The following is a 72,089-nucleotide window of genomic DNA, read 5'->3' on the forward strand; positions in this document are numbered from 1 at the left end:
GCAAACACACTCCACAAACTCATCAATAATAAATGCCCTATTCCTAAAATTAGAAGTCTAGGCAGCCCTGATCTAAGTCCAACCCCCACTGGGATAAAAATATTGGAAAGAGGGGTAGATGGGTGAGGTAAGGGTACTCAGACTTCAATGATGTATGGTGAGTTACAGCAGAGCCATCAAAAGGCAAAGCAAGAAAAAGAGAACAAATGTTGTTAAGGATGTGCCGAAACAGAGTTTCAAGCAATAAATAAGATTCGCTGGATGCTCAGACGGATCAGCAGTTGAGCGTGCCAGATGTGTAGCAATCAGAGACCAACTGGTTCTTTTTGTATCTACGAATCGATTTGAAAGGAAGACAGACTCTGTAATAGTGACTGAAATAACGAGGAAAATGATTGCCATTTGTGTCTGCAATGTGCTCAGGAGGGATGACTATTGAGAACCTGCTATTTCACTTTTTTTTTCAGTCCAATGTACAACTAGCCGTTGCTGAATATTAACACCTTTGTGCTTTATGCTCAGGAAAGAAAAATAATGATAAAAGCTTTATGACTTTTCAGAAATATTTCACTTCATATAAAAAGAATTCACTCAGTCATGTCCAACTCTTTGTGACCCCATGGACTGTAGCTGACCAGGCTCCTCCAACCATGGGATTTTCCAGACAAGAATACTTGAGTGGGTTGACATTCCCTTTTCCATGGAATCCTCTTGATCCAGGGATCAAACCTGGGTCTCCTGCATTGCAGGCAGACTCTTTACCATCTGAGCCATCAGGGAAGCCCTCACTTCATATATGATCTCACTTAATCCCTAAATAGTCTAATCTCTTATTAACATATCAAGCTTTTGCCACCAAAAAAAAAAAAAAAAGGGTGGATGTCTTGATTGACAGGGCTCATGACATGTCTTAGGGAAAATGCTTCTCTGCCATCTGTTTGGAGATGGATACTTAACTGAAGTCTCAGCAAATGCTATTTTTTAGTCACCCAATCATTCCATCTCACTTAAGATATCATCTATTAACCATTTCAGCTGCCCTTTGAGGTGGGTCGTGGTCCTCTGATGAATACACAAAAATTTTTTCAAATAATCATTGCCCTTTTGGGTCACTTTTTTAAACGATTTTTCTGCCTCACTGCAGATGACTGGCAAGTACAGAGAACAAAATGTGGGAGGAGTTTCCGGTTCTGCATCATCAATGAAAATTTTCAACCATATGTTACTATTTCAGGTTACACTCAAAATGAACCACTCAACATGGTTATTTGCATCTTTGAACCACAAAATGCACTTCTACCCAGATTCTCCTAAATTAGTACTAAGGTGAAAGCAGTAGTCACCAAAATTGTAAATAGTGAAAATTTTAAACATGTATATTGTCAACTCAAAACAAATGCTTTTAGAAGCACCAAAACATAAGTCAAGCTCTAGAAAAGGTTGTTTATATTTCCAATTTGCTATTTTACAGAAGAACTAGATAGAAGTGATCAATCAAATATAAAAATTCTAAAAGGTAACATGGGTTTCTGTCATGATATTGGTGTCAATAAAACAGCTAATTCTATGAAGCAGAAGACATATCTAGCTTATACAGAGGGTACTGGATGTTGTTATGGATTTGTAATTTGTGTGCTAACTCACACATCATTGTCACCTTTTTTAGTTAAAACATCTCAAAAACTTACACTGGTTCTGAATCACTCCAAATTAATTCACAACTCAAGAAATATCCATCATGCAAATTCTTTAGTGTTCTCTACCGATAAAAATCAATTCAAATGTGTTATTCTCACCAGGCATGATATAGGCCTACTAATGAATGTATTTGGAGAAAAAAAATATGGCAAAATTAAATAAACTGAAACTGTAAGATAGTCATACAGAATGCCTAGCTTTGCAAATATATTATATTCCAATGAATAATATTCAATTTGAATTATTTTAATTTTGTACATTGACTTAAAAAATTAAAATCATATGAATAAGTTGTAGAGAATTCTGATTTCAAAATTTAACATTTACTAAGAGTTCTAGGAATTTTGTATGGTTGTGTGAAAGTCACTCAGTTGTGTCTGACTCTTTGCTACCCCATGGACTATACAGTCCCTGGAATTCTCCAGGCCACAATACTGAAGTGGGTAGCCTTTCCCTTCTCCAGGGAATCTTCCCAACCCAGGGATCGAACCCAAGTCCCCTGCTTTGCAGGTGGATTCTTTACCAGCTGAGCCACACAAAGGAAGCCCAAGAATACTGGCGCAGGTAACCTATCCCTTCTCCAGGGGATATTCCTGACCTAGGAATCAAACCGGGGTCTCCTGCATTGCAGGCAGATTCTTTACCAACTGAGCTATCAGGGAAGCTCTTTGTATTGTTACCATGCTTATAAAATACATATTTGGAATATTTTGAGTAAACAGTATCAAAAACATCTAAGGGACAACTAGCTAATTATTTGTACTCTAGTTTTTTTTTTTTTTTTTCCCTACATTCAAACTGCTTTTTTCACATATGAGAGTGTCAGTTGATAAAGTGAGTTAAGTAAAGAAAAGCCATATTGATGAAGTATAAAGAGGTAACTAGAAAAACACTGCAAAGACATTTTGGAAACATCTATTCTTGTTTGCCATTTTGGAAGTAAAATCACTAGCTGGAAGCTAGCAAGGAGATCATTTAGAGTACTCTGTCATTAAGAAAGCTGCCCAAAATTATCAAAGAAAATAATTTCAGCTTATTATGGATTCTTCTGGAAACCTTGCAATGTTGCTGTGGAGCAAAAACCACAGGCTGTTTCTATAATGCATGCCAATGTCCATCTATAACAATCTGCAGCATCTCAACAGTTACCATGAGAAAGCAATGTAATTCTACAGTATATTTAAAATATATGCATAGGTACTGATATATTTAGTTTTTCTGTTTAATGTTTCATCCCTATGCGGTGGTAATATTCAATATAAAACATGACTGCAAATTCAAATGTCTAATGTATGTACATATTTCATATACTGATAGTAGCTTTTTTTTTAAATTTCTGGTCCATGACATTTTTTGCAGTCAGCCCAAGGCATCCACCTGGAGAGTTACAGGAAGACAGGTAATTAGTGTTGCCTGAGCACCAGACACTTGATGCTTTCAAACTGTGGTGCTGGAGAAGACACTTGAGAGTTCCAGCAGAGATCAAATCAGTCAATCCTAAAGGAAATCAGCCCTGAATATTCATTAGGACTGATGCTGAAGCTGAAGCTCCAAAACTTTTGCCACCTGATTCGAAATGCCGACTCATTCGAAAAGACCCGGATTCTGGGAAAGACTGAGGGCAAGAGAAGAAGAGGGCAGCGGAGGATGAAATGGACAGATAGCATCACTGACACGATGAACATGAATCTGAGTAAACTCCAGGAGATAGTGGAGGACAAAGGAGTCTGGCGTGCTGCAGTCCATGGGGTCACAAAGAGTTGGAGATGACTTAGTAACTGAACAACAACTGCTACAGAGAACATGGTTAAGTTGTAAAGCTTTCTTCACTAGGACCTAAGGAATTTGTATCTAGAGCAGCATTTCTCCTAAGAGTGCTACTAGCATTTTTGGAATGGCAATTCTTTATTGCTTATGGTTAAAAAATATTTAGTGTGTCTGGTTCAACTTAGGTGGTAATTGTCAACAACATTCTCCAATCACTGTGACAGACAAGAACAGCCCCTATGCCCCCATGACCACATTTCCAAATGTCTCTTTACGGAAGAAGTACTAACTCTAATGGAGATCCAATGACTTAGAAGTGGGCGGGGGGCGGGGCGGGGGGGGGGGGGGAGACACAAATAATTATAAAGAAAAAAAATGAAGGAGGAGAGAAATGGAAACATCACTGGATCAGGGTTCTTGTACCTCCAAAAACACATTGATGAAAAATATCAGCAGGTCCTAGAAGCGCACTTAGAAACTTACAGGAGGTATAGGAAAGTCACAGAATGTGTGTTAACACCTCACCATTCCTTTTCATGAAAAGCTGCAAGCTTTAGAAGTTGCCCCAGTCACTTTCAACTGGGGCAGGTGTGGTTACATGGAAGTAATAGTAGAAGATGAGAGAGAGAGAAATGTCAGGTTATTGATAGGTAAAATGTAAACCAACAGTGGCTCCATGCACTACTGAGGAGAGACAGAGATGAGAGGCTTGAGAGGGCTGATTGCTTATAAACTGAGGGCAAAGAGAAAGATAAAAAGAGGAGGAACTTAAGACTAGAAGTGAAGAGCCCAACAATGGCCTCTAGGCATACACATCCATATATACCCCAGAAGTCTTTAGTCCAGGTACCCCAGTATTTGCGCTACATTTGCACTAATGGTGTAAAAGCAACAGATGTGCTTATGTTTTTAGCAAACATCAAAGTGGTGACACCAAACTAGTTGTCATATTCTTCACAAACTTGCAGGAGACAGGTGGAAAACCAGTTTTACTTAACAATATCCTGGATGAGCAATAATAAAAGTTATAAATTTTATTAAAATATCAATTGTATTCAATCTCATCACTTCAGTACATGTCTTTTTCATGTTTTGTTTGACTGAATGGGAAGTGAACTGAAGCTTTCTGCAGCCTACTTCAGTACCATGCTATCTTGAGCACATGCACTTAGGTAATTTGAGTTACAAGCTGAACTAAACCTTTTTTTCTCATGAATCCCCATGTTTACTTGAAAACCTGACTGATAGACAAACTGGATATTCAGATGTCTACGAATAATTTCCTAAGAATAAATGAATGGATCCTGCTACTGTCAAGGAAAGCTGACAGTATTTGTTTCAAATGATAAAATATGAGCTTCCAAGTGAAAATTAGACTTTCAGAAAGCTTATTTCTATGACCATAACTTTCATAACTTCTCAATACTTAAAAAAATTTCTGATGAAATTAGTAATGATTTTAACAAAGGATTTTTAATGTTGTTTATCTAGATGTTTTATTTGGGAAGATATACAAAACTAAGAAATCAGAGGGTTTCTCTGGTGGCTCAGATGATAAAGAAATTGTCTGCAATGCAGGAGATTGAGTACTATCCCTGGGTCAGGAAGATCCCCTGGAGAAGGAAATGGCAACCCATTCCAGTACCCTTGTCTGGAAAACCCCATGGACAGAGGAGCCTGGTGGGCCACAGTCCATGGGTGGTAAACAGTCAGACGTGGCTGAGCGACTAACACACACACACACAAGAAGCCATCATTTTTCCACATGAACAATGCCTGACATAACAGAGTCATGAACGGATTAAAAAATCCATTCCAAGGGCAAGTTACCCCAGTGGATTGTACCAAACTGAATGTGAAAAGTTCCTGGATACAGTTTCAGATTCTACTTTGGAACTCACCTGTCACATTTTAGTGTTGTACAGAAGAATATACAAAATTATATGCAAAAGCTATTAAGTGCCCCAGTTTTTCCCAGCTACCTGTCTGACACTGGATTTTCTTCATTAGCTTCAACACAAATATCAAATTTCAACAGTTTGAATCCAGATGCATATATGAAACACTGTCTTACTCAGCTAGATATGAAAAATTATAAAACAATGTCATTATTCTCACTAATTATGGGTTTGTTTTTTTTTTAAAAATCCCTATTAAAGAATGTGTTTTTGTTGACACCTATTGGGCTTGAGACTTATTCTTAAGTGATTAAGTAAATATTTAAAATGTTTTCTGCTTTAATTTTAATGTGATAAATGTCAATAGATATATAAGCCATATCAACAAGAGATAGTTCGGGTTCTCAAGAATTTTTAAGAGTATAAAGAGGTCCCAAAACTGCTGCCCTGAAGCATGGATCAATCACCTTCCATGATAGCTATATTTGAAAACCTGGAACTTTTAAAATAAATATTTTAATAGTGTTCCTTCTCCAGTAATTATGTTAGTGATCTCTACCAATTCACTGGAGAGAGGCCCACTCACTTTGTGACTCTTAATGCCCCAGGGACAGATTCTCATTCAAATCATCGATGAAAGAAGATCATCATTTCTCCAGCTTGGTTCCAACTGCAGATGATGTTTGTGTGCCCATATTCACAATATTGAAAGAAGCCACATGGTCTTCTATCAGGGTCTTATTCAAGCACCTATCTGTTCAAGTGTATAAAAACTTGCCTTTTATTTTACATTTTGTCATTCAACGAATATTTTTCAAAGAACTTTGTTGCCAATTGTTGATGCCATTAACACAACAAAATGAAACAAACCAAAAATTAACTTCATATAGAGTCTTTTTTAAAACTTATGCTAAAAATATTTGATATTTTCCTATTTATTGAGCATTATCAAATAATGAAATAATTTGAGTACATGTTATATTAATTTTTTAAAATCAGACTTAAATAGTTCTTTTGTAGATACATGTAAACACATATTCATCTATAAAACTACTTAGTATTCACCAAGCTTCCATATAAACAGCAATTATCTATTCTTGATTTTTTGATGAGCTTCTGCTATCAAAAGTAAAACATGTACGGCTTAGCATCATTGTAAATATTAAATCTATTACTAGCTTAGTGTTTTCCTAAATTAATTTTAAAATTCCTATTTGTTTTATGTTTCTTCTTTCACAGATTCTTTAACTGAAATTTATTTTCTTTTTTTAATAAGGTATTTTATTTTGTTTTATTTATTTATGTATTTTTGGCTGCACTGGTTCTTCATTGCTGCATGAGAGCATTCTCTAGTTGTGGCAAGTGGGGGCTACTCTTCATCATAGTTTGTGGGCTCTTCACTGCAGTGGTCTCTCTCTTGCTGTGGAACACAGGTTCTAGGCCCACAGACTTCAGTAACTGCAGTACTCAGGCTCAGCAGTTGTGGCCCATGAGCTTAATTGCTCATTGGCTTGTGGAATCTTTCTGGAGCAGCATCAAACCCATGTCCCCTGCACTGACAGGCGGATTCTTAACCACTGGACCTCAAGGGAAGTCCAAGGCTTATTTTCATTTAAAATATCCTAAGTAATACTGAACTGGATATTTCTCATTGCTGCCATGAAAATAAAATAGTCCCAGTTACTAAAATGGATAGATTGGACTTCACACAATTTTTTCAAAAAGCAGGCCCGGGACAGGTTTGCTGTTGCTCCTACTTCCTATTTCATTTAGATTTCCCGGAAAGCTGTTTGTGGGAGAACTAGGAAGCCGGGTCTGTAACTGAGCCGTCAATCAGAAGCAATGGTGTAAGGAGAAGCCATATGGCTCACTGCTATTTCTCATGTTGAGAAAAATAACAAATTTTTATATTCAGGTCCCACCAATATAATTACACTGTGTAGAGAAAATATGCTCTGGAATATATACAGTGATGCAGGGCTCTTTTTTCAAATCAACCAAATTAATGTGTACTGACTAAAAATCCATTTTTCTATTCTTTGAACCAGTGAGAAAAGTATAAGCAGATCATATAATTAAAAGTAGAATGCAGTGATTTTTTAACTCAAACAGTCTGGGGTTTATTCCATTTGTGTGCAGTGGATTTCATATATAAAATATTTGCTGAATGTTCTTCTGTGTGTTTAAATTGAGATCAAAATCATAGGCATTCTACACAGCATTGCAAACTAGTTAACAAAACTACTTTGGCACAGATTTCAGCATATGTATCCTAAAAAATTACTTCATGTTTTCTTTAATTAGATCATGTTTAAAATGCCAGGAGGATGCCATTTAAAAGAACTACACTACATAACTAAGAACCATTTCTAAAGAAAAATTGCTTTTCCCCTTACTTATCTTTACTATTTTCCTTATTTTGCTTCTGATTGTTCACTACTTTTCTTGACAAGAGTAATAATATTGTGATCCATCCACCCACATAGAAATCACTGTAAACTTTCCTTACTCTGAGTTTTTCCTGTGTGTGTGTTGTGTGCATACTCACGTGTATATGATAAACAATGTATATATATATAATTACCTGTATATACATATAAGCATCTCCCCTGAAGCTTAGAAAATTCAGTCAGTTCAGTTCAGTTTAGTCACTCGGTCATGTTCGACTCTTTGAGATCCCATGAATTGCAGAACTCCAGGTCTCCCTGTCCATCATATTTCTACAAATAGTTACTGAGTGAAAAACTCTTCGATTTTTTTAGTTGATTCCGGGAAAATCAAGAAAATACAAGATAAAAGAAACTTTATAACATGTATGGATTGCAAAGATTAGCTGTCTTACTGCTAAAGGATGGAATTCAGGTTTCCTGAGTTCCTTGGTAATGAAAGAAAGCACTAAATAAAAGAAGGATAAACCCAAATGCAATTTTACTTCTAATATTAATAAATTGCATATACTCAATGAGAAATGGCTTTTAATGGTTCTGTATGACTCAACCTCTCTATCATCATAAAGTAATTCAATACAGCTCAGTAAACAGGAATTAACTGGAATTTTCAAGTTCAATATTAGGTTCACTTAACAGCTTAAAGGACCTGATGAGTAGAGCCCTTGACTTGCTTTTGCTCCTCTGCTCTTAAATCTTGTTTATAAGAGTTTAATTTCAGTATAATTATAGGAGTTAATCCAGTGAACAATAAGTACCTGATTCTATATTTTCTTGGTAAACCAGGAAAAATTTAACTATATCTTTTGCGTATCATAAGGGCGTAGTGACAATCATTGAATGACCAATCCAACTGTCTCCTTTATGATGGTTACAAGAAAGATCCAATGTATTAAAATGTGAAATCACAGGCAATGTGTTTGTTGGTCATGGTATATAAAGTATGGTCATCTCTCAATTATTTGAAGCATAGAATAAAAATTTTCTCTTTATAAAAACTATTTTGAAAGAGGAGAAGAACATTTCTCATAGTGATTTCCCATCACACATTATTTTCATATTAATGCCCTCCAAAGGCTTTGAATTAAACAAATGTGTTCAAGTCTATATTGACTATCAGTATGACACTTTTGGAGAAGGCAATGGCAACCCACTCCAGTACTCTTGCCTGGAAAATCCCATGGACGGAGGAGCCTGGTAGGCTGCAGTCCATGGGGTCGCTAAGAGTCAGACATGACTGAGCGACTTCACTTTCACGTTTCACTTTCATGCATTAGAGAAGGAAATGGCAACCCACTCCAGAGTTCTTGCCTGGAGAATCCCAGGGACGGGGGAGCCTGGTGGGCTGCCGTCTATGCAGTCGCACAGAGTCGGACATGACTGAAGCAACTTAGCAGCAGCAGATTGACACTTTAGAAGTTATTAAAATGCCATGATCTTGGTTTCTCATCTGTAAATTAAGGATTATAATAATACCCTCCTTGGAAGGTTCTAGGAATTATATTAATAAATGAAATGAGATGAACACTTACCACCATATCTATCCCATAGTAAGTGCTCAGTAAGCAGCGGGGCGGGGTGGGTCAGAAAAACATTCCTGCAACATTGTGATAATAATAAAAGTGACAACAAGAATAGTGACACTGCACTAAATATTTACATGGATTATCTCATTTAATTTTAAAACAACAACATAAGGTGAACAGTGTTGTCACTCTTATTTGTAAAATAAGGAAAGATGTAAGATAAGGAAAATGAGACAAAAGATTCAAGAAACATGCTAATGCCACACAGCTAAGAAAAGATAGGGCAAAAGTTGAATAAGTAAAGGTAGCAGCTATTATTATCATATTACTATCCTCGTCATCACCATGAACAACCCATCCTGTGATCTTTGTAGCAGACTAGGCTATAAAAATGAGTTCTTGGGTATTTCCAAAGATAATTGCCTCCCCTTGGAAAGAATCCAGAATGAGCCCACATTAAGCTAAATTCTGCATTAGAGTGGGCTGTTATACAGTTGGGAGGATTTATTCCAAGGACCCACAAGGCACATGAAAGATGAATAGATAGAATTTGTCAGATAGTCCTTTACCTTTAAACATATTCCAATGCAGTGAAAGGAAAGAAGATAAAATAATTTTTTCCTTACACAAAGGCATTTTAAACATCACTAACACAATTAATTCATCTCGTTGTCAGTCCCTAGGGAATGAAACAAAGTCAAACCTAGGCATGCACACCTCAATGAAATATGGTCTGTGTTACCAGCGAATGATAAAGGGATTTTCATGTGACTATATAAGTGCAGTGACGTGGTTGAAAATTAAAAATGCAGCATTTACTTAAGTGGAATTCAATGAAGCACTTTTATTCAAAAGTATTTCAGTCATTACATGTCCTTTATCTATTTAATTAAGATATTTATATATATAAAGTTGCAGTATTTTTACTATAAACTAATAAGAAGTGTACACTTTCCTTAAAAAATATTTCAATCACTTATGATCATGTATGTATAATCTTTTTCAAACATTCATAGAAAATATAATTATTTCACAGAAACTTATATTATTTAAGTAAATCACAGAATAGCTGAATATAACATTAATATATATACATTCTCATTACTTTTTCAGAAAACTAGATAAAATGTTCTAGATTTGTAATCATAGACATTTTGAATGTGGCTTCAAATGACTTTTTCACTTTTATAATTGTCAGCTTAAGATATCTTGTGATTTTTCTTTTATCCAATTTAAAAACATGACTATTAAGAATGTTGTTCATTAAGAAACTTGGAAATATTCATAAAAATTGGGAGAATTAAAAATACAAGCTGTACCTGGAGATTCAATATTCATATTGATATTTCAAAGACTTGATAAAGTGAAATACCAGTAGAGCACTTCATCACACAAGACTGTTAATGGAGAATCACCTGAATATGACATCTGATGACTCGGGAAATATACCCAAAGTCATTAGATTGTCGAGTTTTCATGTCTCAGTTCTGTGCTGCCTCCTACATGACAATCATGTTCCTCCCATGCTAAGTAGGAATGAAATTGAAAGCAAGACCTCACCACCCACAACTACTTAGCAGCAATTCTCCTTTCACTTCTTCACATACTTCAAGATATATGTCAAGTCAAGATCAGAGACCAGAAGGGATATCCTTTGAATGGATTCATTTGCACCCTTGCCACCCCCCCACCCCCATTGTATGTTTTTCATTGAACTCTCTGACTCAAACCTGGACAATCAATGAGAGGGCAGAGATAACAGATTAAAGGGGTCAGTCCATGGAGGAAGGCAGGGATTTTTACTATCCAAGAGACTCTATATTTTAAGATGGGTCATTTGTATACTCCCAGTTAACTAGTAATCATCTTCCTAGATATAATTAGGACTAACTATTGATTAGTTGAAATCATTTTAGTCATATTGAAGGTCAATTGAAAATGTTGGTTCTTAGCAGTTGAAATGAAATCTGGAGTCAGAAAGACCCCTTCACGTACTCCTTTACACACTCACTGTACAACTGGAAGAGCTTCTGAGTTGAGATTTGTGACTAAGGATAACAGGACGTGGGCTTCCCAGACGGCTCAGTGGTGAAGAATCGGACTGAAATGCAAGAGACACAGGTTAGATCCCTGGGTCCAGAAGATCCTCTGGAGGAGGAAATGTCAACCTGCTCCAGTATTCTTTTTGGGAAAATCCCATACAGTCCATAGAGTAGGAAAGAGTCAGACACGACTGAGAATGCATGCAGCAGGGAAGGAGAATAGAACTTACTTAATGGAATCATTGTGAGAATTCAGATGCTTAGCTTGAGGCTTACACTTTAAGGATGGTTACTGTTACAATTCTATAGGACACCACTAATTACAACTGAAGTCCAAGGTCTGGTGGCAGTGCAAGAAACCCATGAGCCTCAGGTACCATTTGCTAACCTCTGGTCACCTGTCCAAGATCTCCCTTCTCACCCAAAGCTGTCATTTTCCTCAGCCAGTTCTCCCTCTTCCTCACAATAATCTGTAAAGTTATGGGAGACTACTCCTGCTAATCATTTGATTCAAGTTATTCACACTAAGGGATGAATAACCTACTGCTAATCATTTGATTCAAGTTATTCACACTAAGGGATAAATAAGGCAGAACTTTTGGCTTTTTTCAATGCCCAAACAATCAATAATTGAAATACTGGAGAAGTTTTTCTCTCTATGCAAGGGAAAAGCTTCACTACCTTAAAAAAAAACAACAACAAAAAAAAACTTCACAGTACCTATATACTAAGTCAAGTCCCTAAGTCGTGTCTGACTGTTTGCAATTCCATGGATTATAACCCACGAGGCTTCCCTGTCCATCTGTCTCTATCTCCCCCAGTTTGCTCAAATTCATGTCCACAGAGTCAGTGACGCTGTACAACCATCTCATCCTCTGCTACCCTCTTCTCTTTTACCCTCAATCCTTCAGAGCATCAGAGTCTTTTCCAATGAGTGGGCTCTTTGCATCAGGTGGCCAATGTATTGGAGCTTCAGTATCAGTCCTTTCAATGAATATTCTACTTCACAGTATTGTTATGATGATTATATAAGGTACTTGATGAGTAAGGGGCTTACAAAAATTTCCTGGCCTAAAGTAAGCACCCAGTAAACACTGAGTGTTTTTTAATTAAAACTTGAACTTTTACTAAGGAAGGTGTTGAGGCCTTTGCTGGCTAGAGGTCCCACTGCCAGCTAACAAAGCCATAACTAAACAGCTATGTTTCAGATCAGTCTCTGAAAAAGCCCTTTGTACTGCATCAAACTGCCTGCTTGTCTCCTTATATATACTTTGAAAACTACTTACAAGGGGGGAAAAAAGGAGATAAGTATGGTTCACTCATTTTTGCAAAGACTTTTGAAAAAAAAAAAAAAATGCAAGGTTCCCAGAAGCTTGCTGAAAATAATGAGGAAAACCTTGAACCGTGCCACTCAAAGCAGTTAACATAATTGCCCTAACCCTGAGTTTAGCAGGATTAGGGAAGTTACACAGCTGAAAATTTTGTTCTTTAGCATTCCTGAGCGCACAGATACAGGGAACCGGGAATCTAATATAGGAATCCTTGAAGTGCCTTCAGGATGAATGTAATATTCAGAGTCACCGAGCGCCTCACTTCCTCCTCCGGTCTCAGCTCCCTCCGCTCCCCGCACTCCCCACAGCTGGCGCCGGGAACCGCCGGGGGCTGGGAGGGAACGCGGGCGGGGGCGGCCACCCTCCGCCGCAGCCGCGGGGCCGGAGCCGCGAGGCGCTTGGCGACGAACGGAGACCAGAGGAACTCGGTGGCTAGCACAGCTCTGCTCCCGGACCTGTCAAGTCAGACTCGTGTAGATCCAGAGGATCAAACCCAGGCTCCGTAACCAGCAGCGAGCTCTGAGCGCAACCCAGATGTGCCCGGAGCAGCAGGTGAGTCACCCTGCCCGCCTCCCCACTCCAGCCCCGTGTCCAACAGGTTGGCCAAGGCGCGACTCCCGGGGGCCCCCGAGGATGCACTCCTAGCCTCACCTGGGCGCGGCGCTCGGCTTCTCCCTTTGCGGAGTCGTCGTTCCTATTTAAACTCCTGCCCCAGCCCACGCCTGTTCTAGTCCTTGTCTTTTTGCCTTCCCTTCTCCTAAAATGACAGCTCCTCTGTGTGCCGAGAAACGCGCCCAGAACACCTCCTCTCCAGGAAACTTGTAGGGACAGACTCGGCTGAACCGAAGGGCGCAAAGTGTCTCAACACGTGATGGGAGCTGGCCACGGCGACCCCTGGTTCGCCGTGACTCGCTGAGACTTAATCAAAAGTCAGCGTTAACTGCCCTCATTTCCCTACCAGGAGGTCAAAAATTAGGAGAGGAGGGTGCCAGATTGGAATGAGAGTGAATGCCAGCAAATGATGCGCCTCGCGCGCCCAGGTCACCCTCCCCCACGTGCGCACATCTCCAGCGACCCCTCCCCGGGAAGCCTATGAGGCCGCGCCGCAAAAGAAGAGGGAGGAATATACATCTTGAAGTTGGAAAAGACTCAGACCCGGTTACCCCTTCCTTTGCTGCTGAACTTTTCGTTTTGGTCCCCTGCAGGCGGGCGTGAGTTTCGCCCACCCCCTTGCTTACATTCCTTCAAGATTCGACAAGCCCTCCTCCACGGTAGACCTCTCTCCCCTTTCCCTTTCCCGCTCGCTCCAGCGGCAGCGAGGCCTTCCACCCAAACACCTCCGGGCTGGAGATCTCAGTTACAAAGTTGGCGAGCGGGTAGTGAGTCCGAGAAGGACCACGGCGACCAACTGTGTGCCCGGCGGCTGTCCTCTGCTTGGTCCGCACGTGAGCGATTCCCTAGGGCGCCACCCCTCGTCTCCATCCCAGGCACGGATGCGCGGCTCCCGCGCACTCGCGGCTCCCTAGCGGCGAAAGGGAGAATCAGCACAGCGGGTGGAGAGAGGAAGGGTTCGCGGGTGGGAGGAACCCCCCTCGGGAGCCCGGGAAATCCCGGCTTGCCAACCCCCTCCCCCCCAACTTCGAGGCGCTCTCCGGCAGCGGCGGCGAGGATGGAGCTGCCTCCCCGGGGCCGGGCGCCGCTGGACTCCTCGCTGGACAGCGCCTCCCTGACCTCGCTGGACTCCAGCGTCTTCTGCAGCGAGGGTGAAGGGGAGCCCCTGGCGCTCGGGGACAGCTTCACCGTCAACGTGGGCGGCAGCCGCTTTGTGCTCTCGCAGCAGGCGCTGTCCTGCTTCCCGCACACGCGCCTGGGCAAGCTGGCCGTGGTGGTGGCCTCGTGCCGGCGCCGCGGGGCCCTGGCCGCCGTGCCCAGCCCCCTGGAGCTCTGTGACGACGCCAATCCCGTGGACAACGAGTACTTCTTCGACCGGAGCTCGCAAGCCTTCCGCTACGTCCTGCACTACTATCGCACCGGCCGCCTGCACGTCATGGAGCAGCTGTGCGCGCTCTCCTTCCTCCAGGAGATCCAGTACTGGGGCATCGACGAGCTCAGCATTGACTCCTGCTGCCGGGACAGGTACCCGCGAGGCGCCGGGGGCGGGGGCGCGGGGAGGTGGGTGCCGGGGCGGGGCAGCGGGCGCCGTGGGGATGGGGCGGCCGGGGACAAAATTTGAGACTTCACCCAAGCCTCGCTCGAGCCAGGCCTAAGAATACTACCTGTGGGTCGTTTAGGAGCCAGAAGAAGGCAGGGTGGCAGTGGGGGCCGGAAAGCATCAAAGCCAAGTTTTGATGGAACTTTTTGAACCTTCTGCTTTTTCTGGTGAAGGTATGCTAATTCACTTGTAATCAAGAGCGGTCAGGCCTGCAATAAATATCTGGTGATTGAAAAGATGAGTCAAAAATTATGCTCCCAGAAATGCACCTAAAGGGATGAAGGTTACAATATAGACAGTGGTACTTTATCACACTTAGGACCCTTCAGTTTTAAGACTTGGATAAAGAACTGCTTTAAATCCAGAAGACAGAAAGTTGGTTCCATGTGAATAAGTGTGGGACTTTGGTGATCTATTATTTTGCAATTACTTTGCTATTATTACCATTTCATCATGAATATCTTTCCATTACCCACATTAAAAAAAAAAAAAATCCCTATTGCAAACTTCTGTTCTTGTTACAATAAAAAAGTAGGTCGTAAAATGCATTAATCTAAAGTAGCTTTGCTACGTATAATTTATTCTGTATAAACTTCTACCACAAAAGCGCCGTTTTAAAAGCAATAATCTTTCACATTTGAGTCCTGTGAAAAGACGGCCTGGGTGAAATATGGCATGAACTTGATCTGCATGTTACTGAATTAAGAAGCATGATTTCACTGCCGAGTTCAAGTCTCATTTCACTTCAGTATTTTTTAAAAGTTAGACTAATCACCAGGTTGTCTTCCCTAAAAGATACTTCAGAAGAAAGGAGCTGAGTGAAACATTAGACTTTAAGAAGGACACAGAAGACCAGGAGAGTCAGCATGAGAGTGAACAGGACTTTTCCCAGGGCCGTTGCCCCACCATCCGCCAGAAGCTCTGGAACATCCTGGAGAAGCCTGGGTCATGCACAGCGGCCCGAATCTTTGGGGTCATCTCCATCATCTTTGTGGCGGTGTCCATCGTCAACATGGCCCTGATGTCAGCCGAGTTAAGCTGGCTGGACCCGCAGCTGCTGGAAATCCTGGAGTATGTGTGCATCAGTTGGTTCACGGGGGAGTTTGTCCTGCGCTTCCTGTGCGTGAGGGACAGGTGCCGCTTCTTGAGGAAGGTGCCGAACATCATAGACCTCCTTGCCATCTTGCCCTTCTACATCACTCTCCTGGTAGAGAGCCTGAGTGGCAGCCAGACTACGCAGGAGCTGGAAAACGTGGGGCGCATCGTCCAGGTTTTGAGGCTGCTCAGGGCTCTGCGCATGCTCAAACTGGGCAGGCATTCCACAGGTACTCAGGTTTCGTGATGCCTTTTCATTCGCTGTTGTTCTTAAGTATTAGGCTTTGACCAGGGTCCGAGGGAAGCGACTCTTGACCCTCAACTGACACTCAGAATATCATCTATATTTCACCCAATTATGATCTCCAGAAAGGTACTGAAATGCAAAACCTTGAGGTTGTTATCACAGGTAGAGAGGACAACTTGCCTCTCATACACTTTCTCTGCTTAAGACATGTGAGAAACTATTTAACCATGTGTTCATTTTAATTTATTTTAACCCAGGTGCCCAGAAGATGTACAAAAATTAAAGACACTCTGCTTCTGGAAGGTGCTACATAAAATATGCATAAACAGCACATAAAAAGATATGCACAAATTATATATGATATATAGGAACATAAGCCAGTTTCTTTTCTGTGTCGAAGGAAATGTTTTTCACACAAGTTTGTTGGCAGAAGAGAAAGTCAATCCTCCAGGACCTTCTCTGGCTATGCAAAAAGAGATGACTGGGCACTGGGGGCCTTCTCATACTTTGGGGGGAAACAATGGAAATGTTTGCTTCAGAAGTAAAAGGGTCTTTGCGACCCTTTGGACTGTAACCCACAAAGCTCCTCTGTCAATGGGATTTCCAGTGCAAGAATGCTGGAGTGGGTTGCCATTTCCTCCTCCAGCAGATCTTCCCATCCAAGGGATGAAACCCACATCTACATCTCAGGCAGAGTCTTCACTGTGAGCCATCCGGGAAGCACTTACAAGAAATCAAAAGACACTAATTAAATGCTCTGTCTAGTATCTGAGAATTTTTTTGTCCTGAATTGGGGAGGCATAAGAGAGACAGTAACAAGAATGCCTTAGCTTTTGTATGTATCCAAAAAGCCTTGAAAATCTTAAGAACACTCTCTCTAGAAAAATCTCTACACAACACAAACACACACAATTGTACATGAAAAATTATAGGCAAATCAGAGGAAATCATACAAATCCATTAAAGATGATGCTTCCATTCCCAAGGGCAAGGATTCTCAGTGGCTGGCCCTGCCGTCTGTTAGATGTTCTGGAGCACATATGTGTTCCCTTATGTTAGACTTTAATAAAAACAAGAATCCCTTGAAAAGCTTGTTAAAATGCAAATTCTGAGCCCCAACTCCAGAGACTCAGATTTTAGTTTTGGGGGTTGGATCCAGAAGCATACATTTTAACAAGCTAACTTTGATGTAGGTGGTCTTGAGAAACACTGGAGTAGGATGCAATATTAATACAGTACATATAAATACAAATAACTGACTAGAGACTCCTATTCCTACTTATTTGCCTAGATGTATGCTTGACTGATCACCTAAAAGGAGTTGATGGTAGAGGTCTTTCCCTATATATCTAGGATAAAATGAACCTCAGATATGTTTTCCCCCCACATCTCTGAGGAAACTAGGACTTCTAATATAATTTTGGTAGTGTATTTTCCTAGCTAGTCTCACATACCAGGGCTTTGATAATGGGGTTTCCAACAACTTTTAGAAGTACCACTCTTTGTTTTCTGACACCCGTAATAGGATGCTTTCTTCTAGTATTTATAAACTCTTCACAGGATTCAATTTAAAAACACCCAGTAAAGACTACATTTTTCCCCAAAAGAAAGGAAAAAGAAAATAATAGTAATTTCCACAATGTCACCTCTTCAAAGGTTTTCTCAGTTCTAAGGCAAGTAGAAGTATTAATAATATATTAATTTATTGAAAAGATATGAACAGTTGCAATGAATATTTGACAGTTTTATCCTGAGCATTACATTTAGCAAAATATAAACATAGAGCACGTATTTCTCTAGGTATTAACTATAAATAAAATTGAGAAGTATTATAGGCCTAGTATAAACTAGGCTATGGACCAGACAGCCTAGTTTTAAGTCTTTGGCATGTTAGTCTTTGTACTAGTCTTTGTACTAGTATGTACTAGATATGCTACATTTCTGTGCCTTGGTCTGCTCACCCGTAAAACAGCATAATAAATATAACATCTATCTCATGTTATTTTTTAGGATTATCTGAGTTAATTGATATAACCTGCAGAAATTCAGGCCACTTTGTTTCTTTTCAAAATGAACTGTTTAGAACATTGGAATGAAAACAATCTTTCCAAACACTATGCATTTCTTCATATGTTCTCAATTTCAGAAATCCAATTCAGTACAGACACATCAAGGCCAGTTTTCTAAAAGGTATTCTAAAGATATTGTTTAAAATGCCTTTTAAAGTTAAATCTCAAAATTATATTCATTGGTCTTTTAAAATAGCTGGCTAATAACTCAAAAACATCTCAAAATTCTAAGAACAAAATTCAGAATAATCAGAGCAGAAATAGTATTTTAATGTATTTAAAATAGTCTCTAGTGAATAAAAATTTAAACTTAATTCCAAGAGGTATACTTTGGACTTTTAAGACAATATCATTGTGACATCATGTTAATATGACTTCAAAATGTGGATTAACTTTAATTAGTATCTCTAGTGTTAGGGAAGATGCCTTATTCAAATAGCGATCCTGTAATGGGCTCCTCTTGCTATAGCTTTGGTATTAAGGACAAAAATTTCAATGGGTGCCATTGAAATGGAGTACTAGAACCCCTCCTGCTACCCCTTTAAGAATGTCCTCACATGTAGATTTGATGTTCTTATGTGAATCTTGTTCCTGAATCCTAACTTGTTTTTACTGCTTCACTTCATTCTCATCTTTTGCTTCTTCTGGCTCTTTCAGATTATGATGCCCCTAATTGTGTTAAGCTTTATCAGGAAAGTGAGAAAAACAGACACATAAAATATAAGGAGACAACATGAAACTGCCTTAGAATAGTGTGCAAGGTTGCATAGAAATGCAGACCTGACCAAAATAGCCTTCCTTGTAGAGGCTCTCATTGTATAAAGGACAAAGTGCTATCAAATGTCCCCTGCCTACCCTTCACCTCATCTCTCATCTTTTTTGTATAAATAGTAGGTGTCTAATAGCTAGGGGCTTCCCAGGTGGTACTAGTCATAAAGAACCCGCCTGCCACTGCAGGAGACCTAAGAGACGCAGGTTCGATCCCTGGGTTGGGAAGATCCCCTGGAGGAGGGCATGGCAAGAATACCTCCTCCAGTATTCTTGGCTAGAGAATCCCATGGACAGAGGAGCCTGGCGGGCTATAGTCCACAGGGTTGCACAGAGTCGGACGTGACTGAAGCAACTTAGCACGCACACACGCACGTGTAATAGATAAGTGAGTGAATGAATCTAACTATATTTATTTCTAGCCTTCTCAGTCAGTCCCCATCAACTAGACTAAGAACTTGCTGAAGATTGTAACTTATCACCTCTGTACCCCCAGAACTTTGCCCAATGCTGGAGCCATAGGAAATGTCAAATGATGCATGTTTTGGGATGGATAGCAGGGAAGGAGAGGGAGAGGAAACGGGCAGAGGAAAGGAGAAGGGATGCCCGTGACTGACACCAACTGTTCTGTTACAGGTTTACGCTCCCTTGGAATGACAATCACCCAGTGTTACGAAGAAGTTGGCCTGCTGCTCCTGTTTCTATCTGTGGGAATCTCTATATTTTCAACTGTGGAATATTTTGCTGAGCAGAGCATCCCCGACACAACCTTCACAAGTGTCCCTTGTGCCTGGTGGTGGGCCACAACGTCCATGACCACCGTGGGATATGGAGACATCAGACCAGACACCACCACGGGCAAGATTGTGGCCTTCATGTGTATCTTATCGGGAATCCTTGTCTTGGCCTTGCCCATTGCTATTATTAACGACCGCTTCTCCGCTTGCTACTTCACCCTGAAGCTCAAGGAAGCAGCTGTTAGACAGCGTGAGGCTCTGAAGAAACTTACCAAGAACATAGCCACTGACTCATATATCAGCGTGAACTTGAGAGATGTCTATGCCCGGAGTATCATGGAGATGCTTCGACTGAAAGGCAGAGAAAGAGCAAGTACTAGGAGTAGTGGAGGAGATGATTTCTGGTTTTGAATTCACTTTCAGTTTACTTACAAAACTTGTGTAAAACTAACTTGATTGATAAAGCCTTGATATGGATGTCTGTACACTGCCGCTGAGTCTATTTTGAGTCCTGCCTGTGTTCATTTTAGTTGACTCATTGCTTGGTCCTCTAGAATAGTCCACATCCCCCCAAAACAACAGCACATTGTTCTGACACACTTGAGTCTCAAAAATAGCCATTTAACACAACCCAAGGCAACGAGGCCAATCGACACATGTTGGAATTGTCAAATATAAAATAATAGTGCAATGCATACAAGAACATTAAACGTTTTCCTATCACTAATTTTTAGAGTCTTTTGCACCTCTAATTTTAAAGGATGGACATTAAACGGCATAGCCCAGAGCAAAGATAAGTGAACATTGAAGATCATGGTGGACAATTTTGCTATAAAAAGATACTCTCCAAGTAAGTAAATCACTCCTTTATTGAACAGTTAAAGCTGCTGAATATAACAATTAGCTTTTCGAGAGAAAATCCTGATTTGATGATCATAGACTGAGTGCCCGTCTTTCCTCTGGTGCAGACATTGGTCCCAAATGGACTGAGTTCTGTGTTCCATCATTAGTTTTGAAGGTAGAACCCAAACACTACCTAGGCTGTGGTAGAAGAGTGCTAACTAAAGGCTTCGAGAATTGCACTTCCTCATCATTCCCATGGAGTGCATGTGTGGAGCATAAAGGCGATATCTCTTTATACTCCATGGAAACTAGATGGTCTTTAAATATCTCATTATTGACTCAGTGTTCAAGTTATGTCTTTAAAATGGTGACTTTGTAAGTAAAGATGAAGTGGTGAGGATCTTAAATGTATATACATTGAAATTATTAAATCATCTTATTTCATAATATGAGAATGTTATGTTGAATGATACCATTGGATGAATCTGACAAGCTTTTAATTGTTAACAAAAAGTATTGTGCATAGCTTTCTGATCGTTGGGGTAAATATCAAATGTTCCAACTTTACATGCATTTTGACAGTATTTCAGGAAAAAATAAAATTCCTAGTCAGTTTGTTATATAATTAAAGCCAACAGTTCTAAACCTGGGAATTAGTTTATGATTTCCAATGTTCTTGTAAATGAGATTTCAAAAACTAAGAATAATATAGAGTATTATTTTCATACCTGCAATCTCAATGAATATAATAGTGTCCCCAAGGGGACAAAAATTGTTTTTTGGAGGGGGACAAAAAAAATCCTACTGTTTTTATTCATACAACACGTATATCCATGCAATACACAAAAAGATTATAGCTTATATCTTTGGTATTAGTATTCCATGGGCTGGGAAATTTAACAAAATGCCTAACAGGTCCTTTCTAGGATTCAGTTATGGTAAGAAATAAACACTGAGAAAGACAAATTTAATATATCTCTGTATAATATGTCATTAAATCTATTTAAGGATACCTTATTATATTATTAACTACAGAGAGAGAGAAAGAGAGAAAAGACAGGAAAAAGAACAAAAGAAAGTCCAATCAATTGTAAGATACCACTAATTGCAAAATATATCCAGATTTTGGATATGTAAAAATTTTAAAATACGTGTCTTAAAATCAATGAAATATCTTATACACTACCTCTAGTTTCTGATATGCATGCTTAAGCTCTAAAAACCTTTTCATTGATGGCATGAATTTTAAATTGTATGCTAAAATACTTTAATCCATTTGGCTTTTTTCCACTTCTCCCAAATATTATGAAATATTTAAGAGATATATGAGTAGTAATAAAATAAATATTTTCCCTCTTACACAATTCCCAGGTGCTAGAGCATACCACAGGGCCACTTGTCCTAATATAAATGCCATCCATAATCTGAAGGGGAAATAGACACAGAAGCAAGCTCATCCTGGCTTATCTAGAACTCTCCCCAAGAAGAGATCCAGGCTGTGCTCTGTACTTATCATGTATTCTGTCACTGTATTTTCAAGGTATTCCTATTATATAATTACTATTGCTAAACTCTTCTAATTATATAAGTTATATATTTATCCATCCAACAAATATTGATTCACGATCCATTTATGTGCTGGGACTGGAGATTCTTTGTTAAACCAGATCAAGTCCTATTCTCTTGCATTTAATATTCTATTCAAGACTGTGAGGGGAACACAGATGAAGCGCAAAGCCGAAGCACAAAAAGATGAAGGGACCTACCCAAATTCACACAGCCCATGGAGAGTGCCAGAACCAGGAATGAGCTCCAACCTGCTGGTCCCTGAAAATGATACTCCTTGAAGGTATATGACAGATTTCATTATTCCCATATACACTGTGCCCAGGGATACCCTTCAGGGGCAAGTAAGCCAATTTCTTATGGCTAGAGAGAGTCAATATGCCTTAAGAAAAATATCAGCTTATTCTCAAAGGTGGAATGGTGCACCTAAGGAACAGTTGTCACACCCTGTAGCCACAATTAGACAAGAAAAACATTATCTTTAGAATAATTAATAACTAGAAAATGAAAAAGTATATTACATGTCTACTTTTCCTACTGCAGAAAATTCTAATATGTTCTCCAGAAATATGGTATGTGAGCTGTAAAAATTTTGTTGAGATGTGGACATTTCAAAAGAAATTTTAAAATATTACTGCTTAGTCAGTTTTGCTGCTATATAAAATATTGGTGTATCTATTCAATAAATTGTACATATAAGCAAACCAAATTGAAGTAACAAATCAAGGCAAGAACTGTAATTTTATATTCTAATATTTTTAAAATTTGATATTTGTCAAAAGTCTAAGAATAATTGCTATAGAACAATATTTAATTTGTTTGGACATATAAATCATTTGGCTATAGGCTATTTAAAGAACACTAGTTAAAAACAGGAGAAGGAAATGGCAACCCACTCCAGTATTCTTGCCTGGAGAATCCCATGGATGGAGGAGCCTGGTAGGCTGCAGTCCATGGGGTCGCTACGAGTCGGACACGACTGAAGTGACTTTGCAGCAGCAGCAGCAGTTAAAAACATTTGAGTGCATAGAAGTGATGTTTGAGTACCTAAAGGAGCAATTTTAAGAAATTACTGAGGTATGTATGGTAGAAGTGGCCTCAAGTTCATGTTTTACTGGGATTTTTTCTATATATATTAATACAAGGAATAGTTGCATTTATCATTTTAATGCAAATTAGTATAAAGCATAATGTATTAAATGCACAAAGAATTTACCTGAGGTAGAAATCTCAGTGCTGTGTTTCAATGTGCAATTTTTGCTCTCATTAAAATCTTCTGACTAGTTCTTGCAGAAAATATACATGTTGGCCCAAGTTATCTGAGTAAAACATTATCACTGAGTAAGCTTACTGCTTTGACAAATATTTCCACTGATACATTCTGTTAACATGAAAAGCCTGCTCTTTTGAAATATGAGCCATTAATATCTCTGCCTTATCGGTCCTTCGGTTCTGTCCAGGATGCTATCCGTTGGCAAATGATGTGTTCTAGTGCTTCCTTTGGTGATTTTCCTTTGCAAAAGCACCCCCACTCCCAAACCTGTCTCTGAGCCATGCTGATATATTAATAAAAATGTCACTTAAGGAGAATTTTACTCACAAACTCCAATGGCATTTGCTTATGTCTTTAGGGATGCTGGGGTAACCTGGATGCTCACCATCTTCATCCCCTCTCTTGCCTTGTATTAAAATCACTCCATTGCTGACCACCTCAACTCCATTGCCCCTGTCTTCCCTCAGTATTCAACTGGTAAAATCCAAACCCTAATTAATTCCAACCCGTTGCCTATTTCTGCTGTCCCTGCAGAGTTGATCATGAAGACAGAAAAAAACCAACGTGTGCTGACTGCTCTCATTTTACATTCATGCCTAAACCCCAAATGGGTTCTTAACGCCGCAAGGCAATCATACTGCAATTCCTGAAGCTATTCACTCTCTCTAGATAAATATAAACCTCTCACACCTCCCTTTGATTCCACTTTCACTCAGAAAATAGAATCAGTTAGAAGAGATTTTTCCACAAGGGCCAGCACCCACATTTATCCACCTACCTCCATCTGTGCCTATTCAATCTGCCTTTCCTTCTATTATAAGAGTTGAACTGTCCACTCTTCTCTGAAACTCAGGGACATGGCTTCAGAATGCCTTTCCCCTCTTCCTGCTATACCATCTCTTTTCCCCCTCCTTACTGGATCATTCCTATCAAGATAGAAAACATAGTTTCATTTTTTTCAATCTTAGAAACAAAACAAAAGCAAACAAATGAACAAAACACCCAACACCCTGCTCTCCTTTATGGCAAAACTTCTTGAGAGCTTTCTCTATACAATTTTCTTCATTTCTATACAATATCACTCTCCCCTCCAATTCTTTATTGATAATCCACTGAAATCCATCTCCCACCATACATCTCCGCTATAGCTTTGTTCTTAAGGTCAGCAATTACCTCCGTAATTGCTAAATCCAGTTGTCGATACTCAGACTTCATATTGCTTGGTCCATCAACAACATTTACAAGGTTAATTAAAGACTTCACCATAATTGAAAAACTTTCTGCTCTTGACTGCCAGCCTATCACACTCCTGATTTCCCTCCTACCTCATTGCTCGTTCACCTTTTCTGGTTGAGAGGGTCAGCCTGGGCTTAATCCTCAGGCCTGTCCTTCTCTCTATTTCCATCGTTATCTTGGTCAACTCATCCTGTTTTATTGCTTATGTACCATTGATACTTGGTCAACTCCCAAATTCCTGCCTCCAGAATAGACCTCTCATCTTACTTCTTGCATCTTCAGATTTATGTGCTTAACTGCCTATTCAATGGCTACACCTGAGCATCCAATAATACTTCATGATGAGCACATCTGATAGCAAATTATTGACATTTCCCCCCCAAATCTATGTCAGATGAAACGCTCTGAGAAGCAGATGCCACAGCAGCTGATTGCTTGTAATTATGTGCAAGACATTTATTGTAGAAGAAAATAGCTTGTGAAAGATGAAGAGGAGGAATCCGAAGAAAATGCGAAGAACCTTCAGACCATGATACAGGTCTGACACCTGAGGAGAAGATGGAGAGATGAGGATTAGGTCAAAAGAGTCTCTGACTACAGTCGAATTCTAAGAAAATTTCCACAGAGTTGATGGAGAGTTCTGAGCAAAAGTAGCCCATTAAGGAGCCCCACTTCTTTTTATAAAGGGACTCAATGGGCAACAGCTCAAGCCATCAGTAAACCATGCTGCCCTCAGGAGGAGACGAGAGTGGTGCATTTTCACAGCCACCACAGTAAAACCCTGGAACTGTACAAGTGTGCTTCCTCATACACACCCAGAAGGAGCCCCTCCAGGGATCCTATGGGCCTCTCTTTGTGAATTTAAAAAAAAAAAAAAAAAGGAGTTAATGGAGGAAGTAGAGCATTCGTTGCTGTCGTTGGTCTCAGAAGAGCAGCTGGTAGTCATCCCCTCCCTCCTCCACTATCCGCGGGAGCACCCCACCACAGCACACGCTTTCCCCCACGAAACCCTTGCAGCCTAAAAAAGTTATAAAGAGAACTTTAATCTGCTTATGCTTTTCTCTACCTCAAAGAAAACTTGTACAACCTGAGAAACACTTTATTATTGTGTCCTGAGTGCATAACCATAGTTAATTATGTGGCACAAAATTGTCATTGCCATGTTTTTTACTTTTATTCTTGAACAAAGAAATGGCATTAATAAAGTGATATTGCAGGGGAAAATTTCAAAACAATTTAAATCTCATTCTGAACTGGTAGCATCACATTCAGTATGGTACTATTTAAATGGGCACTCAATAATCCAATGACTGAAAAATACTTTCCTGTTTATATTTTAATTTATATGGAGCCACTGAAGTAGATAAATTCATTTAGTCTTCAACAACATGATGCAACTAAATTTGAAGTTATACGGGAAATATGTTAACTTTTGGATTTCCTCTTCGTGTTCTAAGTCAAGGGACATTTCTTCCAAGTATATAAAATCTTACTTTGATTTCTTTAGAAGGCCTATAGTCTGAGATTTTATAGGTAAAAGAGGATAAGGGTAAGTGTGTATTTTCTACATTGTTCTGTTGTTCAATACTCAAAATATTTCCAAAGAAATAAGATTAATAGTTGAACTGGAGAAGTTTTGATAAGTTTGATCCATACACACACGCAGACTGAGAGGCATAGAGAGAGAGAGAAAGAGATTGAGGAGTAAAATTTTAGAATAACAAATGTAATTTTGAAATATGAGAGGGAAAATGTTCTTTGCAAGTATCAATAACACTTCAATACTTCACATTGGATATGTAGATTAGAATTTCAATCATTTACTTAAGCTAAAAAATTGAATTTTCCTTAAAAATTATTTTCAGTGTCTCTAAACTAGGACAATTTTCCAAAACCATGTCTTTACACATGTCTTTGCTGTATAGCAAATGTTTTATCTTAGACTATAATTATTATTGTCAACTAATTCTAAATGGTACATGTGAAAATAAAAGACAGTTACAGTTGCTATGGAAACTATACTTTGCAGGAAATTCATTCAACAGGACTTGCTCCTCAAATTAAAAAAAATAATAATAACCTTCACATACAATTGTACCACCTTGACCACAAGCCTCAGGAAAAGAAAAATAAAGGAATAAAATGTGAATAAAAGCCATTCTTCTACCTTTAGCTGTACTTATATCTTATTTCCTCACATGAGCTAATTATTATTTTAAGATTTTAAACAAAGGGAAATAGCTGCTTCTTACAAAAGTCTCTATGGATAACAGTGGAATTTCTTTTTTTAAGCTAAAATAGAATATTTAACTTTATAATAATTTTAGGAAATCTATTATCAATGGCCATTTGAATAACTTTAACTTAATATTTGTCTACTCTCAATTTTAATTAAATATTCTATATAATTGTTCACACATACTAATAAAATATGCCAAAGAAATAACTCAAAGAAACAAATTTGTTTGATTCCAAACTCCTAAGTAGACAGGCAAATAGGTCCTATATCTTCACTTGGCGCTTATCATATTGTCTTCTAAATAAATCTTCAGGGACATTTTAGCAGACATATTTGAAGACTCGGTTAGCAAAATCATCTTTCTCACCCATTGCTAACATGTATTTTCTAGAGCCCTTTTTCAGAGCACAGAGCAAAAGTTTTACATTTAATTTCACATGATAGCCTTTAAAGAATATTGTACACAGAGAGAGGGGCTAGGAAACTGATATTTACATAAACAGGATAATTTATGATCTAGAAACAAAAAAGAATTGGAGCACAATTTGTCCAATCCATATCAGAATTGGCCAGGACAGTATAACAGCAGCTTTTTGCTATCTTCTTCCAAATTTCAAAGGTTGAAAGACCTTGTGGATCAAAGAATGTGTTTTAAAACAAAACACCCATCTTGGAGTCAAAATAAAAGTAATTTTTATTTTAAAAAAAATGCTAGAGCTGTTTTCCATACCTGTGTGGTATTCCTCTGTTATCATTTTAATATGAAAATAAGATCTCTTTTTAAAGTAATTAAGAGCTCTTACTCCCAAATTTAGAGACAACTTGAATTATTTTAACAAACAGAGTGTGTGTGTGTGTGTTTTTTTTAACTGCAGATCAAAAACCATTAAAGGATGATGAAATAAACTTTCAGTTGTGACCACTATTAATGGAGTGGATGGAACAGAATGGAATGGAGGCAGAATAAAATGGAATGGAATGGATGGGATAGGATATAAGATAGCATAGCATACAATAGACTAGAATATATTAGAGTAAAATTCACAAGTCTGAAGCAAGAACTACCCACATTGCAAAAAGGCACTATAGCTGATTCTAAGAACTGTGGAAAGGTACATGGAGGGGATGAGTCAGAAGCACTCATTGGCTAGAAAAGAATTACTTGACCTTATTTCTTCATTTCTAAAAAACTTTTGAAACTTCAAAATCAAAACATAATTGAAAATTTAGCAAACTGACTTGATGTTGCCTAAAGTATTTTCAAGGAAAAAATTAATTTGTCAATATAATTCCATAATTTTCTATAACTGCTAATAAAAAAGTATTTTGCCTTATTTAATTCATAATTTGAGACAAAAGAGAAAATAAAATGGCTCACACAACTTTCCAAAGAATTATTCTTACAGTAAGTATGGAAATGGATTATCAGTTCAGTCCAGTCGTGTCCAACTCTTTGTGATCCCATGGACTGCAGAACACCAGGCTTCCCTGTCCATCACCAGCTCCTGGACCTTGCTCAAACTCATGTCCATCGAATCAGTGATGCTATCCAACCATCTCATCCTCTGTCGTTCCCTTCTCCTCCTGCTTTCACTCTTTCCCAGCATCAGGATCTTTTCCAAAGAGTCAGTTCTTTACATCAGGTGGCCAGAGTATTGGAGTTTCAGCTTCAGCATCAGTCCTTCCAATGAATATTCAGGATTGATTTCCTTTAGGATGGACTGGTTGAGAGTCCAAGGGACTCTCAAGAGTCTTCTCTAGCACCACAGTTCAAAAGCATCAATTCTTTGGTGCTCAGCTTTCTTAATAGTCTAACTCTCACATAATACATGACTACTAGAGAAACAGTAGCTTTGACTAGATGGACCTTTGATGGAAATGGAATATATGATTTTTAAATGAAATATTAGCTGACATTCAAAACTATACTTCTTAGTAATAACACAATATCTAGTATTTTTGTATAAAATTATTAATCTTTCTATACAATAATGAAATTTATTGCTTGTCTCAGGAAGACAGAGAAATTATGTTGGGAGACAAACTTCCATGCTTCGTTTGCACTTATGAATATTTTGAAAACAGAAGCACTGATAGCTTTGTTCTAGAATATCTTTTTAAGGATGTCTAAACAGCATGAAAGGTTGGAAAATAGAGCTATTATCTCCCCTGAGACAGAAGTGTGTTTAGGTGATGCCCAGGATAATAAAGATAATGTCTATCTTTGAGTCAAAGGTTGGACAGGTTTACTTGAAGGCTTTTAAAAGATTAGGGTTTTCTAGACTCGAGTTTCTCCACTATGACACACATCCATTGCATTGACCAAGCCCACCTCCATGTCACCCCCATGGGACGTGGGAAGCAAGAGAAAAGTGAAACTTGTGCTGCCTCATTTGCCATGAGTAACAAAATCCTTTAACTCTGTCCCAGGAGTCCCACTTTTGCCAGGATCTTTGAATCTATGGCAGACAGACTGTTAGCTTACTAGAAGGGCAAAATCTCAGACACCTTACCACTCTTGACAGATTGTGGACTCAAAAGTGAACTTCATGCTTCTCTAAATGTAGAGTAACCACAGTTGGCTGGTATTTTCTATGTGGTATTTTGATAATAAAAATCATGTATTTAACTGGCATTTAAAGCATTCTTTATAGGATAAACTTTGGGTGGAGGGGAATTAGCAATACTGTCGACATGCCAAACATATATGGAGGCTTCCAAAAGTATTACTGTTGTGGCAAACAAGACCCAAAGTTATCACCCTATCTCCCGTGTGTTCCCCAAATATGTTGCATTCCACTGAGAAGGGCATTAATAACTAAAGGGGTTTGAATAAAATAAAATTAGAAACATATTTATATCTTATTTCTCTGTTCCAAACTTTTAATCATTGCTTTATTGAAGAAAATAGAAAAAACATTTAGAAGATCTGTTTGCTATTCAAAACCCTGCATCAATAATTGAATTAAATTTCACACCTAAAGGGAATAAACACTACAGTCCATTCATTATTATGGTCCATTACAATGACTGTAATTGGGTTCTTCACTTACACTGAAAGGTAATTGTCAGATATTAACATTTATTGTGATTTTTAATTAAAGTCAACATTTCTAAACAGAGGAGATTGTTATTATTCAGAGCTCATTTAATTGAACCAGAATTTTTGTCCTTGACCAAAATGGAGACATGGAAAGGAAAAAACTCAAACTAGGGATCCTAGTCAGAAGGGGAGGATAAACATGTACAGCACACAGGATTTTTACATAGTGAAATTATTCTGTGTGGTATTCTAACTACAGACACATGATGTGATGCATTTGTCGAAACTCACAAGATTTTTTAGCACAAAAAAATGAATCTAATATGTGCGAAATTTTAAAAATAATAATCTGGAGATCACAAGATTCCAGGAAGGAATGCAGACTGTGAGAAGAGAATGTAACTATATCATAAATATATGAAACAATCTCACTGAAGGAGATGAGAGAAAAGTACTGACCTCAGTGGTTTTGAAAATCAGTGGATCTTTGGACTCTGTGGGAGAAGGTAAGGGTGGGATGATCTGAGAGAACAGCATCGAAACATGTATATTATCAAATGTGAAACAGATCGCCAGTCCAGGTTGGATGCATGAGACAAGTGCTCGGGGCTGGTGCACTGGGATGACCCAGAGGGATGGGATGGGGAGGGAGGTGGGAGGGGGGTTCAGGAAGGGGAACACATGTAAATCCATGGCTGATTCATGTCAATGTATAGCAAAAACCACTACAATATTGTAAAGTAATTAGCCTCCAACTAATAAAAATAAATGGAAAAAAGAAAAGAAAATCAATGGATCTGTAAGACCAAAGGGAAAAGGAACTGCATATAAGGGCTGTATTCCAAGGCATAAAGCTTTTCCTCCTGGGGGAAGGCATTCACAACTTTAACACTGCTATAACCTATAATGGAATAGAAAAAAATAGGTAAATAGATACCAGATGCATGTTCAGTCACTCAGTCATGTCTAATTCTTTTGCGATCCAATGGAGCCTGCTAGGCTTCTCTGTTCATGGAATTTCCCAGGCAAAAGTACTGGAGTGGGTTGCGATTTCCTCCTGAACGGGATCTTCCTGACCCGGGGATTGAACCCAGATCCCCTGTGTCTCCTGCACTGACAGGCAGATTCTTCACCACTGAGCCACCTGGGAAGCCGAGATGGCCACACAGTGGATGGTGCGAGCCAATTTTTTCATTTTTGGAGTGGAAACTTAAAGAGAAGTAAGGGGAAGAGGATGGAATGATCCTTGTGGCTAATTGATTAAAGTTGGACAGATCAGTATGAACTCATGTCTATCTGAATATAGTTAGCACACACACATATACTTCTTTGCTCTGTCAGCTGACACTGGACTAAAACAACACCCCAGGAGCAATAGCCCCACCTAATGCTCAGATCCTGGTTTTCAATACCATTCTCCAAAAAGAAGAACCAGAGATCCTTAGAGAAATAGCTTACTCTAAGTCTGAGACAAGAAACATATAAGATGAGCTTGGAGCATTTTATACTGTCAAAATCCTGAAACTGAAAAATAGACCAATCACATGCTGTGAGTCTAAGTTAAAAAAGTAAGGAGCCAACAGTAAGAGCTCTCAGTAGCCAGAGCTAGAATAATCTGAGCTACAGAATAAATCAAGTAGTATTTATTGTATTATAACCCACAGTATAAAATAAATATCCATGGGTCCATGCTGATATAAACAAATAATTGAATAAATTAATAAACAAAGGAGAAGATACAAATCTTTCATGAAGAGAAATTCTAAATAATTTATGTAGCTACCCACCTTAAAGGTCAGGGTGTATAACTCCATACCCATACTTTGTGCACAGAGACTTTCTTTGAAAAATTACAGAATAAACATGGGGGAAAAGATTTGAGATTGAGAAAAGTGAAAAACAGCTCCATGTAATCACCAACATTAACAATCATAAGTCATGTACTCGGATATGATAGGATGAAAATGAAACTACCTGTGTGATCTTCCTCCCCCAAACACATAACCCTGGTCTAATTATGAGAAAAAGATCAAGCTAACTCCAAGAGGGGGACATCCTGTAATATGCCTGACCAATCCTCAGAATTTTCAAGAACATCAAATACAAGGAAAAGTGTGAGAAAATCTCACAGCCAAACAGAGCCTAAAGAGACATAATGACTGAATATAACGTGGTTTCCTGGGTTGGGAAGTTCCCCTGGAGAAGGAAATGGCAACCCACTCCAGTATTCTTGCCAGGAAAATTCATGCACAGAGGAGTCTGGTGGGCTACATTCCATGAGGTCGCAAAAGAGTCAGACATGTCTTAGCAACTAAACAAACAAACCAAAAAATTCCTGGAACAGAAAAGGATAGTAGGTAAAAGCTAAGAACACGTGATTAAGTTATGAACTCTCATTAACATAGTGCATCAATTATGCAAGATGTTAATAATAAGGGAAAAAATAAGTAAAACTTGTGGGGCTGTATATGGGAACACTGTGTACTGTATTCTCAATTTTTCTGTAAATCTCTAAAATATGAGATCTGGTTTTAAAATGAAGTTATTTGAAATATATGTTGTTTCCATCTTTAATAATAATTCTTATATCAAGATAAGTTATTTCTATTCCATGGAAAAAAGAAATTAAGTCCCATAAAGGAGACCTACACGATTTACTGAAAGTCTCAGATTACTTCTCTAAGTAATTTACTTGATACTTAAGGTGACCAAGATACAGATATAATGTTTAATAATACAGCCTTTTAAAATGCTCAGGTGAGAAAGTTAAAATATCATTGAAATATGAAGGTTATTTAAAATTTCCTTCTAAATTACATTTTAATTATTAAAAATAAAATGCTCATTTAAACTTATAATCAAATTCTACATCTATACTGGATGTAATCATTTGATTCTAGATGGATTGCTTTCTCTCAGGCTTACTTGGTCTGTCTTTATATCGGCAAACTATAATGCGTACTTAGGTATCTTTTGCTTGTATTAAAAGAAATATGTCACCTCTAAAGGAGCTCACAAAATAGTTACATGGATAAATACAGATCAGTTTAGTTGAACCTTTACATCTATGGGGCTTTCCTGGTGGCTTAGATGGTAAAGAATATGCCTGCAACACAGGAGACCTGGGTTCAATCCCTGGGTCGGGAAGATCCCCTGGAGAAGGGAATGGCTACCCACTCCAGCATTCTTGCCTGCAGAATCCCATGGACAGAGGAGCCTGGCAGACTATAGTCCATGGGGTCACAAAGAGGAGTCTTGTCATCCTACTGACTGTGCAAAACTGATTAACACACAGTTGCTATAAGCACTTTCTTTTCTTATAACAATTCTCTTTCAGAACCTATCACTGTAAGTTGTTTCTTTCCACGCCTTTCTATCAAAGGTTAGGTCTCATTGTTTCAGGCACAATGGAAACTCTAAAACTCCTACAAATCTAATGCATTATCATTATGTCATTACTATTCAATTGTTCATTCTTTATTTAGATAAATATTTCTACCTGGATAAGCTACTAGATCGAGGCTACCAGAAGAGGCATTTGGGAAGAAAACAAGAAGAAACAAACATCTGTGCTAGATTTTTACTCATTTCCTCTTCTGTATTTTTAAAAATTATTTTCCTTTTCCACTGGTTCTTCCTAATTTTAGCTTTTTCAAAGACCAGGGTCATCATCCTTCTTGGGAACCCTAAAAGTATAAGCAGTAACAAATTCTGAAGAGACCCTACTACCCAGGACACTGCTCAGTTAGAGTATTCTTTCTTACCCTGCTTAACCAGAAGTTAATACTTTCTAAAAAAAAAAAAAAAAAAAGACTAGTTGAAAGTAACAAGATCATCCAACCAATGAAATGAATAATATGCAATTTACTAAGTGATTAATATAACAAGTTTAAATATGTAAGTAGTAAATCATAACATGAGTATAGCTGATGTTTAATCCTATAATTACCTAGAACTAGAAGACTTAGCATTTGCAACTGCCTCATTCTCACATCCTTTGGATTCCATAAGCACCTTAAATATGATAGAGGCTGGCAGGGTAACAATACAGAAGGAATCTGAGCCCTTTATTGATTTTATGATACAGAGCTATCTCTGCATGCTGCTGGGCCCCCCTCCACAATGTGACAAGAGAGAAATAAATTTTCCTGTCATTTGAGCTTCTGTACCTACTAAATATATCTTAGTCAATAAAGAAATTAGTACATAGAAGTGGAATACAGCAATAACAAAACCTATCCCTGGGTCAGGAAGATCCCCTGGAGAAGGAAATGACAACCCACTCCAGTATTCTTGCCTAGGAATCCCATGGACAGAAGAGCTTGGCAGACTACAGTCCACGGGGTCACAAAGAGTCAGACAAGACTGAGCATACACACACACACACACAATATGTAGCACATATACAGACACTGGACAACACCCAGTGAGGAAACAGCTACAGTAGGCTGGAGAGCTATTGAACTGACTTTGACATGGCAAACTATTTGATAAAACGGTCCTCCACAGATACCTGGAAAGCCAGTAATGTATTTCCTGAGTCTCAAGATGTAGGAAACAGCGTTGGAATATTTCAGGAGATTGGTTTATGTTACTTGCTGTTGCTTTTCACAATGTACTGAAGGGATGAGATGAAACTAAGCAAGAATTAGCCAGTTTGCAAGCAGAAAGGGAGTTCTGCTAAAAGCAGTTTTCTAAGTGTTACTACTAAGTGCGATAGATATAAAGGGTTCAGTAACAAAGGGCTTTGGAAGACTGGAAAAGTCAACTGCTTCTATAGCTTAAATAGAAGATAAGGCTTGAGGGTGACCTTTCTTAATCATCTTAACATTAGGATGTCTCTGTCAGACTGTGAAAACTAGGCTCCTAATTAACTAATACTAAATTATTTCAGGTTAACTGCTGAAAGAGTGACAGGCCAAGCATCAAGACAAGGAAATAAATAAGAGATTTTCTAGTCTAACTATCACCAGATAAGATCTTTGGTTATTGTGGTTACTTTTTCACATAATTGACAAGAACCAAATAGACCGAATGTTCTGTGTTTTTCAGGAAATGGTATTATAAAGGAACACACAAGCCTAGCTTGCAAAAGCAAGTAATTACTAAACTTTAAAGCAACCTCATATTCTAAACCAGTCTAACAGAAAGGGATTTCTAATACTTATCCAGATTCTCTATAGCAAGCGTGTCATGATTTTATTTTCAAAGAATAAGTGAAAAGAATTTGCTTGTGTTTACTTAAATAAAGGGCTTTTCTGGTGGCTCAGTGGTAAAGAAATCACCTGCCAATGCAGGAGACATGGATTCAATCCCTGGATCAGGAAGATCCCCTGGAGAAGGAAATGGCAACTCACTTCAGTATTCTTGCCTGGGAAATCCCATGGACAGAGGAGCCTGGTGAGCTACAGTCCATGAGGTCACAAAAAAGTCAGACATGACTTAACTACTAAACAACAACAGGAACTTAAGTAAATATAAAAACTCAAAAATCATTGATGTCTGAAAGTATTACTAATAATAAACAGTAATTCCTTAACGCTTGCTTCAATAAAGCCAGAGGACAATTATTCTTCAAGAAGCACAGTCTATGACAAGTAATGCATATTAACAACTGAGCAAATAAGCTGTAATAATTGCTCCAAGAGAAGTATGTAGGAAATGGTATGAGATCTTTCTAAGTGAAAAAGCTGAAGGGAAGAGTTTCTTTTCAGAAGAAACAACATGAAGAAAATCAGAAGAAATGCATATATATTAGGGGAAAACTAAAGATAGGCACTAGCCAGGATGAGATTATAACGAATCCAGCAGGTCTTGAAATAGGAGTCTGGGCTTTATCTTTTAAGCCAGTGTGTCCCAACATGCAATCAACATCCTGAGGATGGTACACAGAAATCTTTATGTGTGATATAACAATTTTAATGATGATTTATTTTAAAAAATATTGTAAAAACATAATCATAGCTTATAATGCTGTAATTTCATACATATTGGTACTTAGCATAGCATTAAACTGGCTACTGCTATTGTAATCCATTGTATGCAGAAATAAAGGCCGTGTTCACATACACTTAGAAATACTTCACATTTTCAGTAATTATAACATCCACCACAATTACATGGAAAAACTCTTACTAGCTAATCAGTTACTAGATTGTGAAGAGGTCATTTCTTTTCTTTTTTTTTTTTGAAGAGGTCATTTCTATATAAACTGATCAATTCAAAATTTTCAGAGAGTAATGGTAATTTTGACAAGGAAATTTTAAATTCTGATATGTCTCTCTCTGTATTCAGTCATGTCCAACTCTTTACAATCCCATGGACTGTAGCCTGCCAGGCTCCATTGTCCATGGAATTTTCCAGGCCAGAATATTGGAGTAGGTCACCATTTCCTACACCAGGGGATCTTCTCAACCCAGGGATCAAACCAGAGTCTCCTGCATCTCCTGTATTGGCAGGTGAATTCTTTACCACTGCACCACCTGGGAAGCCCTCTGATAAGGATAAAGACAATTAAATAGATGATATGGAAAAAAAAGAAAAATTATTTACCATTTGTCAAAATCAATGAATACTTTATATAGATTAATTTTAAAATCCAGAAACATAAAAAGAAACAAAGATAGGCAACTGAATCATTCAGTTGTATACAGAAAAGTGAAAGAGTTTGTCACTCAGTCATGTCTGACTCTTTGCGACCCCATGAACTGTAGCCCACCAGGCTCCTCTGTCCACGGGATTCTCCAGGCAAGAATACTGGAGTGGGTAGCCATTACCTTCTTGGATCTTTCCGACCCAGGGATCAAACCTGGGTCTTCTGCATTGCAGGCAGATTCTTTACTGTCTGAGACACCAGGGAAGCCCAGAAGGCACATTTAAATGATCTAGCTCTCAAAGGCAATGCAAGGGAATTATATGACAGTGACAAAGAAAAAGAAGTTGCTTTACCGATTAACTGGATTTTAAATGCCATTAAGTTTCAATTAATAAGAAGTTTCTATGTCAAATATCCATATGGAAAGGAAATAAGAAGTAGTTCCCTAAAAGGTTGAAAATTTGACATCACACAGGAAAACACTATTCTTCCAAATGACTAAACATTTCACACAGAGATGAAACAGCTATCTTAGCTGGAACTCATTTAACTCAATGTTTTGTTCATTTGAGGGGGTATAGATTGTACAGCTTGGAATGAAATCTTACCTTGCCAATAAATTTCTTTATATTTTGACTAAATATAAAATTTAAACTGAGAAGTTCCTGGTTACAACTGTGCTTTCAGTTCTGCAAAAGCTTACAAATGTTCCAGCCTTAAGGGAATAAAGCCATATCATTTTAGGAATATGCAAAGACAAGTAAATATTAGGGGAAAACAGAATTCTCTCTTCTGAATCTAATCTTTGAAGGCTACAGATATAAATATATCTTTTAATTTACTATTCCAACAATGTGATGTAATGCATTTGTATATAATTGAATGTTCTCTGTATTCATAGAAATTAAGCAATATCTTAAAATAAAATGTCTAACTTGCAGTTTATGCTGCTAGAAAATCTATGCTGGGTTTCTGGATGAAGATGAGCATATGAGACCATCGCCACAGCAACCAAATCTGTAAATAATATTGTGTTAGTCACAGAGAACACAATGTATGCTGTTTTTAATATTTCTGCCTTTACCCTTTGTCACTGCTAATTTATGCGCAAGCTAACTCTAAATTTAATATGGGAACATTCTCCTCTTTGAATTAAAAATTAAATATAAGAAAATTCTTTTTCAAATAAACTTTCCCCAAGTTTATTCCACAAGAAGCTACCTAGTGACCTTCATTGATTATGATAGTTTATTAACACTGTTATTTGAGCTAGCAAATCATCGAGATGCAACTTGGTACATTGGAAAGCAATAGTCTTGGAGTTAAGATAAATCAGGATTGCGATTATAATTTTGCCATGATTACATTTTTCCTCCTCTTAAAATAGGAGTAAAAATGGAATCCATTAGGTTTGTTGTGAAGGATAATGTATACAAAAGGCAGGACACATAATAGATGTTCAGTGACATCTATATCCCATGATATTGATGAAACTAGGTCTGCATATTTTAGAACTTACATGAAACATTTTGCTGGTATTATGATTCCATTATATTGTTCTGATATAGGATTTATAAGTCTTGAACTAAAATTTTAATTTTGCTATTTTCTTTTTAAATCTGAATGGTTGGCATTGCTTCCCTAAAAAAGAGGAACCACTCTCCCACTTTTTACATCATCCCTGTGGAACAATCACAAGTCCCGCCTCTCTATGGGAACATAGTCTAGGCTGAGCCTATCAAGGCCCTTCCCTTAAGGACATCACTATGGATGCATGAGTCAAGCCCAACAGTCAGTACCTGAAAAGTCCATCTCTTCTCAGCGGAGTTGCCAATATTTGGCACTGCTGGGGGCCATCTTGTCCAGTTGGAGAAGACCTCCTGTAATCAGGCTAATCCCAGGAGATATTGTGGGTTAGGTTCCAAACCAGTGCAATAAAAGGAGTCACCTCAATTTCTGGCTTTCCAGGGCATACAAAAGTTATGTGTACACTATACTGTGGTCTATTAAGTGTGTAATCACATATGTCTTAAAAAGAAGTAAATGTGCATGCCTTAATGAAAAAATATAAAACAAAAAAATCACAATGATAACATCAAAGATCACTGATCGCAGATCAACAAAACAAATATAACAATAATGAAGTTTGAAATATTGCAAGAATCACCAAAATGTGACACAGAGTCATATCGGGGAAGTGGTGCCAATATACAAAGCTTCAGTTTGTAAAAACACAGTATCTGCAAAGCACAGTAAAACAAGGTTTGTCTGTATGCAAGATGAAACCACACATGGGTTAGCAGAGCAGTCATGAACAGGAAGATAGTGCTTAGGGTATTTGAGGCCCATAATCCAGATTTTCCAATTAATTTAGCCAATAAAGAGCTTTTGGCTTATGTTCATTTGAGTTGAATTTCTATCAGTCATGACGTATGCTAAGTCACTTTAGTTGTGTCCGTGCTGTTACTTTTCTTTTGACATAGATACACAGCTAACTTGGAATTAATGTTTATATGGTGTAATGTAGCATGAGTGCCTGGTGGTTTCTTTCTTTAAAAAAAAGTACACAATCATTCAAATCCACTATTTAAAAAAACCTCTCTGCTCTGACGCTTGTCCTAGAAGCATGACTTTGCTTCTCCACTACCTCTTCCAAGCTGTGGGTCTAATTTGCTCATCTTGTGCCATGTCAGACTATCTTAATTACAACAGGTTTGTAATAACTCTTTATATCAGCTAGAGTAAGGCCATCCATTTTCTTCTCCCTTAAGATTATCTAAGCTATTCTTGGCATTTGGTATATCCACAAAATGTTTTGGAATTGGCTTGTCAAATTAAGTTTTTCATTTCTTGGATTTAATGAGTATTACACTGAATTACCATATCAGTTTGTAGAGAGATCCTTCAAATGTTGAGTTTTCCAATCCATGCACAATCTCTCCAATTATTTGGATCATTTTAAAAAATTTATACAGATTTTGTTCTATTGTTTTCTAAGAGGATGTCTTAGATTTACTCTTAGCTATTTTATATTCCTGATGCATTTTATAAATATTTATTTTTGTAGGTTGATCTGTCTAGAAACCTTGCCACATTCATTCAGTAATTGCCCAATTTATTTTTTACTTTCTATATTCATAATCACAATACCTGCAAATAATGGCAGTCTCATTCTTCCTCTTTAATGTTTACATCTTTTAAATCTTAATTTTTTTATTGCCCTGGCTAAAAACTCCTGTTTAGTATTAAATAGCAATGGAAATAATGTATATTCTTGTCTTATTCTTTTGTCAAAATGAAATCTTATTTTTTAAGCATTGGCTCCAAGGAGATAGTACCTAGACATTAAAAATAAAAAGGAAAATATGGTGGGGAAACTGGAGAAGGAAATGGCAACCCACTCCAGTATTCCTGCCTGGAGAATCCCATGGACAGAGGAGCCTGGAGGGCGAGAGTCCATGGGATTGCGAAGAGTTGGACATGACTGAAGCGACTTAGCACATATACACGGTGGGGAAAGTGTGAAGAAAAAGGAGTGAAACATGTTTAAAAAAGAAGAAGAAGAAGAAGACAAATAAAGAACATAGAACCAATTTATATTAGGTGTAACTGGAAGTCAACGATTTAAAAAGTCATGGCCAATTCTCTTGGACATTTTAATACTGATAACTTTATAGTTGTCAGGCACAGTGATTTAGAAAACATCTCTCCATGCAGCTTTCATCAACTGTTTCTAAGCAAAGATTTTTGGTCATTTCAATTACTACATTCCAAAATATGTAGTAGGGTCCATATAATCCATTCAAATAGGGTTGTGAAAATACTTAAAGTCACAAAATCAATCTTTTTTTCTAATATTTTTCATCTTCAATTACCTGAATCACATTTTTCAACAGTAAATTTTTCAACTAATTTCTCTCCACTCAAATTAGGTTGAGTAACTGTGGTAGCCAGCTTCCCAGATGGTCATCCATGATCCTCACCTCCTGGGTATTTATACATTTGAATAAGGCTGACCCACTCACACCACTCACCCACCCACATTAAAAAAGGCTGATGTATGTAATAAATACGATATTTTAGGAGTTAATGGTAAGTCATAAAAGACATCCAGGCCGCCTCTTCTCTCCCATTGAATCAGTCACTCAGAGGGAAGCCAGGCACCCAACTGTGAAGAGAATGAAGTAGCCTATGGAGAGGCCAGGGCCTCTGAGGCCTCTTGCCAAAAGCCACCACCAATTTCCCCAGCCATGTGAGTAAACCATCCTGGATGTGGCTCCTCCAGACCCACTGAAGCTTTCAGAAGATTCCAGCCCCATCCAACATTTTGACTACAATTTCATGAGAGACTCCAAGCCAGAACCACACAGCCAATGTGCTCCCTTCTTTCTGATACACAGAAACTGAGATAGTGAATGCTTACAGCTGTTTTTAAGTCACTAAATTTTGAGGCAATTTGTTACAGAGCAATGGATAACTACCACAATATCCTTATCATCTCCTACCATCAGTTCAGTTCGGTTCAGTCACTCAGTCATGTCTGACTCTTTGTGACTCCATGAACCACAGCATACCAGGCCTCCCTGTCCATCACCAACTCCCAGAGTTTACTCAAACTCATGTCCATTGAGTCGGTGATGCCATCCAACCATCTCATCCTCTATCGTCCCCTTCTCCTCCTGCCTTCAATCTCTCCCAGCATCAGGATCTTTCCAAATGAGTCATCTCTTCACGTCAGGTGGCCAAATATTGGAGTTTCAGCTTCCACATCAGTCCTTCCAATGAACACTCAGGACTGATCTCCTTTAGGATGGACTGACTGGATCTCCTTGCAGTCCAAGGGGCTCTCCAGAGTCGTCTCCAACATCACACTTCAAAAGCATCAGTTCTTCAGCACCCAACTTTCTTTATAGTCTACCTCTCACATCCATACATGACTACTAGAAAAACCATAGCCTTGACTAGACAGACCTTTGTTGGCAAAGTAATGTCTCTACTTTTTAATATGCTGTCTAGGTTGGTCATAACTTTCCTTCCAAGGAGTAAGCGCCTTTTAATTTCATGGCTGCAGTCACCATCTGCAGTGACTTTGGAACCAAAAAAAAAATAAAGTCAACCACTGTTTCCACTGTTTTCCCATCTATTTACCATGAAGTGATAGGACCAGATGCCATGATCTTAGTTTTCCTATGCTCTTCTTTCATTGTAAGCAACAATCGACATTAGACCTTAAAAGGATTGTAATCAGTCCTAGTTCCAGCTAGTATGCCTGTGGATTTCAAAGCTGTCCTGGAGTATGAACAATCTAAGAGCCAAGATATTTGATTGCTATAGTGCTCTGATTTCATGAAAAACTCTTCTTTAAAAAATATACTTTATCCTGTAAGGTATTCTAAATTCCATTAATTCCCTTCACATTTGTTTCTTTTATCTTCACAAATTTTATGTTAAATTATTATTCATTTTCATTTGATGTTCAGAATAATGCTTTCTATGGAGACAAAAGAATAAATATTTTAACCCAAAGGTTAGCTTTGCATCTGACAGATACAGTGGTGTATGGAATTTTCTAAGGAGAATTTTATCATTATAAAAAATAAGGGCAAAATAGTTGAATTATCTTTCCATCAGAAAACCTGACATTCTGTTCTGATTTTGCTCAAATCCCTGTTACTACCATCTTGCTTTGTGTGATTAAGATCCTTGCTGTAACTCAGCAAGGGTATTTGAACACACCCCTGAAAATGAAAAGACCCTGGTCAAATGAAATAAAGAATATAAAAATAATTCTACTTCTGTTTTACTCAGCGTGCCCTTAACTAACACATCTCCATAAAGTTGATTTCTGTTTTTCTAACGAAGTGCCTTCTCATCATTTCCTTTTTATATGTGAGAGCTTTAGGGGAGAAATCAAGAAGGGGAAAAAAAAAAAAACTCCATTAGAGGAACAGAAATAAAGATGGGAAACTAACAAAAATGCTTCTTTACTCTCTGAAAGTCTGGAAATTTATATTATAATCATGCTAACCATTTTGCTCTACTTGCTTTTTGAGGAAGTTGTAACCTTATCTCTCTAGATCATGACAAATTAAGACTCTCTTTTTTGATGAGGGAAGGCAATTTACATGCAAATAATGATTCCAAAATATCAATCTTACTTTCTGCTCACATCTAGTAATTAAAGAGATGATTTCTCCCTCTTCTATACCTTTTAATACATTCTTTTTGGTGGGTTGTTTTTCTGTTTTCTGGCATTTTCCTTCCTCTCCTAAACTAAAAAGGCTTTGACCTAATTACTTCTAAGGACTGAACATAAAGCCATCTCCTTACATAGTTGACTTTCTGCTGGAATCCCAGATTAACCCTTCTCTAGACCATTTGATCTCCTGTGGCTTTCTTGAATGCATCAGGCTCCTTCCCACCTTAGGGCCTTTGTATGTAACAGTCTCCCAACCCTTGCTCAAGGATCTTCTCAGAGAGTCCTTCTCTAGCTTCACTGTCTAAAAGTGTATACTCTCCCTTTCCCCTACCCCACTTCAGCACTCATTACTCTCATTCCTTGTTTTCTTATTCTTTTTGGCACTTCACTTTCTGTAATTTGAAGTCATATATTTTATTCATTTATCTGGCTAACAATCTGTAGTCTACCCCTAGAGTGTGCGGTCCTATGGCAGTGATTTTGTCAGTTTTGTCACATATGCTTTCTCAGTTCTTAGAATAGTGCCTGGCACACAATAGGTGCCCAATTAATGTCTGTTCTATGAATGAGGACCATGGAAGCACTAAAATGTTATTACAAATAGTTCTGAAGTCTATGTGTCCTCCCTGGATTTTCTGTGAACTGAATAATCGTTTTATTATCACATGGGAGCTTGTGAGATTGTTTAATACTAAAATGATTTTCTCACAGTGAAAAGTTTGGACTCTAAAACTCTCAGGCAGAAATCACACTCTTAAGTGTTTACAAAGACCAGGCATGTAAATAAGCTGAGGTTATGTGGGCCAGGTTTGGACTGTGGGTAACTAGATGGAGTGTGTCTATGACAATAAAGTGTAAAAACAAACAAAATACAAATAAATAAAAATAAAATTATTATATCTATTTTAAAAAAGACAAATGAGTTGCAGCTTTTCAGCATCATCAGGTACTTCCCATGGGACATATTGCCCAGAGCCGCTCGACTCTCTGTTTCTTTCAAAGTAGAAAATTTGAAATTTTACTTGAAATCGCCTGGCTCTTGGAAGTTAGCAATTAAGCCAATTGTGAGATATGCCTGGTGGACTGCAGAATGCTACACAAAATCCTGTCTCCCTAGAGTCACTGCTCTAGAGTTTGTTAGGTCTCCTCCCTTGGAGGATTGAGTTGAATGACATGAAAACTGTAGAACAAACACAGTTCAGAGCCTTGAGCATACACTCTAAATTCTAGAGCGAGGCAAAGTCAATCCTAAATAGCCATTCCATGCTCCTTTTATCCTCCATCCTATTATACCCCTGCTTTGGTTTTCTAAGAATATGGATACTTTCCAAACAGAAAACACCTACCACACCATCCTACAATGCAAATGATGAGAAAAATAGGAAGTGCTTTGACATCTCTAGATTGTCAATATCCTGCACTTTAAAAGCGAAATAAGGTGACTTGAACAAGCACTGTGATATGGTGACCGTTGATTTTATAGCTGCAGCCCCTGCTGCAAACCAGGGTCTCCTGAAAAAAGGGATGATTCGTATCACGTGGGTCATGTGTGGATTTAGATTAATACTTAATGGACAAAGTAATTTTCCTTCTTTTATAGTTCTTTCAGAGCCAATTCACTGTTACTTCATTGTACCATCTCAACCACCACATTAGACTTCATATCACCTTCTTAGAATTCCTTTATTCCAATTATCAGAACTGTGCCAGGCTATTTTTAGTGAGAAACTAAAGTGTGTAAAGTCTTTCTATTTGCTGCACTCCCCCCTTGAATGATCTAAAAATTGTTACTCCACTGAAATGAAGTCATATCTTCTTTCAATGTGCAGCTTACCTGCTCTGATATTTTCACTTGAAAATTAGTAACACTGACTTGTTGTTCCTACAAACATGAAAAATAGAAAACAGCAAATAAAGGAATATTTAAATAAGAAAGCAAACTCATTCATCTGAGCATTTTACTGACAACTTGTAAAAAGATGTTGAACAAACACAGTCATTTCTTGCCTAAAGACTATGTTTTAAAACGAATGGCACCAATAGATGTCATATATAAATGAATAAGAGTTAGAATAATTGGACAGATAAGCAATTCTGTGAACAAAAGGATGTGGCAAAATGCTGACTGTTTAAGAATATGGTCCAAGAAATTACACAATCAATAGAATTGCCAGGCATCTTCCACCTTTGGATCAATCAGGATAAGAACTAAAAGTATCCATATTATGCTAATTTCAGTAGGCAATTAAGAGAAAGGATATCAAAAGAATAGAATTAAAGCTTCCATAGAAAAGAAAGCAAAAAGAAAGTATAGCAAATTGTAATTCAAGCTGCAAAAAAGGCATGAAACATTCCAGGTGACTTGCTTGGACAAAGAAATCAGTCTAGTAAAATAAAGACAGGGAGACAAATGTAGTTACCAGGAATAACACAGCTGATGGGGGGAAGTTTTCTGCATATGAAACTAAAAAGAGACAGATTAACAAATGGAAACAGAGAAGAGGAAACTGAAGCCATCCGTGAAATGAAACTTTACCTACTTCCAAAAAAAAAACTCTTTGGTATTTTTAAAGGTAGTAAAATCATACCTTTAAGTATACAAACCACTTTACTTAAAAGTGGAAGTCGCTCAGTTGTGTCTGACTCTTTGTGACCCCAAGGACTATATAGTCCTTGGAATTCTCCAGGCCAGAAACTGGAGTGGGTATCCTTTCCCTTCTCCAGGGGATCTTCCCAACCCAGGGATAGAACCCAGGTCTCCTGCACTGCAGGTAGATTCTTTTCCAGCTGAGCCACCAGGGAAACCCAAGATTACTGGAGTGGGTAGCCTATCCTTTCTGCAAGGGATCTTCCTGACCCAGGAATCAAACCAGGGTTTCCTGCATTGCAGGAGGATTCTTTACCAGCTGAGATATCAGGGAAGCCCAAGTTTTGCTTAAATTTCCTCATTTTAGCCTCAAGAGAAATTGGGTAGATAAAAACTCTCATTTTGTATGTGAGCAAAAATAAGTTTAGGTGACTTTATGATTTTCCCAAAATCTTCCAGAAATTTAAAGAGTCAGAGCTCAAACCCAAACTTGTGTATATTATTTCATAACCCACAAAAAGTTAATTTTTCCATATTGAGTTTTTCAGACACAATATTATGTGCTAAAGTAAGTGTTAATGGCTGAGTAATATTCCATTGTGTATATGTACCACAGCTTTCTTATCCATTCGTCTGCTGATGGGCATCTAGGTTGCTTCCATGTCCTGGCTATTATAAACAGAGCTACCAATACAGTATATTAATGCATATATGAGGAATTTAGAAAGATGGTAACGATAACCCTATATGCAAGACAGAAAAAGAGACACAGATGTACAGAACAGACTTTTGGACTCTATGGGAGAAGGAGAGGGTGGGATGATCTGAGAGAACAGCATTGAAACATGTATATTAAGTGTGAAACAGATCGCCAGTCCAGGTTGGATGCATGAGACAAGTGCTCGGGGCTGGTGCACTGGGATGACCCAGAGGGATGGGATAGGGAGGGAGGTGGGAGGGGGGTTCAGAATGGGGAACACATGTAAATCCATGGCTGATTCATGTCAATGTATGGCAAAAACCACTACAATATTGTAAAGTAATTAGCCTCCAACTAATAAAAATAAATGGAAAAAAATAAAGTAAGTGTTAAAAATATAGCCCACATCTTTCCTTCTAACCTAGACTCAGCCAACCATTTCCATTCTTTCCACTTTGGGACTACCATAGGAGAAACCTACATTACCAAGATGATTTCCAACTTCAGCTGGGCCTTTCTTGCAGCACAACCACCATTTTGCTCGTCACTAGTTGGCTCCTTGGGGCTTCCCCAGTGGTTCAGTGGTAAATAATCCACCTGCAATGCAGGAGTTGCGGGTTTGATCCCTGGTTGGGAAGATCCCCTGGAGAAAGAAATGTCAACCCACTCCAGTATTCTTGTGTGGGAAATGCCATGGACAGAGGAGCTTGGCGGGCTACAGTTCATGGGGTTGCAAAAGAGTTGGACGTGACTTAGCAACTAAGTAATGTTAGCTCCTTATCCCATTTCTCAACATATAAACCAGAGCAGTTAACAACTTTCCTCCCTCCTCAGCCCTCCGTCTCCTCTGCCTGCCCTACTTTCAGCAAATTAGTTCTCTCTCTGCTCAACTGGGACAATGGGTGCTGTTTGATATCAATTGTTCCTCCACTAAAAACTTAGTAATCTTTCCCCTATTCTTACATCTTGTTTTCCACCTACCTCAGAGGAAGAGAAGCTCTTTCCATCTATGCCTCTGATTTTTATTTTTCAACTTGTTCCTTTAACAATATGCTTTAAAATTTTTTTATTTTAATTTTATTTATTTGGCTATGCCAGGTCTTAGTTGCAGCACTTGGGATATTTAGTTATGGTACAGGAACTATTAGTTACAGCTTGTAGGATCTAGTTCCCTGACTAGGGATCGAACCTGAGCCCTCTGTATTGGGCACACGGATTCTTAGCCACTGGACCACCAGGGAAGTTCCTATTTCCTGCATAGAAGCACCATTCTCCTGTCTTGCAGATCCGTTCCATTTTCCTCCACTTTGCCTCCATTTCACTGCCATCTCAATTTTCTCCTTCCATTTACCATCGTTGTCATTGAACAGACAGACAGTGAAGTCGCTCAGTCGCATCCGACTCTTTGCGACCCCATGAACTGTAGCCTACCAGGCTTCTCCGTCCATGGGGTTTTCCAGGCAAGGGTACTGGAGTGGGTTGCCATTTCCATCTCCAGCAGATCTTCCCAAACCAGGAATCAAACCTGGGTCTCCCGCATTGCAGGCAGACGCTTTTACCCTCTGAGCCACCAGGGAAGCAGATGACAATCCTAGCTCAGCTTCCTCACGGATACTACTCACATCTGGCCCAGAGAATTGGACCTAGTAGCCATTAAGCAAAACTTTCTCAAGTGAATAAGTGAATGAATGAGTGAACTTCTACTTTTTAGTTTCCCTAAAAGGATTTATGAGCAGATTCCTTTGAGGAAAGTGGTGATTAGAAGCAACTTTGCTGTTCAAAAGGGTTTCTTACATGAAGGAAGTGTCATGTACTGCTTTGTGCTGTGTGCTAAATCGCTTCAGTCACGTCCCAACTCTTTGCTACCCTATGGACGGTAGCCCGCCAGGCTCCTCTGGGTGGGTTGCCATGCTCTTCTCCAGGGGATCTTCCTGACTCAGGGATCGAACATGCACCTCTTATGTCTCCTGCATTGGCAGGCATGTTCTTTACCACTAGCACCACCTGGGAAATCTATTTACTGCTACTTGTTTTTATAAATTGTGCATATTTTCCATGCCTTCCTTCCTTCTTCTCTCTCTACACCATCTCCACCCTCTCTCACCCCAGATGGGAACTGGCATTCTGTACTGGTCACACTGTGGTATACTGTTACATTGTCTGTTACTGCATAACAACCTCAAAGCTTAGAGGCTCAGCTAGACAATCCCTGCATGGGCTCTTGTACACAGCTGGGTCAGGTGATGATTGAAAGCTAGAAAAACTAAGGCAGAGCTGCAAGTGTCCTTCTGACCTGGACTTGTAGTATATACAGCATCATTTCTGCTATATTCTGTTGGTTACAAGTAAGTCAAGGCCAGTTGTAATTTAAAGGGAGAAAACTATACAAGGGCATGAATACCAGGTGGAAAAGTTCACTGGGAAACTACTCTAGATGAGAAGCTGTGTTTGGAGTTTGACTGCTACATATATTCAATGGTGTATGTGAACATCTTCTAAATTTAGATATTAAAGTACAAGAATTGTGTTTTTGAGTTCCTACCAAATAGTAAACGATTGCTGAAGACATCATTATGTCAGTCATGCACCAAAAATACAACTAACCAAATTTATACAAAACCATTTCTAGAGATTCAAGACCACTTTAAGTAATGATGAAATGTGTTGTATATGTAGAACAGTAATGTTAAGTAGGGCTTTCCAGGTGGCACTAGTGGTAAAGAATTCACTTGCCAAAGCAGGAGACATAAAAGAAGCAGGTTCAGTCCCTGGGGCAAGAAGATCCCCTTTAGGAGGGCATGGCAACCCACTCCAGCATTCTTGCCTGGAGATCCCATGGACAGAGGAGCCTGGCAAGCTACAGTCCGTAGGGTCGCAGAGTCAGACACAACTGAAGCTACTTAGCATGCAGGCAGTGTTAAGTAAGCCTGTAAAGCAAACGATCCGGATTGAGCACTGTTTAGCAAACATTAATTGACATCATCCATGGGCCCAGCAGTGTGCTTCCCATTGGACCCAGGTGCCTTAAGAATGAATTACAGGTCTTCCCTTGCGGTCCCGTGGTTAAGAATCCACCTGCCAATGCAGGGGACACAGGTTTGATCCCTGGCCTGGGAGGATCCAGCATGCCTCAGGGCAATTAAGCCCATGGGCCACGACTGGTGAGCCGAGCGTCACAACTACCGAAGGCCACACGCCCTAGAGCCTGTGTTCCACAACAGGAGGTGCCTCCACAGGACAAGCACACGTGCCGCAACCAGAGAGCAGCCCCCTATCCACCCAGCCAGAGAAATCCTGAGAGCAGCAAGAGCCAGCACAGCCAAATATACAAATAAATGAATGAATGAATTTTTCAAAAGAAAGAATTACAGTTGGCCCTTCTGTCTTTAGGCTCCACATCAACGATTCAACCAACCACGAATTAATTCTGTGTTGGCTGAGTCTGCAGATGAAGGCTCCACCTACGGCAGAGGGCCGCTCTACTACACATTTCATGCCATACTGTGTTAAGTCACTTCAGCTGTGTCTGACTCTTTGTGACCCTATAGACTTTAGCCCGCCAGGCTCCTCTGTCCATGGGATTCCAAAGGCAACAATACTGGAGTGAGTTGCCATACCCTCCTGCAGGGGATCTTCCTGACCCGGGGAGCAAACCCATGTCTCCAGTGGCTCCCCCATTGTAGGCAGATTCTCTACCTCTGAGCCACCAGGGAAGCTCACGCATTTTATACAAGGAGCTTAAGCATCCGTGGGTTCTGGTTTCTGCTAAGATCCCTGAAACAAATCCCCCATGGATCCCAAGGGACAACTGTAAATGCAAATTAGCCCCTTATATGCATATGCTCTCTATTAGCTAGCTGTGCTGCGCTCAGTCGTGTCTGACTCTTTGCGACTGCATAGACTGTAGCCTGCCAGGCTCCTCTGTCCATGGGATTCTCCAGACAAGAATACTGGAGTAGGTTGCCATTCCTTCTCCAGGGGATCTTTCTGACCCAGGGATTGAACCTGGGTCTTCTGCATTGCAGGCAGATCTTTACCACTAGCACCATCTATCAGTGCAATAAAATATTTATAACTGAAACACATCCACAACTTTAATTTTAAAGGTAAAAGTTTATTACCTAGATTATAATAGAATCTAAAGTCAAAACCACACAGAGAATTAAGAAAGAAATACAGTCATCCTTCAGTGTCCATGGGGTATTGGCTCCAGGACCCATGGCAGATGTTCAAGTCCCATCATCAGCCTTCCCTACCCTCTCTTCCACAGATCATGTAGTACTGTGTTCATTTATTGAAAAAAATCCACATGGAAGTGGACTCCCACAGCTCACACCTCTGTTGTTCAAGGGTCAACTGTATACGTAGGTGTCAGAGAGGAAAAGAGAGAAAACATAAGGAAAGAAGGGCAAATTCACATGCTTATTCCTTCAGGAAACCTATTCTACATATTTACAGAATTATTATTCAGCAGAGATGCTTAAAGAACCCTTGTGAAATCTGAAAACTTTTTAATCCATTTATCAAAGAAAAGATTATAGGGCTTTCAAGGTTCTTAAGACAACTAAAATGATAATGTAATATTGAGCAAAAAAAAGCTAATCTTAACAACTTGATAAATTGCATAATAAACTATTAAAAACCAATAGGGGTTTTAAGTTGAAATGAATATGCCATCTGCATATTTCCAATATGTATGATACGTAAACTTAAACTACATTTTATGTTTTATAAATGTGTTACTTACACAAAATCATATTCGCAGAAAGGATTTCCACTTGCTTTGAAATATTATTATTTCAAAGCTGAAAAGCCTGAGTATAATGTTATAGAAGAAACACCAGCTGGTTACCATATCATGCTATAATGAAATTTGCAAATGAAAACTGGAGAGGGAAATAATATTCCCAGTGGTTGATATGCTAAGATAATTGTGTTGCTAAAGAGAAAAAATTAAATCCAATCTGTGTATTAAAGCTAGACTGCATCATAAAAATATTTCACAAAATAATAATCTACATTTATCCTAAAAAGTTTAGTATTTAAAATAAAATTTATTAAAAATCTTACAGATATTCTAAAATTGAAATGCCACTTCAAGAACAATAAAATGTCAAAACTATTCATTTTCTTCACTGTTTCCCATGCCCCATAAAAAATAAAGTGTTTATTTGTGTGTGTGTGTATGTAACAGTCTCGGTTCCCCACTTCCTCTGTAGGTCTACACGGGATACAAACTCAAGTGCTCAAATGAATAAAGTTATACAATAATGGTTGTTCAGTTTCTCAGTCATGTCTGACTCTTTGCAGCCCCATGGACTACAGCACACCCCATGGACTACAGGCTTTCCTGTCCTTCACTGTCTCCCAGAGTTTGCTCAGACTCATGTCCACTGAGTCCCTGATGCCATCCAACTGTCTCATCCTCTGTCACCCCTTCTAAACTAATATAACAATTAATTTGCTAATGAAATAAAATGTTTAAAGTTACATTTGCCAATTTTTCATCACCAAGGTATTTTTGCATTGCCTTTTGCTCTGGCATGCCCTTGGTTTATTTCTTTTCTTCCAGTCTATGTCTTACTGTACCTTCCCAAATCTCCAACAACCCCTTCTCATGAAAAATTTTAAAAGTTTGATAGTCAGTTGATTCCCCCTTGGTCATTTCATACCCCTTTGCATTCCACATTAAAATATAGTCAGCCCTCTGTAGTTGTGGGTTCTGCATCCGGAAATTCAAATAACCTAGGATCAAAAATATTCAAAAAGTTTTTCAGAAAGTTCCACTAGGCAAAACTTAAATGTGCTGTGCTCTGGAAATTATTTACATATCATTTACATTGTATTTACAACTATTTACATAGCATTTACATTGTACTAGGTATTGTCTGGAATCTAGGGATGATTTTAAACATAGGGAGGATGTGTGTAGGTGATATGCAAATACTATGCCATTTTATATAAGGGACTTGAACATCCACAGATTTTGTTATTCTCTGAGGTCCTGGAGCAAAACTCCTGCAGGTACTTAAGGGACGACAGTAATTGAACAAAGGGATAATTCAAAGGCCTACTTTACTCAATCTAATTAAATGGGTTATAACCCATGTGACATTGACCATTTCTAACAGTTCTCCTAATAATAATTTTCAGTAGAAACTGAAATAAATGCATATACCAAGATTACTGTTTATGTACATATTTTCCTTTATCATGTTATTTACAACAAACAGAATTTGCTGGAGATTCCCCCCTGCCCCCACCGCATTTCTAGCAGAGTAGTATCTACCTTACAATAAATTTAGCACCTTTAATTAACACCCATCAACTTGAATGGAATATGAATTTATTAACATCATGTCATCTATAAATTTTAAACAAAGCCTCATCCAGCGATCAGTTTAACTGTTGTATTTACAATATCTGAATTCTTAATGCTTTAAGAACTCCTATGTTTGGTTAGAAGAAAGTCTAATTTTCCCAGAATCATTCTGATTTTTCTCTTCCTGTCCTGTGGGGCATGTGGGATAGAAGAAGGTGATTCTTAGATATAATTAGAGCTGTGGGAGGTATCTCTGAGCTCCAAGACCAACTGTGGTTGCTGCCGTCTGCTCTGCTGACCTAGTTGATCTGTGGCCCATGCTGCTGCTGATTTTCTCTAACGACTAATCTCTGCTCTTCTCTCTCTCTGAGCAGTAAGGAGGTTCTGTCTTCTTCTCATAGTCAGCTCTTTTAAAGAGGTCTCCCAGGACTTCTCTGGTGGTCCAGAAGTTAAGAATTCACCTGCCAGTGCAGCAGATGTAGGTTCAATCCCTGGTCCAGGAAGATTCCACATGCCCCAGAGCAACTAAGACCATATTCCAAAGCTACTGAAGCCTGTGAGCTCTAGAACCCATGCTCTGCAACACGAGAAGCTACTACAATGAGAAGTCTACCCCCCACAAAAGCCCTGGCTCTCTGCAACTAGAGAAAGCCTGAACAGCAACAAAGACATAGAACAACCAAAAATAACAAATTAATTCAAATTTTTTACAAAAAATAAAGAAGTGTCCCAGAGCAGGGCTTTTAGGACACCTAATAGTACAGTTCTTTTCTTTAACAAGGATCACAGATTTGAGGGTTGAGCCAGATGAGCCCTGTAAAGATACTTAGCGTGCCCAGTGTTCAAGCAAAAAATCAACAATGAAGATCTTTAATTGTGGTGTGTACCCTTTATTATGCCAGTCCACCTTCCCATGCCATACTGTCATACATGTTTTCATCCTATTTCCTCCTGTTTCCTCCTTTTGATCCTCAAAGTATCCACCTAGCAGCCCAATTGGTGTGTCTTCCTGAGAGCTGGGCTTCTGAGGTGGTTCAGTGGTAAAGAATCCACCTGCCAATGCAGGAGACACAGGAAATGCAGGTTCGATCTCTGGGTCAGGAGGATCCCCTGAAGAAGGAAATGGCAACCCACTCCAGTATTCTCACCTGGAAAATCCCATGGACAGAGGAGCCTGGCGAGTTACAATCTTTGAGGGTTGCAAAAACTTGGACACAACTGAGCAACTGACCACACACGCATCAGAGAGCCAACTGCAAAGGAAAAATGTGGTTTGTAAAGTCAACAATGCTGCTTAAACATGTCTTTTTTAAAGTTCAACACCAAGATCATCAGCCAATCGCCTAAAGCTGAAAAGCATTAAGTCCAACTCGACAAAAATGTTTAAACATTCTGATCTTAGCCTTTTGTGGTTCCTGGAGTTAGTTTCATTTTCATATACAGCATTTCACTGCAAATATAAAATAGTTAATAAACATTGGTTCTTTCCAAGTTGGGTATATAATTTCTTTTTTTATGCTCGAATATTTTTTAAATTAATTTATTTTTTATTGAAGGATAATTGCTTTACAGAATTTTGCAGTTTTCTGTCAAACCTCAACATGAATCAGCTATAGGTATACATATATCCCCTCCCCTTTGAACCTCCCTCCCATCTCCCTCCCTACCTCACCCCTCTAGGTTTATACAGAGCCCTTGTTTCAGTTTCCTGAGCCAAACAGCAAATTTGATAGTCAAAAGTATTGCAGAGTCTTAGCCTATAATTTAGTTGAAGGAATTCAAATTCAATACTGCCCCTAAAGGGCAGGAAATGAAATAAGACACAAAAATGATGGTTAAGCATAGTTGTAAAGAAACTTGGCACCACTAAAAAAACTATTCAGAAATCTGAGGTTGAAAAGAATAATGATTTAAATCTAACAACTTGGATAGAAAATAGAGGCAATGAGTTCATTGTGAGAGAAAGTAGCTTATCTTAGGGTATTCTGAGCTTCTCGTTAAAACAAATATCTCTGATTTCTTTCAGTGGTTCCCATTAAAAACATGAAAATCACAGTGATGAAAGTGCTACTGCTTATCCTGTATTATTAAAATCTAAAATTGCATGTTGAAATGAAAGAAGTTTCTGCTGGAGCAGCTATAAAATGTAGTCTTCACATAAACATAAATAGAAATTAATTAAGAGTAAATATTCTTTCAGATAGTCTTTTTTAAAAATTTTTATCCATTCATCAGTTAATGGACATTTTCTACTGTGAACACTTATATACAAGATTTTGTTTTTGCTTTTATTTGGCCAAGCTGTGACATGTGGGGTCTAGTTCAGGCTTCCCTGATGGCTCAGATGGTAAAGAATCTGCCTGCAGTGTGACGGACCTGGTTGTGAGTCCTGGGTCGGGAAGATCCCTGGGGTTCTAGTTGACTGACCAGAGATCAAACCTGGGCTCCTTGCAATAGGAGTGCAGAGTCAAATTACTGGATCACCTTTTATTACAACCATTTACTTTATATGATTATATTAGTATGAAGTGAAGTGAAGTCCCTCAGTCGTGTCTGACTCCTTGCAACCCCATGGACTATAGCCTACCACGCTCCTCTGTCCATGGGATTTTCCAGGCAAGAGTACTGGAGTGGGGTGCCATTTCCTTCTCCAGAGAACCTTCCCGACCCAGGGATTGAACCCAGGTCTCCTGCGTTGTAGGCAGACGCTTTACCGTCTGAGCCACAAGGGAAGTCTCAGTTCAGTCGCTCAGTCGTGTCCGACTCTTTGAGACCCCATGAATCGCAGCACGCCAGGCCTCCCTGTCCATCACAAACTCCCGGAGTTTACTCAAACTCATGCCCATCGAGTCAGTGATGCCATCCAGCCATCTCATCCACTGTCGTCCCCTTCTCTTCCTGCCCCCAATCCCTCCCAGTATCAGGGTCTTTTCCAATGAGTCAACTCTTCCCATGAGGTGGCCAAAGTATTGGAGTTTCAGCTTCAGCATCAGTCCTTCCATGAACACCCAGGACTGATCTCCTTTAGGATGGACTGGTTGGATTTCCTTGCAGTCCAAGGGACTCTCAAAAGTCTTCTCCAACACCGCAGTTCAAAAGCATCAATTTTTCGGCACTCAGCTTTCTTCACAGTCCAACTCTCACATCCATACATGACCACTGGAAAAACCATAGCCTTCACTAGATGGACCTTTGTTGGCAAAGTAATATCTCTGCTTTTTAATATGCTGTCTAGGTTGGTCATGACTTTCCTTCCAAGGAGTAAGCGTCTTTTAATTTCATGGCTGCAGTCACCATCTGCAGTGATTTTGGAGCCCAAAAACATAAAGTCTGACACTGTTTCCACTGTCTCCCCATCTGTTTCCCATGAGGTAATGGGACCAGATGCCATGATCTTCGTTTTCTGAATGTTAAGCTTTAAGCCAACTTTTTCGCTCTCCTCTTTCACTTTCATCAAGAGGCTTTTTAGTTCTCTTCACTTTCTGCCATAAGGATGGTGTCATCTACATATCTGAGGTTATTGATATTTCTCCTGGCAATCTTGGTTCCAGCTTGTACTTCCTCCTGCCCAGCATTTCTCATGATGTAATCTGCATATAAGTTAAATAAGCAGGGTGACAATATATAGCCTTGACATACTCCTTTTCCTATTTGGAACCACTCTCTTGTTCCATGTCCAGTTCTAACTGTTGCTTCCTGACCTGCATACAGGTTTCTCAAGAGGCAGGTCAGATGGTCTGGTATTCCCATCTCTTTCAGAATGTTCCACAGTTTATTGTGATCCACACAGTTGAAGGCTTTGGGGTAGTCAATAAAGCAGACGTAGATGTTTTTCTGGAACTCTCTTGCTTTTTCGATGATCCAGCGGATATTGGCAATTTGATCTCTGGTTCCTCTGCCTTTTGTAAAACAAGCTTGAACATCTGGAAGTTCTCAGTTCACATATTGCTGAAGCCTGTCTTGGAGAATTTTGAGCATTACTTTAGTAGCGTGTGAGATGAGTGCAATTGTGTGGTAGTTTGAGCAATCTATGGGATTGCATTTCTTTGGGACTAGAATGAAAACTGAACTTTTCCAGTCCTGTGGCCACTGCTGAGTTTTCCAAATTTGCTGCCATATTGAGTGCAACACTTTCACAGCATCATCTTTCATGATTTGAAATAACTCAACTGGAATTCCATCACATCCACTAGCTTTGTTTGTAGTGATTCTTTCTAAGGCCCACTTGACTTCATATTCTAGGATATCTGGCTCTAGGTGAGTGATCACACCATCGTGATTATCTGGGTCATGAAGATCTTCTTTGTACTGTTCTTCTGTGTATCCTTGCCACCTCTTCTTAATATCTTCTGCTTCTCTTAGGTCCATACCATTTCCATCCTTTATTGAGCCCATGTTTGCATGAAATGTTCCCTTGGTATCTCTAGTTTTCCTGAAGAGATCTCTAGTCTTTCCCATTCTATTGTTTTCCTCTATTTCTTTGCGTTGATCGCTGAAGAAGGCTTTCTTATCTCTCCTAGCTATTCTTTGGAACTCTGCATTCAAATAGGAATATCTTTCCTTTTCTCCTTTGCTTTTCACTTCTCTTTATTTCACAGCTATTTGTAAGGCATCCTTAGACAACCATTTTGCCTTTTTGCATTTCTTTTCCATGGGGATGGTCTTGATCCCTGTCTCCTGTACAATGTCATGAACTTCCATCCGTAGTTCATCAGGCTCTCTGTCTATCAGATCTAGGCCCTTAAATCTATTTCTCACTTCCACGGTATAGTCATAAGGGATTTGATTTAGGTCATACCTGAATGGTCTAGTGGTTTTCCCTACTTTCTTCAGTTTAAGTCTGAATTTGGCAATAAGGAGTTCATGATCTGAGCCACAGTCAGCTCCCAGTCTTGTTTTTGCTGACTATATAGAGCTTCTCCATCTTTGGCTGCAAAGAAGATAATCAATCTGATTTCAGTGTTGACTATCTGGTGATGTCCATGTGTAGAGTCTTCTCTTGTGTGGTTGGAAGAGGGTGTTTGCTATGACCAGTGTGTTCTTTTGGCAAAACTCTATTAGCCTTTGCCCTGCTTCATTCCATACTCCAAGGCCAAATTTGCCTGTTACTCCAGGTGTTTCTTGACTTCCTACTTTTGTATTCCAGTCCCCTATAATGAAAAGGACATCTTTTTTGGGTGTTAGTTCTATAAGATCTTGTAGGTCTTCATAGAACCGTTCAACTTCAGCTTCTTCAGCGTTACTGGTTGGGGCATAGGCTGGATTACCGTGATATTGAATGATTTTCCTTGGAAATAAACAGAGATCATTCTGTCATTTTTGAGATTTCATCCAAGTACTGCTTTTCGGACTCTTTTGTTGACTATGATGGCTACTCCATTTCTTCTAAGGGATTCCTGCCCACAGTAGTAGATATAATGGTCATCTGAGTTAAATTCACCCCTTCCAGTCCATTTTAGTTCGCTGATTCCTAGAATGTCGACATTCACTCTTGCCATCCTCCTGTTTGACCACTTCCAATTTACCTTGATTCATGGACCTAACATTCCAGGTTCCTATGCAATATTGCTCTTTACAGCATTGGACCTTGCTTCTATCACCAGTCCCATCCACAACTGGGTATTGTTTTTGCTTTGACTCCATCCCTTTATTCTTTCTGGAGTTATTTCTCCACTAACCTCCAGTAGCATATTGGGCACCTACCAACCTGGGGACTTCCTCTTTCAGTATCCTATCATTTTGCCATCTCATACTGTTCATGGGGTTCTCAAGGCAAGAATACTAAAGTGGTTTGCCATTCCCTTCTCCAGTGGACCACATAAATACTACTAAATAACTTTTGTCATTTATACTAACAGCATCCACAACATGTATAGTTAGTCTAAATGTAACAAATGTCCAGGCGTCAGTGAATTAAATGACCATCATTAAATACGTAGAAATTGTTACTGGAACATAAAGGAAGCGTAAAGTGCACTAGTATTTATTTTAGCACCTACTGCTAAGTGTTTGGTGCTCTACCTAGCCTTTCTTATCTAATTTTCACATTTCAATATATTTTGTTGTTATTCAAAGATCCATTCTATAGGTTGAAAAACAAGTCAGACCCATGGATTCGAGTAACTTTCTGAATGCCATGTCTTGTGTACATGATAGAACCTAATTCTACACTCATTATTCTAACTGTAGAGAAACGAGAGTTCCTTCTCATCACAGTACTGACTTTAAGATAAGATTGCCGCCTCCTCAAAGGTCCCTTTGCTTTAATACTCAGGGCATAGAGATATACCTTAACTCTCTCCCGTCGATAGTAGTCGTATCATATTTCTTTCCCCCTCAGTTATCTTTCTTCTTGATCTAATAGATTTATGTAAAGGTGAATCTGTGAGGCAGTACCCATACACACAGTCACTTCCATCAAGAAAAAAAAATAAATCTGAACATCACAAAACAATCTTCAGAAGACTTGAAACAGCGTGTAAAACCTTGTCTGTGTGCTGCGTGCTAAGTCGCTTCCGTTGTGCCGGACTCTGCGACCCCATGGACTGTAGCCCGCCGGGCTCCTCTGTCCATGGGATTCTCCAGGCAAGAACACTGGTGGGTTGCCATGCCCAACTCCAGGAGATCTTCCCTACGCAGGAGTCAAACCAGAGTCTGCTACCATGTCTAACTACACTGGCAGGCTGGTTCTTTGCCATGCGCGCCACCTGGGAAGCCCGTGTAGGACCTTGACCAGCTTAAACTAGTTCTGCCTCCTTGAATAGGTTGTTGATTAATCAGACTGAGTTCTTTTACAGAGACAGCACTGCGCATGTGCAAGACTGGAACCTATGTCTCTGGAATGACTCCCGAACCAAGAATCTTTAGTCTACAGAGCACTAAGAATAGAAATGGTACCATAAAGAGGTAAGTCCTTCAACAAGGGAATGCTCACCTCCAGCAACACTTATAGCTTCTATGGACTGATTTGAGACTACACAATCAGCACCCAAGTTTGAAAGTCTCCTGACCCCTTTAAATTCTTCCTGAACCCTGAATGGAGGAGAAAGATCTGAGACTGCTGTCTCCTTGCCTGTTGACCTGGCAATAAAGCTCACACTTTTGTCAAAACCTGGGGCCATAGTATTGGCTGCTGTGCCTGTTGGGCACTGAACCTTTGCTTAGTAACAGATTGACTGGAGTCATACAAACTTTTATTAAAAATAAGTTCCTCTTTAGATGTTCAGATTAATTCATACAGAACACCTTCATGTAAAAACAAACAAATATCATTATTAATTTGATATATCACATGATAATTTTTGTAATTATTAAACTTTTAATTGCACCCTAGTTGCCCCCAACACCATTAAATTCTGTTATATTATCTACTATTCTCTTTGTATAACTAGTTGAAACTATAATCATTATGTACATGCCAGACTCATGTCTATCTGTATCTATAGTAAACTGAAACTATCCCAGTTATTTGAACAGGCAATTTCATATTTATTTTTCAGATGTGATTGGGTGTGTTCAGAGTGTTATGGCTGTAGACCATGTATTTTCTGAAGTTGACTAACTTTTTATAAATAAATACCATAGTTGTTAATTAGCTGGAGAAACAAATAGAAAATGTTGAAATTATGAAGACTTGCTAGAAATTGGTCTATTTTATTAATCTTCTCAAAGAACCAGTTCTTTGTTTATGCCACTATATTTATATAATCAATGTATTCTTTTCTTTTTCTTAAGAATGAAAGCAGATTTAGTCAGGGACATATACATGCCTTAGATAAAATGTTGGCCATATCATAAGGAGAGTGGGCCCCAGGGTATCCAATATTTATTCTTAATATTATTATTTTCTTTTAATTTATTTGTGTTTGGTGTAGTATTCTTTTTTTAAATTTCTTATGTTAGATGTGTAAGCCACTCATTTCTCAGTCTTTCTTCTTTTCTAATATTTGCATTCATGAAATTTCCCCTATCACTTAAGTTACATTCCATTCATTTTTATGCATAATTTTTCAAAATAGTATCAAATATTATCTAAATTCAAATAGACAGAAGTACCTAAATTCAAATAGATCAAAATATTATCTAAATTCTACTTTTTTCCTTTGATCCCAAAAGGTGTTTTCTAATTTTTCACTGGGGTGTGACTAATATTTTTTAATTGAGTTCTACTATTATTTTATTATGATCAGAGAATGTGATCAGCTTCAACTCAAGTTTTCAATCTTTGTTGAGTTCAGTTTGTTGCATATGTACTTTCTAATTATTATGCATGAAGTTTCAATCATATATCCATTAAATAGGCTAGTTAACAGTGTTACTTGGCTCTTCACCACTTTCTTACTATTTTTTTGCCAAATGTGCCTATTAATTTTAAGAGATGTCTATTACAATTTCCCCACTATGACTATGGATTTGTTTATTTCACGATGTAACTCTACCAGATTTTTATCTTTATTCTGTTATGTGTTTAGATACACAAAGGTTCAGAATTGTTATATCTTCTTGCATACTGCATGCTAAGTCACTCTTTGCAACCCTGTGGACCATAGCCCCCCAGGCTTCTCTGTCCATGAGATTCTCCAGGAAAGAATATTCTCCAGGAGTGGGTTGCCATTTCCTCCTCCAGGGGGTCTTCCCAACCAGGGATGAAACCAGCATCTCTTACATCCCCTGCCTTGGCAGGCGAGTTCTTTACCTTTAGCACCACCTGGGAAGCCTTTTTATATTGTCTAACTATAACAATGAGTTGTTCCTTCTGTGAGATGTTTACCTTAAAGTTTATTTCATCTTACACAATTTGATGAAGTTATATCAACTTTTTTCAATTTAATATTAACCTGGCATTTATTCTTTATTCCTTTCCTTTAAAACTTTATTTGCTTTTATATTTTAGGCATGTCTTGCAAATAATTTGATATTGCTTTCTTACATTTTAATCCAGTCTGAAAAAATACATGCAGGTAAATTAGAGCATTTATATTAATTCTAATTGCTGATACATTCAGATATATTGCTATCATTCTTATTTACTGCCTTCTATTTAACAACATTTTCTTTACTTTTTTCTATTGATTGCCATATTTTAAATGAATTAAAAGATAACTTTTTAAATTTCTCAGTTTTAATTTTAGTAAATTAAATATCATTATATGTAATACACATAAATTAAGGGCTTGGGAAGCCCTCAATAGCTTTTAAGGCTGTAAACAGTTCTTGAAAGCAAAAATACTTGAGAATCCCTATTCTAGGAAAAATACTGACCTCTGGAGAAAAGGAAAAGTCAGGTTATTGTTAAACTTTTAAACAGCAATTCTTTAGTCTAAAAAAGAATATAAAAATATATTTAAAATATTCAAGAAAGCAAAATATAAGCCAAGATTTTATATCTGGTCAAGCTGATCCCCAAGTATGAAGACTGCAGACAAAATGGAAAGAATGTAAAATAAGTTAGAAAATAATGTTTCTGTGAGCTGTTCCTGAGGAATCTATAAGAAAAATTTGAGACAATCAAAAAAGACTAGTGAAGAACATTCAAAACACATTTACCTTTAGAATTTTTGCTATATGATGATCATGAAGGGGCAGTTATAATATATGATGTGTATATACTCTGAAAATATAGATACATTTCAACCATCCATTTCAAAATGCATGACAGGGCAGGAATAGGGAGTATATTAAAAACTAAAATGAATCCACTGATTACTTCAGTATTAACCTGGATTAGGTATTAATTGGGTATTAATGGGAAGTAAAAGAGTTTTATCTCAAGTAAGAAATGGAGGGAGGAAAAGGAATTTACTAGATAATACCAGTATTGCTTATAGTAGGTAACCATTAAACAATAGCAAGAGAGAGAAAGGAGAAGGAAATGGCTGGCTCCAGTATTCTTGACTGGAAAATCGCATGGACAGAGGAGCCTGGTGGGCTACAGTCCATGGGATCGCAAATAGTCAAACAAAACTAAAGCAACTGAGCAAACGCACAAGACAGAAATGGGGTTTGGGGAGCAGAAAGAGGAGTAAAGGAAGACAAAAAGAGAAATTAGAACATTCTATAAAGATATTAGTACAGTGCTCACTTCAGCAGCAAATATACTAAAATTGGAAAGATACTAGTACAAAGGTAATTATGAGGGAAAGATATAAACCTTCACAAAAGAGAAAATGAGTAAATAAATCATATAACACAAAACTACTTGGCAGAACAGAGACCAAACATTTACCATATCAGTAGTTATAAATGAACTAACTCATCTTTTAAAGAGAAATAGAAAGTAATTTTGACTGACAAAATAAAATAACAATAAAATAACTAACAAAGTAAAATCCAATACTCTACTGACATTCCAGACCACTCGGCCTTCCTTGAACTTGCCCAGTACTTGCACGATTTTGTGCCTAGATTCAGGCCCTTTCCAATCCATCCCTTTGTTTCTGAAGATTCTACTGAGTTTTCTATTGAGTAATATGCCACGTCTTCCATGAAGCCCTTTGTAGTTGCTTTCAGCAGAAATTAGTCTCAAAACATCTTTGCATATATATTAGAGTAGCTAAATAAATATGGCATTTTGTAGACAGTTGTTTATATACTATCTTCCCCACTAGAATATGAACTCCTTAAAGACAAAAAAAATGCATGGGATATTAGAGCAGCTCAATAATTGAAGGAATAACCAAAGACAGAAGGATATGCCATTCATTTAATTTACTATAGAATTTGTATAATTATCTATAACTCTATTTGTAATTATACCTGATTACTTCCTTTAAAATTTTAAATTCACTTACATCATTTTATATTGCCTCTAGGCATTTAATTAAAGTTCTACCTCACTGGATACTTACTGCTTCTAGATTGTTACATGTTTATAAATAGATCTGCCCATTTTGGAATCTCTCCTCTCATAATTGTGAAAGTTTCTGAATTAATGAATGCTTTTTATGGCATGTTTTTTCATATACACTAGCAAGCTTAAATCTTTAACTCTTTTGTGTTTTTCTTGCTCCCTCATTCCCAGTTCTGGTTTTTTGTTAGCATTTTTCAACATTTTGTGTTTGTTCATGTACATTTTTATGGTAGAATATTTGATTTAACAGTTGAAGGATTAAATCACACAAGTCAGCGATGACTGCAGTACAATAACTGTTACGACTACCTGTGTCTTCACAGTGCTATGGAAACAACTTACAGTTATTTCATTACTCACTTGACTGCCCTTGAATGTCTGTTAGTTGAACAGAACAATTTAGTCTCTTTTATATGTATAACCATATCTCCCAGTGTCTATAAAAGTATTTTACTTTTACTGTGTTATTCACTTGGTTGTCCTTCAACACACTGTTACTTTTTGAATAGAACTATTTACTGACTTTTACATATGTATGAGTGAAATTTCCTAAGTGCCCCAGTAAGCATTCAGTCTTTCTTTGGTGTCAGTTATGTATTTTACCTATTTCACCCAAGCAAGTATTATCCTGAGATCCACTGCTTTAAATGACCTACCTAGCTCAAAAAACCTGTTTACTGTGGGTGCAGGAATATGTTTGTTCAGTGTGACAAATTATTGAATTTATAAATTCATCAGAATATGAGAGTCACTTTACCTAAAAATGTTACAGTATTTTCCATTTTAGCCTTCATTTTGGTAGGCTGGCTACTGTTTACAGATGATTCCTTGGACACCATTCAACCTTTATGTAAGACTTTATTTGTCCACTGATCACAGCTTTTAAGAAGGAGGCACCAATTTTCAAGAACCAGGAGGCATCTGAGATTTGACCCAGCTTGCAAGCTAACAATTTAATTTACTGCAGTGTTATGGGCAAGAGTCATGATGCCAGAAGACATGAGATTCCTGGGTCAGAGACAAAGGACTTTATTACTCACACAGCACAGCAACATGAGCGTCAGCATGCATGCCCCAGTTCATAAAAAGGAATGAGAAATCCAGATGCACATCCATGCACAGTGGGTTGCATCTCCGGAGAGAGGCCAAGGACCTCAACACTTTTTGAGTGAGCAGCAATCTCCGGCAAACATTGTAGCAAGCAGCAAATAAGCCAATCTGCTTTTCCTGGAAGAGCGTCTAGTTACATGTAAGTCATGTAACTAGTAGATCAAGTAAGTTACCTTGATCTACTCTGTTGTCTGAGTGACTAGCTACAAAGATGGTGCAGTATCAGAAGACAGATCAGCCTTCAGGTAATACTGACAGATCATACTCAGCAAAAACAAAGGTTTGCTCAGAGCCTGTGGCTGACTGCCTCATTCAATATCACAAATCTAATATTTCCATATAAGAGTTGACATAATATTAAACTTGTATCCTGATGCCATTGATGATGACCTTATACCAAAATATATTGCAGCAAAGCAGCACTTTCTGAAGCACATCAAGATGTGGCCTTACTCACAAGCATAATGCACTTTCTGTATCCTTGCTTGTGTGGCAATCTTCAGCTGCCTTTTATACAACTCTCATTGTTTCCACATAGCAATGATGAGGTGTCATGGAAGTCACAGATGTGCTTTACCTGGGTGTCCTTTATAGCCAAAAACATTGGCTACCACCTACTTCCCATTTCTTCCTCTTTTGAATTATTGTCTATTTCCAAATATTCAAATATTCTCTCAAAATTCAACTTTAACTCACTTTGTTTTCTTTCAAATACGTATTTTCCCATGTTCCCCCCGAATGTTATTGAATCTCATATGAAAGTTTACAGATAAATCTGTCTTTATAAAATAAACAGTTGGCATTAAACAGATTTGAATTATAGTAATAAATTCCATTTATCAAAATTTAGCAAGCATTTATCAAATGCCATTCAAGTCCCTGGAATATAAGGATGAAGACAAGTTACTTGCCTTTCATGAGATCACAAATTAGTAGGGAAAATTACTATGAGGTTGCAGTTAATGTAATAACAGATGTACATGCAAGGTATAAAATAATAGTAAGGTAGGTGTTAGGAAGACATCACATTGTGGGTGAACTGAGCTACATTTTAAAATAAGAATAATAGTGTGCTAGACCAAGTCGGTATAAATATCCCTGGTAAAACTAGTTATTTGTTTCTAAGGTGTAACATAACTAAGCATCATACCAGTAATTATAACAAGGCAATAACACTCCCCATTACATACGTACACCCGTGGCTGATACATGTTGATGTATGCAAAAACCACCACAAGATTGTAAAGTAAGTAGACTCTAATTAAAATAAAGAAATTAACTTAAAAGAAAAAAAAAGTATGTTTTGGGGAGGGGGTACTTCCCTGGCAGTCCAGTGGTTGGAACTCCATGCTTCCACTGTAGAGGGCTTGGCTTTGATCCCTGGTTGGGGAATTAGGATCCCACATGCTGCATGGCACAGCCAAAAAGTGAAAATCAAAATATTTTTTTAAAAGCCACGTGCAAAGAAGGTTACTAAATATAAAATATTCTTTGTTGAATGAATATTTTGGGGGTGCCTCTGAATGTTAGGAGCAATGCCAGGTATTTGAACATTAAACCTGTATTTATACACAAAACATTGATGACTTTGGAAATATCAACTTAATTAATTTATTCATTATAGCATTTCCTCATTCACCAATATGATTAATCAAATCTGAATTTTATTAATTGTCCAGAAAGCAGAGATGCAGTTTTAGAATTATTGTGAGTATGCATGTATGTATTTTACAAGTTATTAGCATAGTACTTAACCAACTAGGGTGAACCGTATGAAATGGCCACTGGCCATTCAAAGTGATTCAGCCTAATATATATGCTGTGCTGAGCTGATTCACTCAGTTGTGTCTGACTCTTTGCTACCCCATGGACTCTGCCAGGCTCCTCTGTCTATGGGGATTCTCCAGGCCGGAATACTGGAGTGGGTTGTCATGCCCTCCTCTAGGGGATCTTCCCAACCCAGGGATCAAACCCAGGTCTCCTGCATTGCAGGTGGTGGCTTCTTTACTGTCTGAGCCACCAGAGAAACCCAAGAATACTGGAATGGGTAACCTATCCCTTCTCCAGGAAGTGAAAGTCCCTCACTCCTGTCCAACTCTTTGTGATCCCGTGGACTGTAGCCTGTCAGGCTCCTCTGTCCATGGAATTCTCCGGGCCAGAATACTGAAATGGGTTGCCATTTCCTTCTCCAGGGCATCTTCCCAAATTAGGAATCAAACCAGAGTCTCCTGCACTGCAGGTGGATTCTTTACCAGGAAAGCCCAGCCTAATATTTATGTATGTATGAAATTCTATATTGTAAAGAAAATCAGCTTCAGATTTTGGTAGTTTGACTTTGAATCTTGCAAAAAGTGCTTACAACCTGGGCAACTTTGGGCAAGTTATAAAACCTCCCTAACCCTCCATTTCATCATCTATAAAGTAGGAAGAGTAGAATCAATCTGAATTAGTTATGCTTGTGTTCAGTGTATAAGGAAACTCCCACCACAGCAGCCTAAATAGGGGCTTTCTTTTTCACATATAACTAAAAATACAGAGGTTGTGAATCCAAGAGTAATGTAGTTTCATAAAGTTATCAGTGCAAAGAAGAAGGCGCTTTCCAGAAGAGGAGGGCATATAAAAGCAAGGCCAGGGACTTCCCAGTGGTCCAGTGGTTAAGAATTCACCTTCCAATGCAGGGGATGTTAGTTCAATCCCTGGTTAGGGCACTAAGATTCCACATGCCAAGGCAACTAAGCCCAAGCACCACAACTAGAGAAAAACCACACCACAGCAGTGAAGGTCCTGCATGCAGTGACAGAGATGCTGCCTGCCACAATTAAGACTCAGTGTAGCCAAATAAAGAATGTTTTTTTAAAGGACATATTTGTTATTCATTAAAAAAAAAAAAAGTCAGCCCAGTGGCAGCAGGAAGGGAGAGGAGGACAAATTTTTGAAAAATTATCAAGAGATCAAGTCTGTAGAATTCTGATCGAATTGACTTGTTATTCTCATTCACCAGAGCAGTAGTTTGATTTTGGACGACCTTACTTCCAAACAGCTTGTTTAATGTCCTTATGATTCTTCTTGCATCTCTAGTCTCATCCTTTTCCCTCATGTTTTCAGTGTCTGCTGCGCTTCTAGGCTTCGGGTCAGGTTTTAGATAAACAAAGGGAAGAATGAAGGGTAAAACTCTTCTTGAAATTTTTTGAGAAGAGATTCTATTCCAGAGCTGTCCACCTATATGTCATTGGTCAGAATTGTATCACATGGGCACATCTACTTGCAGGAGAGACTGGGAATTCTAATATTTCACTTTCTAACCTCTGTAATATACAAAGGTAAGGGAAAAGGGTATTACAATAGATATAAAGTGAATTACACATTGAGTCTTCAGTGTCTGCCTTACTATCTTTATGAAACTATAAAGATTAAATGAGGAAAAATATGTTAAATACTTGGCAAACAGTACATTCTTAATAATTGCGCATTGGCAACAATGAACATGATGATAAGATAATGCTGATGATGAAACAAAAGCTTAAACTGTGAACCTATGTGAATAATTGTACTGCCAAGTGTATTTTTTTTAAATCTTGAATTCAATGATACTTTTCTCCTATAAATGACAAAGTCAAATAATCTCTGGTTACCTCACATCTATAACCTCATTGGGGTTGAAGTGTATTTTTAGGCAGAGAAATCTCATGTTTGACTTCTTTCCAAAGTTTATTTTCTTGGAAAGTTTGAAGACCATCTGGGGAGTTATTTTGAGATATGAATATAAAAAACTGCTATTTTATTCATTTTGAATGCAGCATTTTTTTTAGCAGTCAGAATATTCCCACAGAAAAGTAAATGAAAGTTGGCAATGTAAGTAACTTTTTAGAAACACCAAAAAAAAAAAAATGGATTATAAATCAATTTGTTTGGTTTCACCTAGTCTATATGCCCTCTGGAGAAGAAAATGTCAACCCACTCCCGCATTCTTGCCTGGAAAATCCCATGGACAGAGGAACCTGACAGTCTATAGTCCATTGGGTCACAAAAGAGTCAGACACAACTTAGCGACTAAACAACAACAAATCTATATGCCTCTAGTGACGATGACTAATTTTCAACTCTCCATATCCTTTGGTCCTGTACGTTTTGTCTTGAACATAGTTTTTGAGGCACCTCTATAAATCTGGATACACACAAATTTCTTTATACATTTATAACCTCTTTGATCTTCATAATTTAACAGACTATATGGAGATACTGCAGAGATGGTGGAAAGGATAAGATGATGACTAAGATCAGTCTCCGCATTTCAGTCACCTTGCAGGGCAAAAATACATGTAAGCAAATATTAATTGCAATAAAATATAATTAGGAAATGACAAAGTACTAACCAAATACCATGGGAAGATTGAGGAGGGAGTCATTGACTGTCTAGAACACATGAGAAATTAAGAATTTAAAGGACTGGTAAATTTTCCAAAGGTAGTAAAGAAAGAGAGGAGCATTTTAAATAAAGTGGCCAATACATTAAAAGGCCAAAGACAATAAAGAGCCCGGCGTGGTAAAGGAATGTCAACTGGGCTGGTGACATTTTATGCCCAAGGGGCATAAAACGGTGTTTAATAACAAATTAGACAGGTTCAGGTTTCAGGGCTGTGAATGCCCCAGACCCTGTTATGGGGCCACAAGGGTCATGGAAGGCTTTCAAGAGGTAGATGAAATGAATCAAGTTTGTGTTTTAAACTGCCAGCTCTGTCGTGAGTGTGGAATTCAGCTCCTAGGGTAAGAAGCTGCCTTCATGAAGAGAAATTGGCAGGCTTATAAAAGGCTCACTCAAAGGCAGTGATGATAAACAGGAGGGCAAAGGTTTGAGAAATATTCAAGAGATCTACTCTATAAAATTCGGATTAAATGGACCTGGTTATTTAATTGTTATTGCTGATGGTCGCTGTTTACCATGTTACTGGCTTTTGAATGAAACTGTTTTCTATATCTATTTAAACAATTGACTCTGCTTTTAAACACATCTCCCGTATTCTTCCACTTAACCATTTTTTAGCCACATATTGAGATTCTGATCATTCTTCACACTCATTTTTAGCCCTTAATTCCCTCTTGATGTTCTCATTCTCCTTTATTTCTTCCCACACAGACACCAATACACACCCTAGCTGTGAAGTTTAGAAAGTGCAGTGGTAAAGTGTATCCCATCTATGAGAGTGATTGTGGTTTTTTACTTTTAGTTATAGTCCATTATAGATACTCAACCATTTAATGCCAAAGGAAATTGCTGTTCTGTAACAATTAATGAATATCTTAAGACACCATATTTCCAGGATATCACCTATTTGCTCTATTGAAAGAATTTCATTTTAATGCTACTTCAGTGGAGGAAAGTATCAGCTTAGTTAATTGCCACTGGAGTTAAAACAGTCAGTACACTGATTTGGGGTTCTTTTTTTTACAGTTCAATTAGCTGTTGATGTTTTATGTAAACATCATTTAATTCCCATGACACGTTCCTATTAAGAAAAAAAAAAAAAAAAACTTGTCCTGCAGGTAATCATACATCCATTCCTTCCACACAGTAGTGGGAGGGCGTTATTTCTATTCTGATTGTGAACTTCAAACTTTTCCCTAACCTAACTTGAATGAGCCTTGAGGAACGTTTATAGTCCCTTAATTAATTTTAAAATTTACTTCTGTCTGCAGTAACTCCAACGGACCCCAACCAAACCTTACTGAATCAATCAGATGATACACACAGGGCGGCCTTACAGAAAGGAAACATGTCTTCAACGAACTGGCAAAATGGTAGTTTCATACTTACAGAGAATTTTAAATAAGAAACCTTATCTCCTTTTTGTACAGAATAATATATTGCAAAACCAGGCTGAAAATTTCAGCTCCGTTATTATTCACATGCCTGCCAATCATTGTCCATGATCTTTCAGTGATGCTCTTGATCAGAATCCTTCTACAAATGAGTAACAATAAAGTCTTCACAGAAAATATTATAACCAGTATGCCAAGTTAATTTTAAAATTTCATATATGAAATAAGGATGCCGTTAGCAATTTTATCTTCAAATTACTTATCTAATAACGCTTGCATCTGGAAGTAATAATGGCTTTCATGTTTACTGAGAGACACAAAGAGATGAAATCGCATAATTTCTTCAGATACAAAGGCAGCTGTGCTGCATTGTCGAAAAGTCACTATTATAAAATTGCTTTACACTTCAATTAAAATGTCCAGATGCATATTTTCCTTTGAGATAATGGTACTGATATCATTTCTCAGTCAAAGAAAACCAATACCACATCAATATCACTTAAAAGTGCTAAAGTATTAACAATTAAAAGTGTTAACTGTTATAGATAAGACAAATTTGGCAAAAGAATCAAATTATACATTACGAGTTTGAAAAAAATTTATTGAGTAAAATAAAATGAGTAAAAACTAGCAGTTCTGACTCCACATCTTGCTTTTCCACCTTAGTTTACCTCAATTAGAGGTAAGTTCTCCCTCCCACATCTTCAGTTCAGTTCAGTTGCGTCCGACTCTTTGCGACGCCATGAATCGCAGCACGCCAGGCCTCCCTGTCCATCACTAGCTCCCGGAGTTTACTCAAACTCATGCCCATCGAGTCAGTGATGCCATCCAGCCATCTCATCCTCTGTCGCCCCCTTCTCTTCCTGCCCCCTATCCCTCCCAGCATCAGGGTCTTTTCCAATGAGTCAACTCTTCCCATGAGGTGGCCAAAGTACTGGAGTTTCAGCTTCAGCATGTCTTTCCAATGAACACCCAGGACTGATCTCCTTTAGGATGGACTGGTTGCACCTCCTTGCCGTCCAAGGGACTCTCAAGAGTCTTCTCCAACACCATAGTTCAAAAGCATCAATTTTTTGGCACTCAGCTTTCTTCACAGTCCAACTCTCACATTCATACATGACCACTGGAAAAACCATAGCCTTGACCAGACAGACCTTTGTTGGCAAAGTAATGTCTCTGCTTTTAATCTGCTATCTAGGTTGGTCATAACTTTCCTTCCAAGGAGTCTTTTAATTTCATGGCTGCAGTCACCATCTGCAGTGATTTTGGAGCCCCCCAAAAATAAAGTCTGACACTGTTTCCACTGTCTCCCCATCTATTTCCCATGAGATGATGAGACCAGATGCCATGATCTTAGTTTTCTGAATGTTAAGCTTTAAGCCAACTTTTTCATTCTCCTCTTTCACTTTCATCAAGAAGCTTTTTAGTTCCTCTTCACTTTTTGCCATAAGGGTGGTGTCATCTGCATATCTGCATATTGATATTTCTCCTGGCAATCTTGATTCCAGCTTGTGCTTCTTCCAGTCCAGCATTTCTCATGGTGTACTCTGCATATAAGTTAAATAAGCAGGGTGACAATATACAGCCTTGACGTACTCCTTTTCCTATTTGGAACCACTCTCTTGTTCCATGTTCAGTTCTAACTGTTGCTTCCTGACCTGCATACAGGTTTCTCAAGAGGCAGGTCAGGTGGTCTGGTATTCCCATCTCTTTCAGAATTTTCCACAGTTTATTGTGATCCACACAGTTGAAGGCTTTGGCATAGTCAATAAAGCAGAAATCGATGTTTTCCTGGAACTCTCTTGCTTTTTCGATGATCCAGCCGATGTTGGCAGTTTGATCCCTGGTTCCTTTGCCTTTTCTAAAACCAGCT

The 72,089-nt window shown here is 38.4% G+C and overlaps 1 protein-coding gene across 2 annotated transcripts; it reads left to right on the forward strand.

Moving 5' to 3' along the window:
• Positions 1-13,087: 13,087 nt before the first annotated feature.
• On the forward strand, positions 13,088-21,070 carry KCNV1 (potassium voltage-gated channel modifier subfamily V member 1). 2 transcript variants are annotated; one of them, XM_061122849.1, is made up of 4 exons: positions 13,088-13,261; positions 13,915-14,845; positions 15,717-16,246; positions 19,737-21,070. In XM_061122849.1, the coding sequence occupies exons 2-4, from the start codon at positions 14,379-14,381 to the stop codon at positions 20,246-20,248; spliced, it is 1,509 nt and encodes a 502-aa protein (XP_060978832.1). In that variant the 5' UTR covers positions 13,088-13,261; positions 13,915-14,378; the 3' UTR covers positions 20,249-21,070. The 2 variants fall into 2 exon arrangements, with proteins under 2 accessions (XP_060978832.1, XP_060978831.1); XM_061122848.1 differs by lacking the exon at positions 13,088-13,261 and having other exon boundaries at positions 13,482-14,845.
• Positions 21,071-72,089: the final 51,019 nt, after the last annotated feature.

This window comes from Dama dama, chromosome 21 (assembly GCF_033118175.1).
Source record: "Dama dama isolate Ldn47 chromosome 21, ASM3311817v1, whole genome shotgun sequence".
In the NCBI taxonomy this organism is placed as follows: Eukaryota; Metazoa; Chordata; class Mammalia; order Artiodactyla; family Cervidae; genus Dama; species Dama dama.

Excerpts from the sequence above, each read along its gene's own strand:
- KCNV1 (XM_061122849.1), top strand. The coding sequence starts at position 14,379 with ATGGAGCTGCCTCCCCGGGGCCGGGCGCCGCTGGACTCCTCGCTGGAC. Across the intron at positions 14,846-15,716 it reads GACTCCTGCTGCCGGGACAG|ATACTTCAGAAGAAAGGAGC; the intron begins GTACCCGCGAGG and ends CTTCCCTAAAAG. Across the intron at positions 16,247-19,736 it reads ACTGGGCAGGCATTCCACAG|GTTTACGCTCCCTTGGAATG; the intron begins GTACTCAGGTTT and ends GTTCTGTTACAG.